The sequence below is a fragment of the Ursus maritimus genome, unplaced genomic scaffold (genome assembly GCF_017311325.1).
Source record: "Ursus maritimus isolate PB19 unplaced genomic scaffold, ASM1731132v1 scaffold_36, whole genome shotgun sequence".
NCBI lineage: Eukaryota > Metazoa > Chordata > Mammalia > Carnivora > Ursidae > Ursus > Ursus maritimus.
Window position 1 is genome coordinate 3,641,962 of NW_024426230.1, and position 72,089 is coordinate 3,714,050.

The 72,089-nt window shown below is 39.4% G+C and overlaps 1 long non-coding RNA gene across 1 annotated transcript; it reads left to right on the forward strand.

Moving 5' to 3' along the window:
- Positions 1-22,990: 22,990 nt before the first annotated feature.
- Positions 22,991-39,695, forward strand: LOC103679311. The gene is made up of 3 exons (XR_572893.1): positions 22,991-23,249; positions 38,162-38,314; positions 39,606-39,695. It is a non-coding gene; the product is annotated as an uncharacterized LOC103679311 (long non-coding RNA).
- The last annotated feature ends 32,394 nt before the right edge of the window (positions 39,696-72,089 follow it).

A 72,089-nucleotide genomic window follows, 5' to 3' on the forward strand; every position in this document is an offset into this window, starting at 1 on the left:
TGCCTTATCTTCTGTATCTTCTGGTGTCAGCTCCCTAAAATACTGAAAGCAAGACAAAAGCGTAATGCGTCGGATGAGAAAAAGGTGACGGCACAAATCCAGAATCTTTTTGCTTCTGTGGAAGGGAGGAAAACAGTGCAGGATTTTGAGCTGGGGGGACTAGAGTCGATAGCTTGGAAGGAAGTCCTACTTGCGGAGCAAGCTGGGCGGAGACGGGAAACCGGTGGTAGGGCTGCAGCGCGCCGCAGCTGGGTCACCTCCATCGGACCCGCATCTTCCGGCCGCTCTAACCCCAGATTACAGAGCGCACCTGCTTTCACTCCCTTTGCTCCAATCAGATGATATCAGGAAATCTGCTTCATCTTGACCTGTGCAGCATAGAGGTGGAAGGTAAACGGAAGCCTTCTATGGAAAAACTATTTTTAGTAACAGAAAGCAACAGTGCTGCTTCTGTGTTCAAAAATGTTGGCTCCAAATGGCAGAGGAATGATTGTTTCCACTTAAAGTGATTGATATGTCTACACACACTTGAGAGATAGAATTTCATTACCTATTCTTTCTGCGGGGACTGACTGACTACTGTTTCAAAGGAAATAGTGAACACATTTGTATAACAGAGTACCATTTTCTTCTGCGAAATGGAGGCAGGGGTAGGGGGGAGACCAATATATTCCGGGAGAAATTGTGTTAAATAAACAGAACAAAGATATGGAAAGAGCGAAGAAATCACTACCACAGAAGAACGTTCAGTATATACAGTAATTGGGTTTTTACCTTTCGGTTCAATGACAGTAAAATACTTTCTAGCGGTTCACCTGCAGCAGTATTTATTTTTAAATTACCTGTAATGATTAATCAGAGGGGGAAAAAATCAGGATTACAAAAGGCAACCTCACAAAAATCAATTTATTCCATAATAATACTTAAGAATTAATGCTTCCAATCTATGTGGCATTGGAAGACTTGGAAACTCAAGTTACCCGATATCTTACAGCTGATTTTTAGAAGTGAAAATTAAGAAACCCAATCTCTAATTTGGGGTCAAACATAAGGGAAAACAACTTAATGAGCTCTTAAAATGGTAATGTTCTTTTTTAAACTAAGAAATCCTTCTGCAACCTAAAAATCTGTTTTCTCTCAAATATTTTCCTCTAATGCTGTTTGGTTACCTCCTAAAGCCATTATTTCCAGCAGAGTCACAGAAATCCTCAGCTGTGTAGGCGGTCCCAGTAAATTTAGCAGCCAAGCCACATTTTGACATGTTAAGAATAGGCGTCCATAAATCTTCTCCAGCTTCTCCTGAGAAGATTAAATCTTTCTTTTCAAGAATTTGCTAAATTTCAGGAAATGTTGTAATGTAACAAATGACTTGTGGACAAGGCTGAAGAAAGAGTAGAAGATAATGGAATCCCTTTGTTCAAGAGCCGAAGCAGAAGCTCAGGAAAACTTCTGGAAGTTCTACTTCAGCTACTAGGAAAGAGAGAGGAGCTGGGGCAAAAGAAATCAGTGTGCTTGCAGTCGCACGTGGACACGTAAGCAGGGGCATGTTGGAAGGTTTCTGTTTCAGGACCAATCTCTTTAAGACAGAGATGCCCTATGATAAGCTTTCAATTAAAGAGACCTTTATGGAGTCCAAATTTCACTGTTCTTTCTCACACATAGTCAGGCAGGAGAATACAGGACCGTTTACTTTGTCTCCCAAGGCCACTTCAAACGTGTTTTCTGACCTTCTTCTGAACAGGAAGGGCTCCTTGTACTGGGTGATCTATGGAGAAGGCTTTGTCTACTTCAGACACGTCTCAGTCAGTTTCAGCTGCTATAACAAAGTAGGTAGATTGGGTTGCTTCAAAACAACAAAAATTTGAGCCTGAGATCAGGGTGCCAGCAGGAGTGGACTCTGGTGAGAACCCACGTGCAAGGGGCTGACTTCTCATCACGTCTTCACATGGTGGGATGAAGCTAGCGCGCTCTCTGCAGTCTCTTGTAAGTCTTTTTCATAAGGGCACTCATCCCACCCATGAGGGTTTCACCCTCGTGGCCTAATCGTCTCCCAAAGGCCCCACCTTCTAATGCCATCACTTTGGGGGTTAGGATTTCAACACATGAATTTTGAGGGGACACAAACATTTAGTCAATAACAGTATGAATGAGAGAAACTTAAACTGTCTGGCGTAAGCAGATGAGGAATTTATTGAAGGATTACTGGACAGATAAGAGAATTGATGACAGGGTTGAACGGGCCCCAGGGAAGTGAGATCTAAAATTGCTCGAAGGGAGCCACAGGGAGGGGCATTCTCACCAGGACTTCCAATGGGGGCCACTCTGCATCAACTATTTCCCACGCTTGTGTCACTTCTCTCTGATACTTCTAAACTGCCAAGGAGATACAGTCTAGTTGGCTTAATACAAGTCATGGCTTAATATAAGTCATCCTCATCTCCTGGCTGAGGATGAAGTGAGGAAGGCACAGATGATCCCAGTCAGATGATTCTGGTTTCAAAAGTTAATTTTCTTCTCTCTTATTAGCCTTTGATCCTCTCCCCTGTATCTTACTTTTCCTAAAATAAGTTGCCTTTATAACTCACAGAGACTTAACTTCTATTCTGTTTGATTAGACAGGTAGAGAAGAAGGTCTGGGAAAGAGTGGGGATGCTCCAGCAGGTACATACTGGCCTTAGCTACCATGCAAAACTGTCTCTACTATAGACAGATCCACATGCATTAGACACATATATCTAGACACAGCTCATATCCACTGGAAGACCCCAAAACCACGTGGTTATCCTTCTCTCGTACCTTTGAGTTTCTATGTTCTGACGACCTTAAAAGGTAGTCTTGCTATTTTAGGTCATTCCGTTGCCAGGATGTCTATTTAACTGCAATCTATTGGTACGACTCTTTGCTAAAAGTCCCCCAAAGTGTGGTTATGTTGTGACCCTCGGCATCTGCGGTTTCAAGATTAATTTTTCAGGATATCACTTTGGACAATAAATGCTTTTTCTCCTCTCCAGGAACCTCCAACCCCATATGCCAAGCTTGACTCATAAAAAAAGGACCTGTAACCTGAAGAATTAGTTTTTGAGAAAATATGTTTTCACCTAAGGAAAAATATATATCTCAGTTCTACTAGTCTCTGAGCTCCTTTTTTATTTGTACATCCCAGGAGCACCGAACGTGTGTTTAATATGTATCCATTGAATAAACAACTGGATAACTGAGGTGGTAAATGAATAAGCATTTACTTGTATCTGGCTATCAACTCAATCTCATCCAGAAATATTTAGAGAAAAAATATTAGGGATTATCTCATTGAACCCTGTCATTTATTATAAGCTTGGAGATAGAGGCCTGGGAAAGGAAAATGACCTATCCAAGTTCTAGAACTAATTAGTGGCAGGGCAGAATGTCAAGGTGAGATGTTCTGACTTTAAATCCAGGACTTTGGCCACTATCATATCCAGGTAATTCATGGTAAGTTCTTAAAGCATGGCATCGTCCAGGTATGTGTGTTTTTTAATAGATACACTTGTAGACTAAAAACCAGGCAGTGTTAGAACACTACCGAGGCGGTCCTTGAGGTTGAGGTTTGGGCCAGAGACTGCCTAACTACCGTCTGAGCCTTGTAAGTGGTCGGAACAAGACGATCCGTTTGCACAGAAGGGGAGAGCTCCTCGCTACCCTCCATCCTGCCCATAAGCTTCACTGTTCAGGCCTCAGACTGATACGGGGGAGTATTTCCGAGGACTGCCATGATAATGATACCCTTGTATTTATGAATGAGTTTGGCGACACCATAGAAATTTAGAGTGACTTTCGGGAGAGGAGGATGACCTTCTTCTTGCGGCTTTTGCCTCAGTGTTTTACCCCACTCAAAGATGGCCTGCTGCCCGTTTCTAAGTTGTGAGAATGAATGCATGGAGACTAGAGAACCAACCCAGCAGTGGCCTCTGCAGTGCTCTGGCTCACCCTCACGGTGGGGCAGTATCTCATGTTCTCTACCTGCCCTGTCTCCCCCCAATTAAAGTGTCTTCTCTGGGCCCATCCCATTAAGGCAGCTAAAGACTCTTCAATTTAGGTTATATGCTGATGACTCACCATGATCCATCTCAGGACTGGACCTTATTCTTGTGCTCCAGACCCATATATCATCTATCCTAGTAGACTTCTCTAACTGGGTGTCTCATAGACAACACAAGCTCAATCAGTCTAAAATGGAATTCTTTTTATATCCTGCTCCCAAGCCAGACATCTGGGCTTCACTCTAGAATCCTCCTTCGACCTCATCAACCACATCCAGTTTGGCACTAAGCCACACTGATTCCAGCTCTAAAATATTTCTCCAGTGTCGCCATCACCTCCCTACCTTGCCTTGATGGCCTGCAGTTTGTCCTGGAGCAACATCTTCCTGGCTGGCATCCCTGTGTCCCATCTTGACTCCCTCCGACCCTTCCACACTGCGGCCAAAGCTTTCTAAAGTAAGTCTGATCCAGAGACTCTCTGGCCTCCGTGGTGCCCTGCCAACGTGGTGCAAAGGGCAGCTTGGCCCTTCCATGCTTTTCCACACAGGCCGGATGGATCTTTCATCTCGCCACTCTCCTCGGGTCTTCCATAAGCAACCCTCCGGAACGATCGTGTACCATTCTGTCTGCAACAATCTACATCGTGTTCCACGGCTCAGGACTCACCTACTCCATGCTCCTGCACCTCTGTCTTTTTATATACGGACGTCCCATTGCCTGGAATGACCACCTGAACTCTGCCTGCCTTTGTCGCCATGTGGCTTAAGTATCACTCTCTGTTGTTTTTTCCGATTCCTCTAGCAGTTTTCCACCCTACTTATACCTGAGTATTTCTTAGTCACCGTGCTAATTATGCAACACTGTCAATCTTGCTACTGGTATCAATTATTTCTTTTTTCCCAATGACTAGCACAATGCCTGGCACATACTAGTATTTGAATAATCATTTATGTAATAATGGGTGGCTTAGGTTTCACTTGTTACCATCCCAAACAATATGCATTGAGCTGCAAGGAATTCCTGAAATGATGCTTGGAGTTGTCACTAGGGTAAGGCAAAGAGGAAATATTTTGAGCCTGGCAGTAGTTTGGGCATGATACAAGTTCTTATAGGCCAGAGGCTGTCAAAGAAACCCATTCCTCTTATCGCTCTTACCTAGAAATCTTACACCAGAGATCAAAATTAATGACTAACATACAAATTTTGTCAACCATAACTAAGTAGCTGCAGTGTTTCTGCTGCTTGGCTTTGAAGCTGATGATACTGGGTCCCTTCCCTGCAAGGCCATGCATCATGCTGGGGCAGCAGGCCCACTCATCAGCTGCATTCTGTGCATGATTGAACTGCAAGGTATGTTACCTGAGATTAACCAGGATCATATACAGAACAAATGGAATGCCACCTACAGGCCGGCAAACCTACCAAGGAGCCAGGTCATCAGATAAACTTGAGTTCAGAATCCTCAAAAAGTGAACAGATTTGGTCTGAGCAATGGGTTTCAATGGCAAGCCTTCTCATCTGACTATGAAGTGGCTTCCTCAGAGTTCGGGTCCTGGCATAAGACAAAATGCTCTTCTGAAAGGAGATCAGGAAAGTTTCTCTGCCCAGTGATTGACCTACTCTCCTCTTCCTTTCAAACTACCCAAAATGGGTTAGTTGAATAATCGTTTTTTGGTTTTTTTTTCACTTTGAATGAACTTGCATGAGCAGTGTGGAGAAATAATTTTTACCAATTACTTAAGGGAGGAAAAAAAAACACACAACTGTTTCTCTCCTCTGACCCTTTTTGGATTAATCATGCTGTGCTGGTCTGAGATCACCACGTCCACTAAACACCAACTGGCAACACGAGTTCAACCATCTGATCTGTGACGAGGAGGGGTTATTTTGAATCCTAAACCACACTTTTATCTTCATCAAACTCCAGGAGGTTAGAAATCATATCTGTTTAACTGTTTTATTTATAGTAACCACGATGTTCTGGGCAAATGAAACATTAAAAATTCATTTTGGAGATTTTATCTTGTTTTCATTTTAGAGTACAAGAGCAAAAAAAAAAAAAATCTTGTTTTAAAATACCTAGCTTACTACTGGCTTAATAATATCCACTATTTTTACATCAGCTCCAAATTAAGAAAAAAGGAAAGCCAAATTACAATTGCATACACTGCTCATGGAGAGTTGTGTAATGACTCTGGAAAGCACAGCCCTGTGATCTTACCTGCCAATATGGAGAAAATGAAATGCGTAGGAACCTCAAGTCTGAATAGTCTAGGAGTTGCTCGGATATTCTCTGTTCTTATATTCACCTTGGAAAACTGGAGTCTGATAAAAAAAAAAAAAGACATATTCCTCAAAGAATTTTCATCAGGCCTACAATTTAGAAAATATTTTCAAGGCAATTTTCAGTACAACCTTTTGATACAAGAAACAATTCTAAACCCATTCTCGGCCCATGCAGTGAAAGTATGTCACCACCATTTGAGCCCGAACTGGAAGGATCATTTTCAATCTAATCCATTCTTTGTCATTGAAACAGTTGTACGGAGCTCTCTTTCTTTTTCCTCATCTGCTAAATGAGATCATCTTCACCCACTTAAGACATCTTGATGAAGTGTTATGGCTTTTAAGGAAATTTAAATATAGGAAATATATTTTTAAGAACGCTCTGAGAATGATTTTATGTTTTCTACCTAAAGATGTAAAATGATATTTAATTTTAGATTTGCGTTTTCTCCAAAAAAGTATTCAGTTCCCGAAATAGTATATGCTGCTTAGAGTGGTGAGGGTATGGACGATTTAGTCCCTCTACATTCTAAACTCTGTAATATTTTGTTGTCTTTAGAATTAAAGCGGATTTTTAAAAATGAAAAGCAGCAAAGTATCTATACAACCCGTATACACTGACATCTTTTCTAAAGCAGGCTCTGAAATGAAGTCATACGGAATGATGAGTGGGAGAGAGAACAGACCAGTAAAGAGATGATGAGTATCGAAGGTGGAAAGTTCTAGAAGTATAGAGACAGAGGAATATGCTGTCGTAGAGGAAGAAAAGACTAAACAGGATTATTGCAAATTTCAAATGACAGGCAATTCTTTTGTTTAATATGTGCTGCAGTTCTACCTTCAACAGCTCTGTGGTTAAAAGAGTTAATTTTTCTCGCCAGGGGAACTCTTTTCCTCCCAGGAAGAGTTAAGCTGACCTCATGCCTAGGAATGTGAATCTCAAGAAACCGTTCTCAACAATGGACGTTTCTTCCCCCGAATAAACACAGCTGTTCAGTGTCCACAGCCTTTCGCTTCGTGCTCATCTTTGTCTAACCCCTTACACGGCAGGCACTGCAGCAGCGGAGCCAGATTATGGCTTTCGGCTCTATCTGCCTTCCATCTACCTTTCTGTTACTAAGCTTCAAAGAGAGGTCTAATTTAAGACCTACGGTGTGTTCAAACCTGTAGTTCCAGATAAGGATTCTCCCTCTTACATAATGCATTTTCAAATGAGAGCAAAAAGCCCATATCGGTGTTGGATTTCCACTGTTCAGCGTTGAGTATTCGTGAAGCCTTAAAATTGAAGAAGGAGCACGGGGTTTGTGGCGGCAGTAATTAGTGCTGGTGGCAGTAAGGCTTGTAGCAGTGTTGATGAAAAGAAACCGTAATTTCTGTTCAACTCCTGAGGGTCTCCTTTCTGAAAGGAAGACTTGGTTTCTTTTTCAAACTTGGATCAAATAACTTAGGCAGACGCCGTGACAATACCATTTGCAGGAAAGGAACCTATGGTATGACTCACTCACCCACTAAAATGACACCCTATCCACCTACTTGTTCCTTGCCTTTACATTCTGAGTCCTCTGAGTCAAAGCATTTGAAAATCAGTCTGCATGTCAAATCCCCCATGAAAACCTACTTGCAGACGTCTCTCCTGTTCATCCTTGTCCGTTTCACCGTTCTCAGCATGGGCAGAGTTTGTAACAATTCAGTGATTATTTATGAACAAGGTCTACCTGCCTACATGTAACAGAAAACTCATTTTTTCCCTCCAAGTTAATAAAGGTAATGTGACTTGCTTCACTGCTCCATCATCCCACTCCCTAAACTCTGAGAGAAGTTTCCTCTACTCTCAGAATCTTAACAAATCCTCCAGTTCATCCCAACTTTTCTCCCTGAGAGCGTCTGCCGTGGAAGAGACAAATGCGCAGACCAAGGTCAGCAAACGGTCTTTTGCAGCTTTTATTCTATCATCCACAATCACCTGATTTCATTTGCCTTTGAGAGTACTGGGAAAATTCTAGATCGGATGGAGGTAAATTACTTTGAAAGAATTAAATTGGGTGCTCATATCCTATCCGAATACTGCAAATAATAAATGGACTGCTTGCCACGTAGTAGGTTTGCCGAATGGATACTTGATCAAGTTGCAGAGCTAATGTCTGGGATTATCTGGTTGTACATTATTTTATTCCGGGAAGTTTTATTGAACGTGGTGGAAGGCATAGATGCAATGTGCTGTGCACCATGACCTTGAATCCGTCATCCTGCCTCCAGACTGAAGAGTAGTTTGGTCATTTTAGATAGATGGAAATTTATATTACAGACATACTTCATCTTGCAAAGTATGTCTGATTCTAAAAAAAAAAGTATAAAAATGTCCTTTTATTTTGTAATGCTAGACACATTTTTAAATCAGAGAGAAACCAACTCCTTAAAATTATCCTAGAAATAAGTTAACTCAACAATCCCGTTTACATGTGGAGACTGAAAGCCAAATATATATTTTATCTAAGGTAAAGAGAGTAAAGAATAACCCCCCTTTTTCTGACATGAGTTCAAAGGGTAGTTACAACATAATTACTCTTGCTTTCTCCTCTCAATACTAGACAATCTCTGTGAATCCTTTCTTCTTACTCATACTTTTCTAATTAATTGAACTCCCTTATTTATCATATATTATTTAGGAATGTTATCATAACTTCAGGTTTTCAGTGATTCCGTTGGCCCAAAACGGGAATATACTTGCCTTTCCATAAATCTCTGGGAATTCTCTCCTAGAAAAAATTCTAGATTGTAACCATTATTATTAGGAGGCTTTTCCCTCATGCATTACTTGATTCTGAACACATTTCACTGTGTCTTTCAGCAGAGGTGAAAACTAATAGGAAACCATAATTTATTGAATGAAAACAGTTCATTTATTTGAGGACAATTAACTAACCCCTTTTTAGTATTCTATTTTTCCAGTCAATTTATCTCAATTACCTTGCTTCTGTATGAGATAACTTGTTGATACATTTTTGACCCCGAGCGAATGCTTATTACACGGGATTAATATATTAGCATTATTTCTCTTTATCAAATATTTCCAAGATATTTTTTCCACGAATATTAACAAAGAACAAGAGACTAGGGCACTCACTGTCTGTTATGTGTCAGCAACGTATCAGTTACGTCGTCATATTTAACCCTCACGGTATCGCTGTGAAAATGCTTCCAGAAGCTTTAAATGTTGAAACATGAGGATAGTGGGGTCCAGGAAGGTCCAATAGCTTGTCCAATGTCACACAGTTAATGAGGGGTAGGGACAAGATACAAATCCAAGTCTGACAGTAACAAAGCCCATTATATTTCCAACACAAGGCTCTGACTCACAGGCAGATGAGCCAGAGAGAGCCTCTCAGGAGATGAGATTTGGAGTCTGGAAAGGTTAAAAGACATTTAGCAAAGGGCCACTTTCAAGCCATGGAGAGCCAGGTGCCATTCCTGTGTTCTGGACTTGAGGTCTGCCTTGAGTATATCCTAAAGCCCAACCCTCTGCAGGGAATTATGCTTTCCCACCTGTGCATGAGAGCTTAGCGCTCAGGAAAGGTTCCAGATTGACATCTGGCAATTTAAAGTTCCCCTAGAGTTATATAGGATGAGAATCTGGCTTATATTTTCTTTTCCCTACATAGCAGCTCATAATGATTCGTCTGTCACTGGCTGTTAAAGTGGTTGGCAGGCCTGGTGTGTGCAGGAAGTCAGGGTGACAGAGCCAGGATGTCTCAGTGGTTAAGGATGAGAGTAGAGGACCCGAGCGCAGGCGCTGATTCCAGCTCTTGCTCTGGGCAGTCACTTAACTTCTCCCTGCCCAGTCCTCCCATCTGTAAAATGGAAAGAGAAATACTGATGAACTGCTCAGGGAAGCTATGAGGCAGAACCCATGCACGATTAACACGTCGTATTTGGGATATAGAAAGGGTAATGGAAAAGTTGAAAAGCATTTCAGTGTGGGATCATTTGGTAAAAATGTGATTAAAATTTTTACTATTTGGCAATCCTGGTGCAGCAAACCTTTAATATAGCATTGGCTATTATATGAAGCCAGCCTTTTAGGAACTCCTGAAGCAATAACTGCCCTGTGAGCACTTTGTAGGGTAATAATGGAAATATGTCAAATGAAAAATGTCTATTAGGTGCTCCATTGCCCAGCCTTTCAGCAGGCTTCTTGAGGTCATATTCCATGTCTTCTTCATGGGTTGTATGTCCCATAGCTCCTACTTCAGGACTTTATACCGAAGAAACCATCAGTTGAGAGTCGGTAATCATGATATGGTTCAAAGCCAAGAGAAGCTATAATGAAAAGTCCCTGGGACTAAACTTTAATTTTTAGGTAGACTGGCTAAAGGCTTTGATTTTCCTTGTGTTACTTGGACATACCCCTTAAGTGCCTAATTGTTAAGAGCTTCCATATTTCTACTTTCCAATTTCTCTGGGCTCTCTAGACATGCAATTTGTTACACAGGTGTATGGCTTGGGCCTACATCTAATACAGATTTACTTTACCCTCAAACACATCAGAAAGTGACCATCCATACCCATTTAAACCTGGGTGGAGTCCTCTTTTATAGTTTTGTTTCTCCCATCCGTTTGACGAATGAGACTGGCTTTTGGTAAGATGTTGTTTTTATGCGCTTGAGACCCTCTTTTTTTTTTTTTTTTTCTTTTTTAAAAGAGAAGTCATAGTAACAAGGGGAAAACACCTAAAGGCTTTTAAAGAAACCCTGCCATGGTCCAGAAAGGTGTTATGCAGTACTTTGCTCCGGAGGGGGGTGAGGGGCAGACCACCAGCATAGGTATGACCTGGAAGCTGTAGACAGTCCTACCCAGAACTTCAGAATCAGAATCCTCATTCTAACAAGAGCTCCAGGTAATTTGTATGCATATTAAGAGAAGAGGTGGTCTAGGACCTAGGTTTTAGGATAATTAGAAAAGGTTAAGATTACAGTTAAAAGCCAAGTACACTGGCAGTTAGCAGTTGGTATTGGGTTCCACCATTTCTCATATGAAAAAAAATAAATTGTCCATTCTCACTATCCAAGAAATTGTGAGGAGTCAGAAAACTAATGAGGCATGAAGACTGAGTCTTCCCTCCTACGCAGTTATGAAGACCATCCCCCCTCCCCCATCTCCCTGTTTCTGCTCTGATACTTGAAAGCTTCTCCATCCATACCTGAGGCTATCATCCCTTCTTTTCTGGGTAAATAACAGGTCAGTGTGTCTCCCTAGCCCTCAGTACACTCTTCCGTCTCACCTGCACCAAACTGACAATTCTCTGAAGAGCTCAGACTAGTTTTCTTTATAAATAACCCTGAGTCCTTTAGACGTGTCATAAGAGGAGGGAGAAAGAAGCAATGAAAGTCCCTAACTAGCTTACTTTGGCTCCTGGTGCCAAGGCAGATGTTACAAATGACACGACATCTCTGCTCAGGGCCTCGGTGTGGAAATTACTCAGCACAGCAGACACGGGCCTTTCTGTTTTACTGCCAGTTATGAGCTTGTGAATAGCACACCACACTGCCCTGATTAGTGGATGCTTTCACTCCCTCCTCATAATCACAGGGACTGGAGCAGAATGATAAGAAGGGCTTCCATGATACAGTTGGTGGCGTAGGGCCGCCCTCTCTCTCATCTCCTCCTTTGTTGTGTTTTTCTTAATGCAGACAACCCTTTGAAGTGTGATTTTTTGGTTTTGACCGACTCACCTGAGCCATCAGAAGCTACACATTTCCCTTATCACTGTCCTGACGGAGGCTTGAGAACACCCATGGGAGAGCGTCAATGTTCGTGCACAGCTGTTGGGTTATACCGTTCCCTGCTGCCTACCAGGAAATGCTGATTCTCCTATTGTGCTGCAGTGAGTAATCTCCTGGATTTTTATGAGAGGTCGATCTTCAGACCTTGACTAACTTTTCTGAAAAGACTGAGGGAATTTGTCGGTTGATTAAGAGTCCAGTTAGTATTGCTAAAGGATTTCTTCTGGAGAGCTCATCCAAGACTTCCACTCTGTCCTTTTCTCTTTTGAGTATGCGGGCAAGGGCGGATGAGTGAGCAGGAGAGGATGTCTGGGCTGGAGCTCATAGAGCTCAGGTGTGGATGACTCATTTTCTTTGGATCCCCGTGGTATATACAGTTCTGACTTTCACCTTCCTTCCCTTACTGAAGGGCATAGAAGGAAAACAAGTGGCAAGTGGCTGCATTGAAGTTCTGATAAGAGGGCACAGATGCTGTTTGGTAATGGAACATTTACCCAGGCTGTGTATGTATTGAACGACCTCTTACACGGTGTCAGACTACTTCCTTTATGATAATGAGCATCTCCGTGACCTTAAACATACACAGATCACGAATGTGATCTTTTAATATGTAAATCTCTCTAAAAGCAGAAATAGTGCTTCAGTTGTTTACAGTGATGAAGACTTACTTTAAACCAGAGAAGAAAATTGCTTTCATCTTGAATTGTTAACAGTGATCAATTGGTAGTGGTGCTTGGAGTCCTGTGTTGAGAAGAATATTGAAGCAACCTCAGGGCTCGATGGAAAAGAACACCATGATAAATTACACAAAAGGCAATGGAAGCATTTGTACTACATGCTTTCTCTATACCATTCATACATATTTTAATGGTAATTCATTGCTGTTTGGAAGGAAAAGAAAACCTCTAATAGCTGAGAGAGGGCTAGCTCAGATCAACTCATAGGTGCTTTCTTATTTCAAGATAGGGGGTTTTGGGCGCCTGGGTAGTACAGTCGTTAAGTGTCTGCCTTCGGCTCAGGGTGTGATCCCGGCGTTCCGGGATCGAGCCCCACATCAGGCTCCTCCGCTAGGAGCCTGCTTCTTCCTTTCCCACTCCCCCTATTGTGTTCCCTCTCTCGCTGGCTGTCTCTCTGTCACATAAATAAATAAAATCTTAAAAAAAAAAAAAAAAAAAGATAGGGGGTTTAGTGGATATACCAAAGCAGCTTGACTGGATAAATGCAACCAGCCTATTCTGACTATACTATACAGTTCAAACAGATTAGGGCATACCTAGTATTTAGAATTTTATGTACTATTCTTTTTGGTTCTGTTCTCATATTTCCCTGGATTTGATGTTGCATGGCTTGGGTTAAAACTCAGGCTAAAACCACTTGACTAAGGGCCAGTCCCTCAACTTCTCTGAGCTTCAGTTTCTTCCTCTGACGGTTGATAGAAAGAACACATGAGAAAAGATTTGTCAATAAAGTCACAGTGGGAGTCACTAGACGTGAAAAATCTCAAAGGACTTGTAAAATGGGAAAGGGGGAAACCGGGATGGAATGCGCATGAGTATGTCATAGGTAACTGAATAAATGGCAATTATATCTGAATACTACTAGTCTCCTTATAAAACGGATATACTTCAATGTCAGAATATATGGGAAGGCAAACAATTTTACTTGCAGAATGGGTAGGAAGTATTTACTTATTTACTTTAAAGATTTTATTTATTTGTTTGAGAGGGAGAGAGAGAGTGAGAGAGAATGAACGAACAGGGTGAGGGGCAGAGGGAGAAGCAGACCCCTCACTGAGCAGGGAGCTGAATGTGGGGCTTGATCCCAGGACTCCAGGATTTTGACCTGAGCCAAAGGCAGATGCTTAATCAACTGAGCCACCCAGGTGCCCCGGGTATGAAATATTTAAAAAGAATATGGACATTTATGTGTTGGCTAGGTGCCTCTAATGATGGGAGCAGATTCGCATAAACATTACTCTCTAATATTTCTAAGTAAATATGTGATTCTTGGGAGTCACGCAGAGCTTGATATGGTATGTCTTTTCTTTCAATGTGTCGTGACATAGCCTCTCCTCTAGGTTATGGTGAACAGACACATAAATGTGTCTGTATTTTTTACATGACTGGATAAGTTGGCAGTGACTGGGGTAAAGTGAAAGATCATCTGCAAAGCCAGAGCAATGGATATGGTTAAGTTTATTCAAACAGACAAAGATAAAGTGAGAATGAGGAAAATTTAAAAATAGGTGTTTATAAAACAGGTATTTCCTACTTGATGATAACTAAAACCCAAGAATGGTGGGAAGAGATTGGTAGTGTCTGTCCAGCAAGCACAAGCTTGATAACTTTCCATACGCTGTTTCTGCTGGTAGATCATCTCAGATTCTGTTTTGTTTTGTTTTAAGATTTATTATTATTATTTATTTATTTGAGAAAGAGAGTGAATGAGAGGGAGAGAGAGCACAAGCCAGGGGAGAGACAGAGGGAGAGGGAAAAGCAGACTTCCTGCCGACCAGGGAGCCCCACACCCAACATGGGGCTGGATCCCAGAATCCTGGGATCATGACCAAAGCGAAAGGCAGACACCCCACCCACTGAGCCATCCAGGTGCCCTGACTGTTCTTTTTAAAAAGGCCTGCCCTTAGGGGAAACTAGTTAATGGGTCCTAATTTGCATGAGTTTTATCAGAGCCTAACTGACCTGGGGGAGGGGAAATACTCAACTCCAGGCAATTCTATTCATCCTGTCCCACCTAAGTGGGGAGGGGAAAAAACAAAACAAAACTAAGAGACCTTTGTGAAATTCACAGTCCAGAGGTATAGTCTCACCTCACCGAAAGGAATGGTGGGAAGAATTGCTGTCACCTTAATGGTAGATCAGCACTGTTGACCAAAAGTACTAGTTATTATATTCACTACCACACACTTAAGGTTAAATATATATATATATATTAGTAATTTTATTAAATCTCAACCTATGAATACACATCTGTTTAAATCCACAATTATATGGTCAACTAATCTTTGACAAAGGAGGAAAGAATATCCATGAGAAAAAGACATTCTCTTTAACAAAAGGTGTTGGGAAAACTGGACAGAAACACGGAAAAGAATAAAATTGGATCACTTTCTTTCACCATACACAAAAATAAACTCAAAATAGATTGAAGACCCAAATGTGAGACCTGAAACCATAAAAATCCTTGAAGAGAGCACAGGCAATAATCTCTCTGACATTGGCTGAAGCAACATTTTCCTAGATATGTCTCCTGAGATAAGACGAAGAAAAGCAAAAATAAACTATTGGGACTACATTAAAATAAAAAGCTTCTGCACAGTGAAGGAAACAATCAATAAAACTAAAAGGCAACCTACTGAATGGAAGAAGATATTATACAACTCAACACCCAAAAAATGGATAATCCAATCAAACAATGGACAGAAGAAATGAACAAACATTTATCCAGAGAAGACATACAGATGTCCAACAGACCCATGAAAAGATGCTCAACATCATTCATCCTTGGGGAAATGCAAATCAAAACCACAAGGAGATATCACCTCACACCTCTCAGAATGGCTAAAATAAAAAACACAAGAAACAAGTGTGGGTGAAGATGTGGAGAAAAAGGAACTCTTGTGCACTGTTGGTTGGAATGCAAATTGGTGTAGCTGCTGTGGAAAACATGGAGGTTTGGAGTATGGAATTCCTCAAAAAATTAAAAGTAGAACTACCCTATGGTCCAGGAATTATACTACTGGGTATTTACCAGAAAAATACAAAAACACTAATTGAAAGGGATATATGAACTCCTATCTTTGTTGTAGCATTATTTACAATAGACAAACTATGGAAGCAGCCCAAGTGTCCATCAACAGATGAATGGATAAAGAAAATGTAGTGTATATGTATGTATACACAGACAGACAGACAGACAGACACACACACACACACACACACACACTGGAATATTATTCAGCCAAAGAAAAGAATGAAATCTTGCCATTTACAACAACACTGATAGCAGTAGAGAGATAATGCTAAGCAAAATAAGTCAGAGAAAGACAAGTACCATATCATCTCACTCATATATGGAATTTAAGAAATGAAATAAATGAGCAAAGGAAAACGAGAGAAAGAGAGGCAAACAAAGAAACAGGCTCTTAACTCTACAGAACAAACTGATGGTTACTAGAGGGGAGGTGGGGGGGGATGGGGTTAGAGTACACTTATCATGATGAAAAAAATAAAATAAAATAGAAATAAAAGAATGCACATCTGTTGAATATTTGTGTCATGAAATGAGAAATGTGAAAAAATATCTTTATTACATACTAAAATACCATGGCTGCCTCAAGAAAAAGCATGGGTATAGTTGGTTTTGTGGGGTTTTAATTTTTTTATTTTTATTTTTTGGACCTCTACTTGTTTCTTTCACGATGCCTGAAAAGCCAGGCAAAAGAGACTGTACTGTTATTCGTACTGGCATGGGTATAGTTTTTATTTGAGTTGCAAGGTGAACTAGCCACCCTTCTCATGGAATACTTTTTTTTTTTTTTCACATTTCAAAGAATGACTGACAGACACTATGGTTGCCAGACTTATGTATTTGGCATTCATTTTCCCAAATGAACGAAGCGAGTTTGTGTCTTCAAGGAAAACAACTTATAGTATTTGTTGCAGGCTATGAAGTGCATGCTTTCATGTAATAATTACAACTGTGGAAAAATTTTATCCACCATCATGAACTTTGCAGCTTCCCAAAACACTGCGACTTTCCTGATGAGGCTAGTGGTGAAATTAGCAAGTGCAATACGATTGTTTGATGTTACGTAATAAAAATGAATCAACATTTGGAAGGCTTATATAACGAAAAAATTAGATTTTACAAATAATAAATGCTATGCATGGGTAAAAGGTCCACACAAAGTGCAAGAGAGATTAATGAAGTTTAAGGTAACAGAGTACAAAAGGTTAATTAACGTGGTTTCAGAGTCCCCATTGCAACTAACCTTTAAGAAGCAGCAACTTGTTGTGTTTCCATGTAATGTCAAAGAGCAATATCCATGAATATATGAAAAGGTTATCAAAATACTCTTCTCATGTCCGGTTACATGTTTATTTGAGGCCAAATTTTCTTCATATGTTTCAACCAAAGCAACATATTGCGTCAAATGGAATGCAGATGTGTTGTGAGAATTCAAAGGTCTTCTGCAAAGCTGGACGCTGGAATGTGCAAAAATGAGAAACAAGGTCAATCTCACTTTGTTTTGGAAAATATTGATTTTCAAATTAATTCATTAATTGAATTCATTAATTGACTATATCCTATAGTTGTATATTATTGTTATTTTATATGCATAAGTAAATAGCTTTAAAAATTTCTCGGTATTCATTGCTAATTCAGTAAATAGTGATAGATACAACTCCCACGGACAAAAGTGCTTGGTGTCCTCAATGATTTTTAAAAACAAAAAGGGCTTCTGGGAGAAGGAAATTGGAGAAGGATTAGCTATACTTTAGGTTAATACTTCTCAAAAATGTATTCTTCAGCAATCTTCTTCATTAACATCTCGATTTCTTTTTAAAAATTTCATGTCCCCAACCCAAGATCTACTGGATCAGAATTACTAGATGGGGGGGTGCCTGGGTGGCACAGCGGTTAAGCGTCTGCCTTCGGCTCAGGGCGTGATCCCAGCATTATGGGATCGAGCCCCACATCAGGCTCCTCCGCTATGAGCCTGCTTCTTCCTCTCCCACTCCCCCTGCTTGTGTTCCCTCTCTCGCTGGCTGTCTCTCTCTCTGTTGAATAAATAAATAAAATCTTTAAAAAAAAAAAAAAGAATCACTATATGGGGCCAGTAAATCTGAATATGAAATAATCTCCGCCAGATGCATTTTATGTATAACAAAGTATGCCATCATGTACTATCAAAGGGAGACTCGCCATACTTTCCAAGACATAGCAATTGATTGAACAACAGTCTCAGCTCATTGTGAGTACTCGTCTCCCAACCTCACTACTCTGTAACCTCACTTCTTTCCCATAGGTAAATGGTAGATTTTATTTTATCACAGCTGGTATGCAACAGTCTGCACTTCAAAGGTAGATTCTAATCTTTTCTCCTTCACTGAAGTACACCCTCAGTGCACCTGCATATAATGTCCCTGTGTCCATGAATACTCTCAGAAGCGACGTAGTCTAGGACAAAATAGGGGAAGACCTAGGAGGAAGTGGTCACCAGGTCTTTAGGATGATAATTTTCCTTGGAATATGTTGGCCAAATTATTGACCCTGCCATGGGGGATGAATCTGGTTACTCAGAGTGAGAATAACTGGGTTTTTCTTTTCTTTGAATTTTTTATTGTGATGAAAATATACAAAACAAAATTGACCATTTTAACCATTTTCAAGCATGCAGTGGCATCAAAGTTATAGGTACGAAGACCTCCCTCTCGTGGTAAATGTAGTTAAATCCTTTTTACAAGTGAAGAATTCAATAAAATCTCTTGTTACACATACTAAGTACTAAACTTAAAGCTCCAGACTTTCAACTGTCCAGATGCATTATGGATTATATGTTTTAATATATTAGCCCATTATATATTTTATTATTTGTGGCCAGGGAGAACCATATTGTGTGTCCCTGGGCAAGTCCTAGAATCAGAGTTATAAATCCAGATTTAGAAGGGACCTCAAAAGCAAACTCATTTAATTACCCATCTGAAAATTGGATCTAGCCAAGAGAACTCACCACCCATAGAGGCAGGACATTTCCTGTTTAGACTACCCAGATTGTTTAAAAAAAAAAAAAAAAAAAGAAGTTATATTACATGAAAATCTCGCCTCTGTAACTTCAAAACGTCAGTCCTAATTTCACCTCTGAAGAAATAATGAAGAGAACTACCATGTTTTCCCTTGGTCTTTCTCCAGGCTCAGTATCACTAGGACTGTCTGATGTTCAACCTGGGATAGAGTTTAAAGCCTTCCGCATTCTTCTCCGGAATAAACTTTAGTTTGTCTCATCTCTTCCCCAGGAGATTTTGTATCAAGAGGTGTAGGTTATTCTTAAGGTCAGAGAGGTGAGCTTGTAGGAAAATATCTGACCAGCTAGACTATAGCCAAACAGCACTCTCTTCGTTCAGAATACATAATTATATGAATGCAGCCAAAGGCCATGTGTGTTCTTTTATCAGACACAATACATGGCAAGCTCATATTAGTGTTATTGTTATAAAAATCTATAAAAATAATATTCACATCTTTCCCAAGCTGTTCTTTCACAGCTGTTACTTTTTTTTTTTTTTTAAGTCTGAGATCAGGCACTTGCATTTCTACTAAATTTTGTTGGCTTTAGCTATTGTTTCAAGATGTTAGTATCTTTTTGAAATCTGATTCTACTGTACAATATATTTTCTATTCCTTACGGCATATATCCCTTGAAAATTTGATAATTATGCATTCGATATTCTTATCCAAGTAACTGACATAATCTGTGAGCAGGACCGGGCCACTGAAATGGAATTCTTTCATACTTCATAGAAACCTTCTTCCAAATTGATGGAAATTATTATAATCTGCATACCTAAGATTCAATCAGCCAGATTTTTTTCTCCATTTAATCTGTAAAATATCATGGATATTCTTGTCGACTGCCTCGATGAGGCTAGTTGATATCTCTGGGTTTTATTTGCCCCCAGCAATTGAATAGAAATTTAAAATGCATCACCTCTCAGGAGCAGGGTAAGTATTTATGAGATAAGGTCAATTGAATGCTTTCAGTTCCTTGGAGGAAAATGGGCTATATACCTATGAGTATCAAGAATAACAAAATAATTTGCTTGGGAGAATCCTAATCCTTCTGTAACCATTCTCGACTACTGGGTAAATGACACTTAAGACAAGGAAACTAAGCTAATACAACCCTGAAACTCACATTGTGACGAGCAGATTTTGAACTTGAGGGTTTTGTGGTTTTTTTTTTTTTTTTTTTTTGAGATAAAGGACATTTCTTTTTTGTAAAAGAAGAAAAGACAAGAAGACAATGGGGAGCAACTGTTCATTATTTTCTCATTCGTCCTTCACTTATCCTTTACGCACACTTAGATCAATTGTTGCTAGTACGTCTTCATGGAAGGAAAAAAAAAAAACACAACAGAGAACACCTGATTTTCAGGCTCAAGTGACTCATCTAGTTATAAGGACTGGGAGAGCAGGCCTTACAGCTGAGAGCTTGACAGATCCTTTAGCTACTGGAGTGTGCTTTAGACATGAAGGCTGAAGTTCTTATGAATTTTTCCTGGTCCACTTAACTGCATCATCTAAACTTGATAAAAATGACCTTACAATGGCAGTCATTTTCTTGAAAATATTAGGATGTGCTGGAAAGCTACTGAGAATAGAAGGAAGCGAGCACTTAATGGGCTGGACGATTATAAAGACTATGCGTTGGTTGAGGGGGGAGTGCTCTGCTGTACAGAATCTGAATCAATTATAAACAAACTCCCTCCTTCCAGGTCTAGGAGCCCAGAAACCCCTTCACACCAGACTAAGGATGCCAGGAAAAATCAATAAGCTATTGAATTGGGTTCTCTGGGGGAGAACACAGTGTATTTTGTAATTTCAAAATAGCTCTTTTATTAGAGAGCTGAAGAGGGCATAGCAGACATTACATTTCTATGAAATATAAGCCAGGCAACATTCAGATCTGTTTTAAAATTAATAGAACTTCAATCTTTTTTATTTTGTCAATAGATTGAGTTGTGATGCCTGCTAACTCTGTCTTCATTCTGATTTAGTAAGCATTTATTAAGAACAGTTTCATATTTCTCTAACTGCGTCACCAAAGCCTCTCTCTTTCCCCTGGACATTAAATTAAGTATAAAATGAATTGCAGCAAAGCTAAATAACTAGATCCTTAGTTTTCCCAAGCAACATACATAGGTATAAAAAAATAAACGTTATGGTGTCGGGCTTTGGGACGAGAGAAAAGGTGGCTTGTGTGTAGGTTATCAAAATCCACAGCATATAGGCTGACAGCTTTTGAAATACATAAACTGTTTCTCTCTCTCCTGTTTCCATAGCAACAGAGTGCACAAAGCCTTAGTTTTTGCACATAGAGAGAAAAAAAATTGGGAATGGAGTCTGGAATTGTCTGGAACAAAAGAAAAATGTAGCAAATGGAAAATTAAGCATCTCTAGTCCTCCGGAGCTTCATACTTGCTCACGGCCCCTTGATGTTATTATTCACAATATGCACTGAAATGCAATGTTGGGGTAGCTTTGAAGAGTTTGGTCGGGACCTGAGAGCTGAGAGCACCTCCACCTCACTTCCGCTCTGCCAGCCCGGAGTCTGTTCAGATAACTCACTGCCACCTTCGTCTTGGGAAGTTTCACTATGACTCCCTCCTTCACGGCATTCTCTCGAGAGTTGTGTTCATCAGCTTTTGTCTCCTAAGCAGACTTCAGGTTGAATGTTAAGATCTCTCCATTTTCTGTTTTCTCCCTCAGTTCATTAACTTGAAAGGGCCAACAACAATGCACTAAATTCAACAGATCTTGGGAGGATGTGACATATCTTTTAAGGAAAGGTGTCACAAAGCAAGACATGGAGGACAACAAAGCAACCAGATCCTAAGGAGAACCTGGGATTCCCATTGGGCCAGGGCTGGAAGGTCCGCATCAGCCCTGAATGGGGACACGTCATTTATTGCCACAGATCTGTGTGTTTGTTCAGTGGTTGCCTTCAAAGGGGTTCATAACCATTTCTCTGAGTTTGCCTTAGATTTTATCTGCCACAGAATGATGATCTTGGCTAGATGCATATAAGGAAAATCTAGCCAATACAATAAATATTTGATCAAACCTCCTTCCTTCAGGTACAAGAAAAAAGTTCAATAAGCAGTACCAATTTTCTTTAATAAAAAACGGAGCAATTTTTTTTTTTTTACTTTATAATGAAAGAAATAAAACTTAAAGAACCTCTTATAAATGGAACTGGGCATTGCCCAATTCCTAATATTTTCTTTTGGCCTGGGACCCTGAAAGTGTGGTACCTCATTCATTAGCCTGTACTAATTAGCTGATAGTTACTTTGGTAGTGACAAATATGTATCGTAGTCTCCCTTGTTACTCCTTTAATGACCAAAAACATCTATTGGTACTTGTCCAGTGGCAGACAAGTTCTGAATGGTACAGTAAAGTCCTCAAGACGAGGTATTTGAATTGTTTTTGCTTGAATATTCCTGGAGCAAGAAGTGAATTGCTAGTCCTTGCTGGGAAAAAAAAAAAAATGCATGTAACACTGCAATCAGGAAATTTAATGGATGCTACCGTGGCTCTTGGCACTCTGTACAGGGTTCTCATAGGGATTTTTCTAAATGCAGGACATGCCCTAAATACATAATGACATGATGAACTGGATTAGCTCAGATGAAGTCATTACTGTCTATTTGTAAATAATAAACCTTTTAAAGAAGCGTATGAATGAAAACATATTTAACCAAGAGACGACAATGGCTCCTAAGGGGCTTTTTGGTTTGATTGGGAAAATAAATAGAACACGCTTTCTAAAATTGCCAAAACATATATTGCCCTGCTAGACCACAAGGCAAAATCACTAGGTTCAGAAAACTTATATTGAAAAATAAACAAAGAAAAAAAGTAAACCTAAGTACAAATCCTCTTTAAGCGGTAGGTCTTGGAAAAGGAGCTTTAGAAGTTTTCAAAATTTTATAATCCTGCAAACACGTTCTCTTTTGACTTGCTGAATGGATTTTTGCTAGAGATGGAAGTAATCTATAGCAGTCTGTCCTCAAATAGTCAATGTTCTTCTCTGGCACTCCTTGCTGTTTCTCCTGCCAGAAGTTAACATGAGCCGAGAAAGAACTCCTTTTTTTTTTTTTTTCTAACCTCTCACTTTTCAATTCTTGAAATAATGTTTTATCTCCTGTGCTGAAAGCAAGACCAAAGGACTCCTCCTTGTGAGTCGATGTTGCCGCTACACCCAGCTATACACCTAGCCCCCATTCTTTGAAGCATTTAGAAGAGGTGAGACTCAGAGTTCACAGTCCTGGTTTTGTTGGAGTCTCTCAGCCTGAACGTGGTCCTGTGGCACTATTAGCCTGACGGCAGGCTGTCGTGAGCCTACTCCTGCGAGAATGAGGTAAGTCTGAAATTCTACTGACTTTCATTTGGCCCAGACCCCACCTTGTCATGTCATGGCTGACTCTGGTTACAGCCTTCTCGTTTCCGGCTGTACAAATATCATCCGTTCAGTCATCCTGCAATGCTTAAACACCCTCTCCCTCTCTTGAGTTCTCACATCATGCCTTCTTCTTTGTATTCTTTAGTGATTTTTAAATTGCTCACCTGGATGGGCCCATATTATTCTTTTGTTGTCATGATCTGCTCCCTCCGTTCTTCTTTTCCCAGTCTCTTTAACCTCTCTCACATCCTCAGGGAAGTGGCTGGAAATTACTTGTGCTGAGAATCCAGAAGGTAATACTGCACTGTGGGCTCATTTGCATGCAAGTCAGAGGAGAAATCTAAAAACTGTGTTATATGTTTCTCTCTGATTTTCACCACTGGATATCTCATTCTCCTATAGACCCACTCAGTACGTTTTTTCTTTCTTTATTCCTATTTCAGTACCTTCTCTTAAAGCAGTCCTTGAACCTCCTGAAAAAGTTAGCTGCTCCTAAAAGTCCCTTACACTTTCTTCTTAGAAGTCGTACTAAGATTCACTAATGTGGTTCTTGTGCTTCTGTGCCTGCTTTTGGCTGAATGCTTTCATGGAGGCTAATGTTGAACATGACCCATTCGACACTTTTTTTCCTCCTCTAGAAATACTACCCGGTTTTCAAGAAAGATCTTCACGGAAACAAAATATTGTAATCAATACTATTGTTGAGGCTATGGGCCACCCACTTGGTCTCTTCAAAGCCTCACCAGCAATACTCCTTGGACATCCACACTGAGCTCTAGGTCTTCCAGAATAGTGTCTGAAAAATGCTGCTGTGAACCATAAAGTGACTATGGATTAGTCCAGTAGAGTATTAATCAAAATCTAGGATTCCATAAATAGAATTCTACTAGCAGTCACTCCCTAACCCACTCCTGCTGCCATTCTGCCCTTTGCAGCTCTGACCTTGGTACTCCCACCTTTCTGTGGGGGGTAACGTGCAAAAGCTTCTACTACTGTCCCATGTCCAGGTTACCGGTCCGTAAAGTCCCTCTCACAAGCCATTCACGGCTCACCAGCCACTGCTGCCACATATCCAGTCACTGCATTTGTAGTAATGCAAATGATATCTTAATGATTTGAAAAACTGAATATGGTTTCTGAATTGTCACAAGGAATTTATTGTTTTGGGAAGTGCTATCTTACTCAATTATAAAAATAACTGTAATTTTTCCTCCTCACTGGATATTCTCTGTGATGTCACTCTTTTGGCTGAGTTTACTCAGTGAAGGGCCAGGAAGGGAAATAGAGTAGAGAGAGGGAAACCGTACATTAAAACCAAGGCATCTATTAATACATTTACTTTCTGACTTTAGATTCTTATCTATCATTTTTTCTTTTTGTTTTTTAAGATTTTATTTATTAGAGAGAGAGAGGGAGAGAGAGAGAGAGGACAGTGAGGGAGAAGCAGGGAGGGAAAAGCAGGGCTCTGCTCAGGGGGGAACCCAATACAGGGTTCGATTCCAGGACCCCCAAGATCATGACCTGAGCCGAAGGCAGTTGCTTAACCAACTGAGCCATCCAGGTACCCTTATCATTTTTTTCAGGATTAATTTTCTTTTTAATTGTCATACACTAAAATTGACTTCTTGATTTACAGTGTTACAAATTTTTAACACATGTGTATGTTTGTGTAACTGCTACCGCAATCAGGACCTGGAACAGTTCCATCATCCCCCAAAACTCCTCCATGTTCTATCTTTATTTCTCCTTCATTCCTGATCTAGAATTCTGAGTTGCCAGTTCTTTTCTGCTAGCACTTAACAATATTTTGCCACTCTCGTCTCCATGGTTTCTGATGAGGAATCCATTGTCATTTGAACATTATTCCCCTACAAATAATCCATCATTTTTCTCTGGATTCATTCAAGATTTTTTTGTGTGTTTTTTTCAGCGGTTTTCAATGCTTTGATTACGACGTGTGTAGACATCGATTTCTTTGGATTTGTACTGATTAATGTTTATTGAGCTACCCTGAAGTTTAGATTTATATATTTAACCAAACATTTTCAGTCATTATTTATTCAAATATTTTTTTAAGCACCATACTCTTTCTCTCCTTCTAAGACTCCGATGACACAAATGTTAGGCCTTTTATATTGTCCCAGAGGTCCTAGGCTTGGCTTATATTTTCTTAAATCTCTTTGTGTTGTTCAGACTGGATAATTTCTATTAATCATTCAAGCTCACTCAAGTTGAGATGCAAATTTATATTCAATTTGCTTTTGAGCTCATCCAGTGAGATTTTTATTTATTGTATTTTCAGTTCTACAATTTCTATTTGATTTTTCTATACATCTCCTACTTCTTTGTGAAAGCTTTGTTTTCCCATTCATTTCAAGAGTGTTTGTCATTGCTTATTGAAACATTTATATAATAACTACTTCAAAGTATTTGTTAGATAATTGCAACATCTGTGTCTTCTTGGCATTGGTATTGTCTTTTCCCATTAGAATTGAGGTTTTCTTTGTTTCTTTGTATCTTGAATAATAATATGGGATAGTGTCCCGGACATTTTGAATATTATGAGCTTCTGGGCCTGTTTAAATTTTATGGAAAACACTAATATTTTTGTTTTAGTAGGTAACTGGCATGGTTAGGTTCAGTCTGAAGGTTCCAACCAGCTTTGCTTCCATGGGCCATGATTCCCATGGCAGTTCAGGGTTCAAAGCCTTTGTAGTGTTATTCAGATTTGTCCTGCCTACGCACCACTGTGGGTAGCGATCTATCTGTTGATTCAGTTTTCAAACTCTTTGGTACGCTGATTGCATCCGTACATGCACAGCTTGAGTGAACCCAGGTGTCCATAAACAACTTTATGGAGTAGCTTTCTTGAGATTCTCCCTCCCTGCCATCTCTCTGTGACTTTCCTGTTCCCTGGGGCTCTGCTTTCTGGTCCTCCAGGCACAAATCTGAGTCTATAATTCCCTCATCCTGCCATATAGTTCCATGACTGAACTAGGAGCCAACAGGCAGAAAGACAGAGAAAACAAAAAAGCAGTAAAGGTTCATCACACATTTTGGGGATCACAACTCTGTCAACTGGAGAGGGAGGGTCTCTCCCTCCTTTTGGTTTCTGTGGCCTTCCCTTACCTTGCAGACAAGGTGGAGTGTGCTTATTTCTCCATCATTTCGTAGGCATGGGAAATCCCAAACAGAGCCACCATAGAATTGTATAGAGCTCTGTATGAAGTTCTGTATAGAGTTCTGTATCGTGCCTGAAGTTCAGAGCTGTATAGAGTTACACTGTCCCCCTCCGTGCATTTGAATCTCAGATGTATTATGTCTATCTCCATCCTCACACTGAGTTCTGATCCCATATTTTCAATCACCCGAGAAATATTTCTATCTGGATACCTGTTTCCTTCCCATACGACACATGGAACACGGATCTTGCCATCTTCCCTATAACAGCTCTTCCCAGCTTCACTATTTCTGTCTGGAGCATGGTCAGTTGTCTTCTGTTCACCAAACTGAAAATCAGCTTTGACTTCTTTTCCCTCAACTTGCAAGTATAACTAGTCATCAGGTACTATGCTTTCTTTCTTTGGCCTTTTTTAAAATTCGCTTGTTTTTTTCCATCCTCTGAATATTAGTCTAAGCCCTTATTATCCCAAGTCAGGATAACAGTGGTAGATGTTACTAACAATATCAATACTGCTGCTGCTCACGGTTACCACCGCCACCACCACCAGTCACTGGATATCTATTACAAATCTCTTCAATAGACCCTCGGTATATGTCTAATCACAGTCCTAAACGATCTCGTATTCTCAAGTCACAGATAAGTGTACTGTGAGTCCATGCCAGGCTAAGTGGAGAGTGAGAGCTAAAACTCAACCCAAGTTACACTCAATATGCCTCCCCCCATATTATATTGCAAAAAGTCTACTCAGAGCCCTGAGTTTTTTCTTTGGACAAAGGTACTGTCTGCTTTGTAAACAGTGTAGTGTGCTCATGGGCTCCACCTGCCCAATGGGTTCCTCCTCTAATTCACATAAAGGTATATTTGTGCTGGTAGTAGACTAAATCTCAGAAAGGAGAAGGAACTTTTTCAGGGCAACATAAGTAGTACAGTTACTAAGATAGGTGTGGAATTGTGGTTTCTCTGTCTTGTGTGAACTCCCTAGACCTAGTTTCCCATAAAACTCATCGAGACATCAACATCAGAATAATCTTCCTAAAATATGGCTTTAATTGTGTAGTTTTGCTGCTTAAAGACCTTCAATGACTTCCCATGACCTGTAAGATGAAGGTAGGGTACTTGGCCTAAAACTTGATCTGATGCCAGCAAAGCTGTCTCACATTTTTTCCTAACCTGTCCAAGGTTGTAATCCAGAAAGAAGAATCCAATATTCCTAGATGTAGCATGATTTTGTGTTTGTTGCCTTTGCTTTTATTAGTTTCTGTATCAGAAACTCTTCTCCCTCCATTCTGGTCCACTACACCTGTCCCACTCATTCTTCGGTCTACTTTCACCACAGTCATCCCATCATTGCCTCAACAGAAGTGTGCTCTCTGGGGGCGCCTGGGTGGCACAGCGGTTGAGTGTCTGCCTTCGGCTCAGGGCGTGATCCCGGCGTTCTGGGATCGAGCCCCACATCAGGCTCCTCTGCTATGAGCCTGCTTCTTCCTCTCCCACTCCCCCTGCTTGTGTTCCCTGTCTCGCTGGCTGTTTATCTCTCTGTCAAATAAATAAATAAAATCTTTAAAAAAAAAAAAAAAAAGAAGAAGTGTGCTCTCTGGTCTTCCAGAGGAGTGTGTGTGTGTGTGTGTGTGTGTTTCTCTCTATGGTTACATCGTTGCAATCACACTGCAATATCTGTGACTATATGGTATTAGCTCACTCGTAGGAGATCTACATTAAGGTTGCATCCACATTCATCCCTGAATTCCTAACATACCCAGGAGAGTTATCAGATATTTAGAGGTGTCAATACATATCTTTTGAACAGTATACTCTATTAAAACTAAATTAGAATTTCAGAAAGTGGAGCAAAGGTAATGCAAGGGCCCTGAAAATGCCACCCTGTGAATTTTAAAGAATAGTAGTTGAACCACATTTTTTCACAAGTTGTCATAGACTTAATAGAACCCCAGAACTAGGCATAATTTTATGAAGTTGGTTACTTCAATTGTGAGAATGGGAACAGGTAGACAGTCTCCTAGAAGTGATACTACTAAGGTCAAAAATATTAATACATATTTAAAGCATTTGAGATTATACTATATACTAAAACTCTTCTATTTCACAAAATTTACTCTGAAGTATAGCTGATTTGTTTTTACCTTTGAATTAAAAATTTAAAAGTGCAAGTGTTTTGACTCCATGTTCTGTGATATTGATACGCTTTATTTATTTAGCCATACTCTTATTTTTTGCCATTTAGGATCTTGCAAAAGGTTACTATGATACTAATTCTGTAATGGAAATTTTGATATACAAACTACTTTTTAAGATTTATTTATTTATTTATTTATTTATTTGAGAGAGAGAGAGCACAAGTGGGGGGAGGGACAGAGGAAGAGGGGGAGAGAGAGAGAGAGAGAGAGAGAGAGAGAGAATCCTCAAGCAGACCTCCCACTGAGTGTGGAGCCCAAAGCTGGGCTCGACCCTAGGATCCTGAGATTATGACCTAAGCCAAAATCAAGAGTCAGACACTTGGCTGACTGAGCCACCCAGGAGCCCCTATATAAACTATTTTTTGAACCATACCTTTATTTATTTCCTAAGGTAGTTTTCTAGAACTGAAGTTACTAAGTCTAACAATAAACACTTTCTTAAGGCCCTTAACACATACTTCCAAAATACTCTATAGAAACCAAGTATCAATTTCCACTCTCCCTAGCAGGATCTCATAGTGCCCATTGCATTGCCCCTTCCCCATCACTAAGCATTGTACTGAAGCAAAAACCTTTCTAGTATAACAAGCTTATTAATCTCATTTTTCAATAACATACTTTTAGTAATTAGGGATGGAGTCTCTTTCAAACACTCATTGCCCATGTTTTTCCTGAACTTTGATGCTGTGATACTAATAAATGGTAGACACAACCCAATTTTCTTTTTCCTGCCAGTAGATTTTGGTCCTCATAGACCAGTTAGAAGAGAGCCTTGAATAATACATTAATAACTAACATTAATCATATAGTACTTTGTAATTTATGAAGCATTTCAATGCTTCATATCATTTGATTTTCCAACAATTCTAGAAGCAGCCAAAGTAAGACAATTGTCATTTACAGGCAAGGAAGCTCATGACAAGTTATTGGGGTTGTTAGTGGCAGAACCACACCAGGGCATTTGTACGTACCCTAAAAGCACATGGCTAGGACATAGACTCAAACCCAAATCTTATGACCCTCAGGCTGGCATCCTTGCTTCAGGCTATGGCAACACCTGTACTCAACCCCAGAGGAACAGCATGGGCATCACCTGGGAGCTCTTCAGGGCTGTAACCTCTCCGGCCCAGGAGCTGTCTGTGCACATCAGTATCTGCGAAGAGCTGCTTCAGACATGCTGAGAGCCCCTATGCAGTCGGTGTGGAGAAACAGACGGTATTTGCATGTAAAAGCAACAAGGAGGAAGTAATTGATGAGTCTGAACATTCTTCAAACAATTTATAAACTAGCGATGGAACATTAAAGAAATAACATTTTTTCCTTCATTGTTTTAAAGAAGAAAATGTTAGATTGAAAAGACTTCCACAGTGCCCATTAAGCAGCTTTTTTCTCCAGAAAAACCAAGAGTTATTTCTGCCTACTCTTGGAAATTTCGATGAGGCTGTATGAAATATTTTGCTTCCCACATGTAGGAATTACTGGTGGAGGTTTTCTCCAAAATGCAAAGGTAACTTTGCGAGGCTTCCACGGTAAGCTCCACCTGACCCCGCACCCATACCCAGAGCACCAGCAACCTGCTGCTGTCTCCACTTTCGCCACCAGTAATACAGACTTGGGCTTAATGATTTACCTGCTATTAATAAAAGCCATCCTAGGGGGAGGACACATTGCATCCTATCAGTCAAGAAAGGAGGAGTTCTGTTTGAGAACCTGCTATGAAGTGTTTGAGTGATGTTGAGCAATTCAGCTAACATGTCAGGTTCCCTTTCCTTATGATAAATAGTAGTGTGCAGACGAAGTTATAATAAGGGCATTTCCGAACCCAGTAGGCTGTTATTTCGCCTTCTAAGAAAAGTGAGCACCCAAGATGACTGGGTCTGGGATGAAAGGGATGAAGTAGCCAGTGGGGAAAATGCATAGAAATGCAAAGCATGGACGAAAAAGATAAATTTCGTTTGAGTTATAATTTTGCCCAGAACCAGACCTCAGTTATGGGCAAGAGGTTATAATTTGTCATCACGCCGGGCACTAAACTTTATTGTGAAGCTTGTCACTATTATATACAGTCATTTTAGGAGTTTTACTTTAATGTCCATTTGATGTTCCTCCAAATATAGAAATTAGTGAGGACTCACATTTCATACAGAAATGCTGCCTTTTTTTTCTCTCGATGGACATTATTTGCTTAGATGAGTCCTTTTTAGCACTCGGACAGAGTGCTTGATATTCTTGCATTCTGTGCCTACGAGTCTAACTAACATGTCTCAAGGGGCCCGTGCACAGGAATTTCTTGTCAGTAAAACAATGCCTCATGCGATTCTGGTAGATTTATAGCTGCACAGTCCCCTGGTCAAATTTGGCTCATTGCTCTGAATCCATTTTTGTAATAATCATGCTGCTAATGCCACCATATATTATTTTAATAGGGTACCATATTGAACTCTAATTTCCAAGGAATAAATATGCTACTTAGCCTTGGAATCAACTAGTATATTAGGCCCCAAAGAAGAGGAAACTAAAAAGATGTCTCACTAGAATTATGTGTAATTATCAATTATGGAAAAGCAGATAAGAGATGGTTGGATTATGATATATTTATAATATTTATGTTGAATAGTTGCCCCCTTTTAATTTCTGATTCCCCTAATATTATAGTCACTAGCTTCAGAATTTATGTTCAGTAAACCGTCATGGACCAGAACAGGCATGAGGATGCCTATGGGACCCAACATGCAGGAGACACCTTCTTTGTGTTTAGAAAACTTCCTTCTTAGAGGAAATCAATGCGTAATATGTGTCAAGAGCTACAGTCATGAGATGCACAAATGTTCTGACAGCTCCCCTTTACACTTCATCTAGTAAGCCTTGCCAGGCAAAATTCATCCAAACAAAAAATATTGTCAAGTACTCCGATAGGTCTTAGACTTGATCTCTTCTGTGTGATGAGTCTACAAAGCTAGAATGAATGGGGATTGTATATGTGTGAGAGAGTTGTATGTGTTATCACTTCTAATTATAATTTGAGCAAAATGCCAGCAGGCAAATGGTCCTACCTGGCTGATTATCCTATTTTGAAAGGGTATTGGCTTTGAAAAGGTATTTGAACTTACTCTGTCTTTGATATGATTAAAATGTGTAGAATAGAGCATGCTCTTTCATATGATTTTACTCCATCAAAAATTATAGTCTGTTAAAATCCATGAGTACCAACCTCTGAATTCACAGTGTTTTCAGAATTTTAGAAATCAAAGAAAAATTTAAAGAACAACAATTGCCTTATTTAATATTGCCCTCAATCTTTGTATAACTCAGACCTGATCTTATCTCCATTTGAGATGCCTTTAATAACAACAAAACAAGTTAACACAAAATGAAATCTTACACAAAGAGAAATTAGAGTAGCCTCTATTTTCATGTTTCTTCAGATGAAAAAGCTGTAAATTTGTTGATGGCTTTCTCTCTGTCTCTCTCTACATACATCTAGATAGATACTTCTCTCTCTCTCTCTCTCTCTCTCTCTCTCTATATATATATATATATAAATTTTGCCAAGAGCAAGGAAATATATTACAGAAGCTTATGACATATCCTTATCTTCCTTATAACTGTTTAGAGAAACACCATTATATTCATCCAGAAAGAAAAATTTAGGTCAACTAAATTCAGTAAAGATAAGGTTATCTCGGTAAATATAATTCAGTAAATATTAGGTTCAGTAAAAGGCTTGGGTTTCATTCCCTGTGTCCTTGGGGGTGTTTTCAGGCTCCTACTCTGGAGTAGATTTCTTCCATCTCTGCTCTGTGTCCTTCCCTCCCTGCCCAGCCATTATTCTCAATTAGCGGTAGCTATGGGCAGTCATTATCTATCGAACCCATTTAGAAACCTGGCCACAGACTTCATCAACTCCAACCTTTCAAGGAGACTGAATTGGCTGGCAAGAAGCATGGCCTTTGCATAAACAAGCCGGGTTTGCTCCTAAGTATCACATTTTCAGTTCCAACCAATATTCTTCTTTTCTTTGGGAGTGAGCACCTGATTAGAGCTGTTCTTTTTGCTAATTCAGCTCTCTGGATAATAAATATTTTATCTTATCAATAAACATGAATTTCTGTGATCCAAAGATATTTAGATCCCTAATGAGATAGTACATCTAAATTGGTTAATCAGAGTGTTTTCTGGCAGTTTCTGAGTCAAAGTTACACTTCATCTCTGGTTAGCCTTTGTAAGATTCAAGCTGAACAACTTAAAATTCTTAGTTCAAGCTACTTACAATCTGTGTTAATCAAAATGCTGTAATTAAATTGGGCATGGACTTATTCTGGAACCTTATCCACTTTGCATTTAAGTTGTCTCTACATGAATGTTTGACACTAGTACAGTCTTTAAATATTAATGCACAGGGGGAAAAAAAAGAAGATGAAAGGAAGGGTTGGAGCCAAGAGAAAGTAAAAGATAGCAAGGGGCAATTGTAATAAAAAACCGTAAGAAAGTTCGGAGAATATGCAAGGAAAAAATGAACGTGTCAGAGCAGTTAGTTACCAGCATAAAGTCGCACAATTTATACACAATCGAAATCTCTAAGGAATGAGTAGCCGTAACAAGCTTTTGTGTAATAAAGATTAGAATCTCTGTGAAGCGGTTTCCTGTGTACTTTTTTTTCCCTCTGCTTTTGAATTTCACTTTGAAATGGTTGCAAAGCTACAACAGGTTAAAAACGAAACAAAGCCAAACAAATAGAAAAAACATATTTTTTTCCCCTTTCATGCATAGGAAAACAAAACACACCTGAAATTCTGGCTTTGTACCTCGCACATCAGGCTCCCTGTGATTCTGGTATAAAACAGTGTAGGACCAAACAACGTCACAAAATAACGTGTATTTGTGCTCCACACACAATGCGAGACTTCTTCCCATAATCTGCAAAGTTTCAAGTGGGTGCACTGCCAGATACTTCGGCTTTTCCTGTGAGAGAGGAAGAAGGAGAGTGGATGAAACCCAATGTACAGCTAGTGTCTCTTCTTGCACCAGATAGAGAAATTATATTTGTTGAGACACTGCGCTGTTGAGATTCGAGGAGAGAGTATGCCCTCAATTTCACTGCACTATGCTAGTGTTCATTCAGCTGATGAAGTTCTCAACTCAAAGGGCAACATCCACTTTGTTCTAAGTTCCTGCTGGAATGGAAAAGCTGACAAGGGGAAACTTACACAAAGGATATTGTGCTGTTAAAGTTTGTTCAAAGCCACACTTGTCAGATCTCTTTGAAATGAAATTGAAAAGGAAAAACCAATTTTCTTTGAGGACAAAGTTCATCTCATTTGGTGTGCTGCACCTGTCTAATTTTCTTCTCTGAGAAAGAAATCTTGACTACGAAAATTTGAAAAAATAGTTTATACTAGGGCAGGTATGTATCATAATGTTTAATTCAGACGAGTGTTACATTCTGAGAAAATAAATATAAGTGAATTACTGCCTGTTTGAAGCTGTGATAAATACCTAGGTTGGCTGAAATTATTAGACATATTATTCTGTCTCCAAAATGTCTCTGAAGGGCAACGGTCTGAACTATCTGGAAACGAGAGCTCTCTAATGTTTTCCTTTGTTGGCGATGTGTAGACGCACGTTAAGTTATCAAATTGAAAACTGAGACAGATCCCTCAAAGGTGTTCAGGTAAATACCTCGCGTACTTCCAAATTTGGGGGGAGAAAAAAGCAACATCTCTTTTTAGGGTAGCGTGTTTATGAATATTAAAATTCACGATTGATCTTTTAAATGCCACCAAATAAGTTTGTATCAACAGCAAACAAGAAGACTTTTTGTGTTTGAAGTTACAATTTCCCATACGTAGGAGTGTTACATGATTGTAGATAACACAAAATAAAATACGGAATAAAGTGACTATGTCATTTAAACTGGAAAGAAATAGAGCTGTGACCTCAGATAAGGACTCAGGTTCAAGATAGAAAAATGTTGGGGCGCCTGGGTGGCACAGCGGTTAAGCGTCTGCCTCTGGCTCAGGGCGTGATCCCGGCGTTACGGGATCAAGCCCCACGTCAGGCTCCTCCGCTATGAGCCTGCTTCTTCCTCTCCCAGTCCCCCTGCTTGTGTTCCCTCTCTCGCTGGCTGTCTCTATCTGTGTCGAATACATAAATAAAATCTTTTAAAAAAAAAAAAGATAGAAAAATGTTATTTTAGTCAAGGGGGCGGGGGAAGCTGGGCGGAGGGAAGAAAAACACACCCATGTATAGTAATCCCTTCCTTTAATGCATCGCATCTCCTATTGGCCTGTGTCTTTGGCTCTTCTCTGCTTTTCTGCCAGCTTTCCTTGCCCAAACCTACCAATGGGATAGGCTACATGTTTAAATATAAATCCCATCTATTGAAAATAAATGTATGATTAAAAATGAGAGAGAATTTGCAAGTGGGAAGGAAAGGCAAACTATGTCTTATCCGTGAGATCATGGGAAACAGATGATCTTGGCAATTGCCAGATTCTCCTCAGAAATTTATATTCCCTCGCTTCCTTCTTTGTGAATGTTTTCCATTTGGAACTACATTGCCAATGCCTTTTTATTTGCTCTGTGTCCAAATGTGGATCCAGCTGGATTCCTGCGATTTTGTTTTTATTCTGTTTGTATCTCTCTAGAAGACTGTCACACAAATCCACACCCTTTATGTAAAATTTAATACCTTTTAAATACGGTGTTCACTCTGCCCTTGAGAAACAAAGACCCGCCAGTGAAACTTTTGGACAGAAGCTACCTTCCTTTTCTAAGCAAAACCCAAACAACCAACGTCCTGATAATCAAAGGAGAATCTTCTTAGAGTAGAAATTATTCAACTAAATGAAAAGCAAGCTCACTGATTTTAGTTCCTCTTTTGTTTAATTCTATTTCCTTTGTGCTCCGTCTGTTATAGAGTAAATGTGTTTCAATTTAGTGAAAACATCTTCAGAAATTAACCATTCCTCTTATGGCTTAAAAGTCGCATGTTATTTGTATTCCATTATTTGTCAGAAGCGTAATTTTTCATGTGCTTGTGTATAAATTAATACCGGGTGGTATTGCCTTCAAAATCCACGAGTCGCAGGGAGCGTCTTCTGGAGAATAGAATCTTTACCTCACACAAGATGCACGTCCCTCAGCACCTACTTACACCCTCAAGAAATATTTGCTGAATGAATGAAGGTGTGTGGCTTTCTCTCTTCCCCTTGCACATCACTCTGGTTTTCCCTCTCTAATGCCCGCGCACTAAAGTCATGTCACAGGAAAGAGTGTTAGTGTCTCCTTCGCAGTCCACACACGAACTGGATACTCCTCTTCTTGGCCCATCTGCCCTGGGCGATAGTGCAATGAAGCTCTTGGTCTTCCTAGATTCTAATCCTTCCCCGGTTCTGGGATACTATCAATACTCTAGGTGCTTGCCTCACAAATGAGTTTTTTCTTTGTAGCTCTTACATCTTTTTAGTGGGCATTAAAGGATTTCTAGCAGAAAGTGAACCAGGAGTAGCTGCACTGTATTTCATGTTTTCTGTGGTGGAGCTGGTCAGCACCATGTCTGCATCCTCTTCTCTTCCTCCTATGAAAGCTTATGACATGGCATACAAGCATAGGCCCACATTTATCGCATACAACGTCAACACATTGGTACAAGGGCCGTTCTCCTGCCGAAACTCCTGTATGCAACCACTCACTCAACAGATATTCCTAGCCTCTCCTGGGGGTTTAATACAGTACTATGAGAACCACAAAGAGGCATAAACAAAATAGTCCCTACCCTTAAAAGCAAAGAGGATTTTGTGTTTTCTAGAGGACTTCCACATTAATTATCTCATTTGATTTCCTACAACGGCCAGGAGACGGAAGGAGGATAATTATTACTATACACATTTTCCAAATGAGAAACCTGTAGCCTGGAAATTGAAGTCACCCTACTGGTTATGCCAGGACCTCAATAAAACACCTAGGGGTTTGATTATACCATTTAATAACTCTCCCTTTCTACATCATAGAGAACCAAGCATTTTCAGTGGTGAATTACCTCTCAGGCTGCACAAGAATATTTATTCCAAATTCTCCTGCCTTTTAGAATGTAAGGCAGGCCAATAATTAAAAGTACTTCGGACCTAAATGGAACCATTCAGTTCCCAAGGCTTGCAGCTTCTCAACTGGCCATGCTTCAAAGCACAGTGTATTGTTTGGGGGTTAGCAATAACAATTCTCAAGGCTGTGGAGTTTGGAAGACAGCTATGATACACATTCCCTCCTTTCCTTTCCCACTTCCACTGTCCCAGCCCAGGTCATTATCTGCTTACTTCAATAATCTTTTATATCTATCATGTGTCTTTCAGTCTCCCCTCCCACACACCTATCCATTTACATGCCGTTGCCAGGTAAATCTTCCTAGAGGACAATTATATTTCAGTAATGATGCTTCTCAGAAAACATAGATGGCTTCATGTAGCCTACTGAATGAAGTCCCACCTCTGAGCTGACCACAACTTCCCTTCCCATCCTTCACTTAACCTACAAGGAGAATACATTACTTACTGCTTCTATACGTGCTCAGCCCTTTCCTACTGTGGTGGGGTCTTTCTTGCCATTCCTTCTTCCTGGAATAATTATTTGCTTCCAGACCTTTCACTAACTCCTTCAACATAAAAATCACCGAAGTCTTATTATAAGCCTTCCCCTGTGGCTCTAACTGGGGACCAAGACAACTTACTTCGAACACACAAAAAATTTCTCTGGAGTCTCTTCCCGGGAACTTATGAAATAGCACAGGTGTTATGGACAGACAGGCAGATGGAATTAGGTTTAATCCTGACCTGGTCAATTTTGGGCAAATTATTTAGTTTTTCCAAGCATCCATTTCCTTATTGGGAAAATCGTTGCATGTTTTGTTTTGTTTTGTTGTAAATATTAGTGATATTCTGGTCAATTCTTAGCATATATCAAGACTCGGTAAATGGCCACATTTATGTTTAGATTCGGTTCTGTATTATAGTTCTGTCTGTACATATTATGTAAACACCCATATGTTGTCTGCTTTCTGGGAAGGCTGAGACCCTAATTTTATTTTTGTTTTTTTCATCTTTGTAACCACATAGGTCTTGACACACACACAAAATTTTCTTCATGATCGTCACCTTTGTGCATCTACTTAATCATAAAAGAATTGTGGACAACATCCACATTTGCGAATCATGAGTTCCGAGTAACCCTAGCAATGCTATGAATATACTGTGTTTTTTTTTTTTTCAGTTTCAGAATAAGAAAAACAGTTGGCTCAGTTTATGAATCTTCTAATTATAGCTTCTTAGTTAAAATTTGGTCATGTAAGAAATTTAAGAAAGCTTGAATGCAATTAATAGAGCCCAGGAAATCAACCACTTAGACAGTGTTGCAGCCTATAAAAAATGGATCAGGGCTGGGAAGTTATGTGCTGTATTTCTTCAGGGTATCACTAGGTCTGCTTTTATGTCATCCAGGCCATGCCAACCACGGAGAGCATGAAGTGGTAAACCACAAAGGTTGTAAAGTTGACTGCACCCAAAGAAAATGGGAATAAATTCCATCACAAATGTGCCCTTTGTTGGACTGGAAAGAAATGGGATGTCATGAAGACTTATGGAGGAGATTAGGTGATGTAATTGTACCCTTTCTGTGAAGGAACTAAGAGAACATCCATCATCACCATCATCATCACCATCATCATCACCACCATCATCGTCATCATCATACATGGAGTCAGAAAAGAATATTGTTATTGTTAATTTCTTCTTAGCTTTACAATTGATATCTCTAACAGAAAAAAAGTTATTGGTCTATTGGAATAAAATGTTTAAGAAGTAAGAGAGCAGTATCTGGCACTATTTTTTTTAAGAGAGGACAAGTGTTTTATTTTATAATGTGGTGGGGAAAAAAATGATCTGATATTTAACGGGCAGCCTGCATCTAGAATTTTTTTCACAAGCAAGTAAGTGAGAAGTAACTAAACTTTCCTATTTGGGGGATGAGATTTCTCAGGTAAAAACCTCCAAAATATTTACAATCATTCATTTCATGTTTTATTCTCAAACAAAACATCCTCAAGAATAGTCTCATGTTTTCCATTCTCAAATACTTATGGATCAATGTAATTACAGTGTGAGTAGACTGGAGGTATAAATTTGAGGCAGAAATACTCATTAGGAAGCTATCGTGGTGATACAGATGACAAGTACTGGTGGTCAGATTCGTGCAAGGGCCAGTGCATAGGATGTAAGTATCTTGGCCGTTTGATTTTACCTCAAGCCTCAAGGAGTCTCAAATTTAGGCTGCTATCTTATGTTGGCCTTCCAAATTTGTGCAGGGAATGAGTACCTCAAAAAACTATAACTAATCTAGAGTTATTTTGACCCCTCTTCTAATCCTAGAGAAATAGGAGAGTGACAGAGTATATCAAAGAGCCAGGGGCCTCAAGTTTTCCACATTTCCTGGGCCATACTAACACTTACATAGGCCTACAATTAAAGCTAGAGAGTTGAAGAGAGACTAAAGACTTATTCAGGTAGAAAAAACAAAGGGAGTTGATACCTGGTTCGACATGGGGCAGGGAGGGAAAAAGCAGAGTCTAAAAATTCACCAGGTTGCTGGCTTGGGCAACCAGGTGGATGATGGCACCATTTATTGAGATGAAGAACAGAAGAAGAAGAATAGATTTTGGAGTTGATAAAGATTTTAAATTCACTTTTGGACACATTAAGTTTGAAGTAGGGCAGGAAAATACACATGTCCTGAAGGCAGTTATGGTTTTTAGTCTGAAATTCAGGAAGGAGTTTTTGCTGGATTAGGAGTCATCAGCATATAACGTTAAATGGGATTTCCCAGTGGGACATTATATAACTCAAGAAGAGGACAGAACCCTCAGTAAAATAAACATTTGATCTTCAGGTAGAGGAATGGATGTCTATAAAAGGAACAACCAGGGATGTGGGGAATACCGTGTCACTAAAGTGAAAAGAAGAAAGTCTTTCAAAAAGGAGGCCAGCAACAGTGTTAAATGCTGAGATTTCAAGTAAGTTAAGTTTTATGAAGGTTCCATTTGTTTTGCTTAAGGAAAAAAAAAGCATGGATGTCTTTAGCTTAAAAAGTCTTCGTGGTGTGATGGGTCTGAAGGCCAGCTTTCTGTATAATGCAAAGCATCTCATTAAATGTAATCTTCCATAATTAAGAAGTTTGACTTTGCAGGGGAGGATAAAGGACCTGAAGGAGAAGAGAGTTTTACAATGTCCTCTGTTTCCAATATATTTTATGTTCTTTTATTTGTTGTTTCACTGATATAGGACTGGTTGGTTTGCACTGGCAAATAATAACTTTTCTTTTTCTATACAAATGGTTGACACATTAACTTGGCATGGTTATGGTTCTGGGATTTTATATGAGGTCCCTGGTGACTGAGAACAAAAAAGTTTTTACATTAACTCCTGTTTTTACTTCTTAGGATTAAGAAAATCAAAACCCCTGTATTTCCCTTCCTTTTGCTATACTATACTCAGCAAATCTAGTCATTGGAATTTGCCTTCACACACCAATGGGCAATGAAGAGATTCTTTAAGAGATTTCTATTTTAAGGGTCATAGATATTTTACTACCTTCAGAAAATAAAAATAAAAAAAAACCCAGAAAACACAAATGTTAGCAAAGAAAATTATAAGGGTTTTAATTACAATTTTTCAGTTTTTCAAAATATGTGTTGGAAGAGATTTTGGAAAATACTAGTGTACCATCTCTCACCTTTATAGAAACTTTTATGAGTCTGGATATTGAACTATAAGAACTATGCTGCTTGAAGGAAAGAAATGTTTTCTTCCTCAGAGGATAAAATGGGTTCTTTCTCATCAATATGAAACACTATATAAAATTAAATTTTCAATTCTCAGAGTCTATGAGCGACAATTAGAATTACATGAAGTACTTTAGAAACTGCTTACTTTTTTACATCATGAATAAAATATTACTTCAGAGGACCAAATGTTTGGCCATCGACCTCATTTTATTAATACCATATTGGATGTCAGCTATCACAATAATAATATTTAATTTCTGTATAGGACTTTACAATGTATGAGGAACTTAGAGGTTTGTTAACTTGCGTAAGCCTCAGAATGATCCTATGAATTAGTCAAGGCAAATAAAGTTATTGTCAATTAATAGAAAAGGAGGCTGAAGTTCCATGTCATTGTGCAGCTTGTCCAATTGCACTGGGTTTAGTAAGTGATGAAGTTGGACTGGGATTCAGGTCAAATTCCTAAACCAATGTTTTCCACTAGACATCAAGAGTGAACATTAAACACTACTTGGGAACAGAGAAAGAGATAAACTTTTCTCTTGAGGTGTTTATGACTGGGTTGGAAAGATCAGACATGTATACCAAATGCTAAATATGCTTCATTCTACAAACATCTGACTTAACTGGTGTCATAATTTGTAGTGTCTCTTCCTTAGAGGTGCCGTAAGTAATGGCTCCCGTGATGGTTCATTTTATGTTTCAACTTGAGTTATGGGGTACCCAGATAGCTAGTAAACCATGATTCTGGGATATGTCTGTGAGAACGTCTCTGGAAGAGGTTAGCATTTAGATTGGGTGGTGAAGGCTGAAGAAAGCAGATGGCTTTCACCAGTGTGGGTGGGCATCACCCAATCCACTAAGAGCTTGATTAGAACAAAAGGATGGAGAAGGGTGAATTTGCTTTTTCTGCTTAAGATCTCCAACTTCTCACCCTTAGATATCAATTTCCCTGGTTCTCAGGCCTTCAGACTCAGGGTGAATTCTACTCCAAACTTTCCTGCGTCTCTAGCTTGCAGACAGCAGATCCTGGGATATCTCAGCATCCATGATCACATGAACCAATTCCTATAAAAGGTCTCCTCTTACAGCTATCTATCTGTCTACCTATTGTCATAATCTATCCTTTTATTGGTTCTGTTTCTCTAGAGAGCTCTAATATAGCTCCCAATGGCTTCCACTTCCAAACATTTCTTCAAAACAAAACAAAACAAAACAAAAGGAGAGGTTCAGGCATCATGAATCAGATTATCTGAATCTCACTGTATCTGAAAACATATATCCTCTGCAAGCAGAAATCAAAATATGGATCTATGTGGTCAAATGGGGAACTGAATCAGGGCGGGTGGGTGAGTGAGTGAGTGAGTGAGTGTGTGTGTGTGTGTGTATGTGTGTGTGTTCCCCAAACCAGAGTATTTGAAAAGTCTTGGAAATGTGAAAAATGAACCTCATTCAGTTGTCTGTTATTGTTGTTGTTTATCTACTAATCTATGATGTGCACGGTGCTTCTTTATCCAATCTAGAAACATCTTATCATATTACAAAAGCTTATATTTATTGATGGTTTAATCCAAATAGTATTCAGAATGACATGACCATAGGATCATGTCTTAAGCTTATTCATGCTAACCATGTTTTAATAAGGCTTATCTCGTAATTAAACAGGAGATTATAGACTGTGGTAACACACTAGATATTTTAGGGGGTTGTGAGGAAGGTGAGATGTGAGGAAAGTACAAGTCATTGCTCTCAAGGGGGAAATAAAACATGACTCAGCTAGAGATGCAGAGAAGGTGACTGTAACAGAGTGCAGAGAACAAACAGAAAGTACAGAGGTTGACCGCTCAGTGAGAGAATGCCTCATGGAGGAAGTAAGATATAATTTGTGTCAACAAATGAATAGGGTTTAAACCTAGGTGAGGAGAGAAAGCATTCCAGTTATATAGAAATGGATGGATAAATTTTGACATGTGGAATACATGTCCTATGCAGGAGGTCAGCTAGAACTCTCTGAGTAGAGAAAAATCCAAAATAATAGACATTTTGATAATAATTATTTGAGCACCTATAGCATGACACATCATTATAAACCCTCACAAAACCATGCAAATAGGGTTGCTATCCCTTTTTCTATAGGTATGTGGTTTTCCTTGGAAGTACGCATGACCCAGAGAGGTTTGATAAACTAATCAACACGCTGCTGTAAGTTGGGACAAGGATTTGCATACAAGTCCAGGTGATGTCGCAGTCTAGTTCAGGTCCTCCTGGTCTATAATGCTGCCTCCCCTGTGACACAAAAAGAGTGCCCTAAGCTACTACAGAATTTCAGCTACTCTAGCCCCACAATTCAGAATCACCAATATATTAACACAAAAGCAGAATAAAGCTCAAGACAAATTCCCTTTTCGCTTGTGTTAAATAGGGCTTCAGTGGAAAGAGAAAGGCTAGGAATGCCTTATAGTTATACACTGGGCCAACGTAAGCATAATTCCAAGCGTACGTAGGCCATCAGAAAACAAATTTGGAACAGAGCTAAGAATACTCTAATTTTATCAAGGTGCAAACCCTTTTTGTTTACCCGGAATCACCTCACTCACACACTGCAGAGGACCCTTGATAGGGTCACCCAATTAAATGTCAAGAGACCAGTCGCCCCGAACCTCATTAACCTTCACCATTCCCAATCTTCTACACTCAGTAGATGTCTACATTAGTCGTTTTTCAGATTTTTCTGTTTCCAGACTTCATAAAAGAAGAATTTGCAAATAAGTTTTTATCATCATTAACAATACTATCGCTAAAGGGCATATGTGAAGTTTTATGATGGTTTAGCACATTAATATTTTACAATCGGGCTTTAACATGCTTTTATCTTTTTTACACAAGATTAATATCCTGCCTGAATTAGTTTTATTACATGCATTTTCAATTTTCACTAAGCTGATTTTCCTGCACTAGAATTTAAGATTTTTTTCTTACAACTTTTTTCTTTCTCATTTGTAGGATTTAATATGTTTTATCCATCTTAATTTTTTTTTCCCACAGCATTGCAAGGATTTTCTTGTTATGCTGCCATTTGCAATGCAGTTCCATTAGCTAATCACACCGTTTGGTGTTAAATCTTTCATTCTATACAACATTTATAGTTTTGTTCTCTCTGAAGTCTGTACAATTACTGTCATGTCTACAAGTCTAGGCAAGAATGTGGATTTAGTAAATAGCTGACTAATTTGATAAATACAGATGATCTAATCAGGTAATTCAGTATCATGTTTTTACTTTAGGGCAGATTAGACCTTCTGTTAGAAGAGTACCAAAATTGACATACTGTATCATAGTTCGAACTACCTTAAAATACTAAGAATTATTTTTTAAAGATTTATTTTATTTTATTTGTTTATTTGAGGGGGGAGAGAGAGAGAGAGAGCACAAGTAGTGGGAGGGGCAGAACGAGAGGGAGAAGCCAGCTCCTTGCAGAGCAGGACCCTGGGATCATGACCTGAGCTGAAGGCAGATGCTTAACAGACAGAGCCCCCCAGGTGCCCCACTAAGAAACATTTTTAAAATTAAAAAAAAATAATTAAAATTCGAAATTAGTGTTTCTTATTCTAAAGTCCTGTTTGGGCAACTGGACATCTCCCCATTATCCATTTTGTTGGATAACAGAATGTAGACATAGCCTTTCAGTCTCTTCTACATTCTGCACATCAGAATGTGGGAGTCAATGTCTAGGGGTCCTACATGGGACTGAAAATCTACTCTTGGTTGAATCCTCGCTTAGTCCGGACAGAAACTAAGGATAATAGACAAGACAGGAAGATGTAGCAAGAGTCAAATAACAGGGGCAGGAAAGACACCTATAGTAATGCAGTGATAGCAGTATGGATACAAAGTTGTTCTTGAAAAACATCAACCAGTAAGTTAATGCCTATCTTCTCCTCAGTAGTTGCTATGATCTTCCCTCATACTGACCTCTGAAGCAATGCCTCACAAAGTATACCCTTCCCCCAAAGCCTTCCACCTCCTGTCCTAGTATTACTGGGTCACCTGCTGGACGGCTGGAGAGACAATATAATTAATATTCATGGCTAAGGTTTTTTTTTTTAAGATTTTATTTATGTGACAGAGAGAGACAGCCAGCGAGAGAGAGAACACAAGCAGGGGGAGTGGGAGAGGAAGAAGCAGGCTCATAGCAGAGGAGCCCGATGTGGGACTCGATCCCGGAACCCCGGGATCACGCCCTGAGCCGAAGGCAGACGCTTAATGACTGAGCCACCCAGGCGCCCTTCATGGCTAAGGTTTTAATGCTTGATCATTACATCACACCCCCTACCCTCAAAGGGAAATTACTGCCTAAATGGAATTCTCAGTACCTTGATTCAAAGAATTAAGTCTTCATCATTTTTTGCCGGCCAATAAAGTAACTCTGACAAGGAACAAGAGTCATTTCAGATGACAAATTATGCACACGTAGACGAAGGGGTGAGTGAGGCTATAGGTCAGTTCCATACACAGTGTTTCCTATTATCATCTCTTTTTGTTCTCCCCCCCCAGCAATTAATTTACTAATTGGCCTTAGGTGAAACTTAGTTAAACCCCCCCTTTTTTTTTTCTGGAGCTGTGCAAGCAGAACAACGAGAGAAATAGAATTCCAGCCATCAAAATCCTCACTCCTCAAATCCACTCTTCCCACTGGCTGATCCTAAAACCAAACAGGAAACTGGTCCATACAGTCTAGGTTGGGAAGAATTTGTATACTGTAGGAATCATCTCTCATTATATTCCCCCATTCCAGAAGAAAGGATGATAATCAGAGGCAGAATAATTGGATTGGCTGGAAAACTCGGGTTAATGATGTTCTCTTCTCTACGAAATGAAGCAAAGAAGTGTATTTAAACAATACCGTAGTTAGAATCATTGTAGTTAAAAAAACCTGCTCTCAGATAGGATATCCAAGTACACTGCATGAACAACATACGATAGGTGGGATCCGTGAAGATGCGCTTAAAAGAAAAAACTTATTTGTGGAAAGCCAAATACTTCTGGAAATGGAGTTGACAAGAATCAAGCCCCAAGATTTTCTCTCAGATAGAGGAGGCAGAATCATCCATCTGAGTTGTACAAAACAGAAACCTTTGTTCTTTTCCTGAGCAGGAAAGGGAAGTCCCCTATGGCCGTTGGTACGTGTGTTAGCTGTTTTGCTAGAGAAATGAATGTCATTTTCATGAGGGATGGAATAACTACTTTCTGAACCCCATTAGGATAGCTGGATGCTTCTCGATGCATACTAACTAACTGCTCACAAACAAGATGGTGGATGAGAGGCATAATTAATATGATGTGGACCAAGTGGAAACACTGTGGGGAGTTTTGAATTGTGGCAATGCAGATAAGGTAATTCCTAAGTGCCAATTCAATTACTATTAGAATTCATCTGCCACTCTCCACTCCACTTCATATTTAATTATTTCAATAAAGAAGTGTGAGTGATTTTTATCATTTCCATCCAGTTCCCCAATGCACTTATTTCTTCCCTGGACACATTTATTCTACCGTATTCTCGGCTGTCTTAGTGTATAGATTTGGAAAATGAACTCAAAAGACCAGAAAGCTGAGGATGGGTGGTATCAGATGTCTTTTCCCTATAGATTAAAAAAAAATGTTTTACCAATTGTGGTTGCTTCTTTCAAAATGTAACTATTTAACTGGGCAAAGCAGCCTGGGCTTTTGTTTCTCAGTTTTGTCTGGGGCCCTGTGTATTTGCATTTTAGACAGTCAGCCCCTGCTTAGCAAGGCTTTCTCCAAGCTTCTGTTTTGAACACGGTACATTAATTTTAGGCACCTCCATTTATTATTTTTTGTGAAAAAGAAAAATAAGCAATTGAACATTCAGCGACATCTTACCTCTTAAAGTCTGTGCAGATTATCTGCTCATTCTCAGAGTCCCCATGATACGAGCAGGTGCAGATGTGCTTCAGCTCACGTTGATAAACTCATCCTCAACAAACAAGGAATGAGTCCCCGGTGCTGAAGAGCTCCCCATCTGAACGCACTGGCACCTGGAGAGCAAGGTGAAGGTACATATGGTCCTATTCCATATTTGTTAACTACCCTGTAATCCTCATGGAGTTTTTAGTTTTCAAAATGGCCTCCTCTCTGAATTCTTGGTCTATGAAATCAGCAACTCAACAGTTTTCACTTTGCAACCTGTTCCACAGAGCATTAAGGAAATAGAGCCTCTTCTGTCTCCTAGACTCTGGAGCAGTAACGCAACCAGTTTTCATGAGCACTGACTCCCTGTTAAATATCAAATAAGGAATCAAGTTCAAAGTCTTGAGAGAAAGGATCCAAAAGTGCCTCTTCATCTAAAGCTGAAACTGCCACTGACATTTTACAAACCAGGGTGCGTATTCTGGGCACTCTGAGTTGCTAGTAGTTGGTGTGATGATAATGAACTTGCTTTCCAGGTATGGCTCCAGGGTTAGACTACCTAGGCCCAAATCTTGGTTCCTCCACTTACTGAGGGTGCAAATGTGTGTTAAATGAGCTAAGGGTTAATGCTCTAAAATGCACCGAAGCATATGGAACAGTAACTGCATCGAGCAAATGCTAAATAGACGTTGACTACTGTTATTGTTCACAAGATTCGCCTTTTGGTGACTTGTTTTTCCTTCATGAGCAGCTCCCTGTGCTCATTTCATTCTATGAAATCCATTGAGGTAGGGTAGGGGGGCACAGAGTGGACATACATTGCATATAACTTTCCACCTGCCATGGTTTATCCTACAAAGTCCTCATTCACCATTTGGAAACAAAACCATGTAAGAAACAGCAATGTCTGTTTCCCTAAATCCAGTTGGAGGAGAGGAGATAGAGGAATCATATTAACACTTTATATACAAATATGTTTTTACTTAGTGTTTTAATTTGGGGTCACTGAGGGGACACGGATGGGAGCTCCAGGGAGCTGAAAATTCCTCCAACTCAATCCTCCTGTGGTGTTGCCAAGAGTAGGAATGAAGATGAATACAAAGAGATGTGGAAAGAAACATACAACAGTTCTTTGGTGAATTAGTACTGTTACTTCTGTTGAGAAATAATAAAATATGACAAACTGTCCTAAAAGCCCAGAAATGTTTGAATCCTCTTCTATTTTTTCTTGGACTCCTACAGATCCTTTCACTTCTCCTCTCCCTAAAGAGGCCTTGTAGGGAAAGAAAAGCTACAGCGGTTCTAGCCCTATCTTGGCCATACTTAACTTTCCCAGGTGAGGTGGGATTCTGCAAAAGGTGCTTCTGGCAACCAGAATTTCTATCTTACTACTTAGGGCTGTTCACCTGGTCCTAGTATGTACATGCAACAGCTAAAAGCTTCCTTGACTCGGCACCCTATAAAGACGACAAAAATAGGGGTGCCTGAGTGGCTCAGTCGGTTAAGCCTCTGACTCTTGATCTCAGCTCAGGTCTTAATCTCAAGGTTGCGAGTTTAAGCTCTGCGTTGGGCTCCACAAAAAGAGATGACAAAAATAATCTCCCCCAAATCACTTAATGATCAACCTTAAAAAAAGTGTAGAGACGCCAACAGGTGCACCTAGAGAAACCCAAATTTGAAAGGTAAGTAGTGTATTCTTAACTGAAACTCCAAATTCTTCAGAGGAAGGAAATGATAACTTTTAAACCATGTGACTAAGAAAATAATGGTCCAAACTGAATCTTCTTTTCCACAATATGCACACTTCCGTCTTTCTACATAATGAGCGGGTCTGGTCTACATTTCCAGCTTTGCGGCTTAGGGTCATCAATACGGAGTCATGATCTTTGTTAAGGCATTTACTAAAGGCAGAGTTTTAAGGTCTGAATGATTATCAGTTGATTTCTATGAACACCTTTCTTCCATCCCTTAAACGCAGAAACATCATGTTTAATGTGATGCTCTAAGACTGAATGCACAGTCAATTATCCGTACATTCATCCTACCTTTCTCCACCACTAAACTATGAATATCTTAAGGACAGGGACTCTGTTGACTTTGTACCATCATTTCTTCCATAGTCCCTGACGTAGAGGGCTCACTAAGAATGCGTTCAATGAACGAATGAATAAAAGCAATTGCAGATTTCCAACTCTCAATATGTTTTCCCTCCTAGCTTGCGGCAGGCATGTAGAGAAGAGCCTTCTCCAATTTTTATCCCAGACTTCTTTCTCGAGACCTTTTGAACTAATTTGGCCTAAGATTCCCCAACCACTATTGGTTTCTCTCAATCAAAAAGCCCCTGACAATATTCCAAAGAAGAAAACACTACATTCTCATTCTGGAAGGAAGAAACTTGTCCAAAATCAAAAGATCCGTTTCTTCCCAGAGAGGCTATACAATACTGGCACAGTGATCAAACAGGGAAATTTTCCTAAAATATTTTCCGGTAACGAGCCACTAAAACTGTCTCAAATGACTGATAAAGGAATGAAAGTTTTAAAATCCTTACCCATGCATCAATCCTGCATTTTAGAGTGTCCCGTTTTATTGTACTGATTAATCATACGCTCAGAGGAAGTTGGCAAAAGCTATCAAAAGCCAACCAGTATAACTTGAATGCCAACTTCACAAAATAATCAGGGTCTGGTGGGATGTGTCATAAAATACGCCAAGATGGGTCATTCGAATGCACTCTTGAAAGAATTATACATATTCATCCTCCTCGTTTAGCACCTGAATGACAACAAGCAGGTGAAAACATCAGAACCAATGTATCAAGCCAGACAGTTGCCATTATGAACAAAACATAGAGAGTGACGGTGCTGAAAAATGGTAAGAGTCTTCTACTCAGACCTTGCAGGCACTGCTCCCTTTTGATAGGGAAATGAAGTCTGCTGGGAGAGACAGCACTATCTCTTATTGTCATTGCTGCTTACCGTTTATGGGAAATTTACATGAAATATACATTTCTGAATAGAATTCACCATAACTTTTTAGATTGTTTGTTTTACCGACATTGTGAGGGTAGAAAAACCGTCAGTATGAACTAAATGCTTTCCTTAAATATCTAAGATCAGCTCTGGGCAATGGAGGGCTCTATTAATCACTAATGAACTCCTAAATGCCACCTTCAGTTGAAATAATGATAGGTAAAATTATACCATGACACACTGACTGATGAAAAACAACCCCCTTACCAAGTTTCCTAGTGTGTTACTGGATTGCAAGGCGCTGTTTTAAAGGCATAAAATAAATAGCGTAAAGGCCCTAGTGGAATCACTTGTATTTCACTGTGCATCTCGATGTATCGGTTGTGTTGTATGTGTGTGTTTTAGCACAATTTTAACAAAGAATTATCTATAATCCTTCAAACCACTGTCACTAACTTCTACCTCCTCTCTTGCCATGTCTCAGTGAAGAGAGCCCTCTTTTCTGTAATTAAAACACCACCACTTATAACTAGAACTATGTAAAATCACAGATAAGCTAAGCAAAAAATAATTACTCAAACTCTGGAAAGCATAGCATTTTCACAGGCCTCCAAGTGTTCTTTTAATTGCTCTACATAGCTTTTGGGAATTGGACTGATTGAGAGAGAATCTAACTCCCCATTTTGACTTTTGTATTATGAAACGTACAGTGAAAAGAGTGGGTTGCCCCTTTGAGCTGAGTTTGAAAATGTCACTCCAACCCCTTAACAGAGTTCTAGTGTCTATACGTTAGGGAGAATGCTCTAGACTGGCTATGCATGACCTGACCTCCTGCCCCTGGCCAGGTTTTGATCTAAGAAGCCTTCACTCAGACTGCCGAAGGTAATGTTCCTCATGTATTTGACTTCTAGGATTCTGGTATCTCTTCTTGGCTCTTCTAGGAATGGCTTCCTGGCCTTGGACCCCAACATCTCTCCACTTAAGAGCTGGACTTGGAATTCAGCTATGCCCTTTTAGACTCTTCTGTTTTGACCTAGCTAAGGTCCAGCATGGATGTCTGACACTGGCCTCAAGGAGACAACCCTAACTGGTAATCAAAGCAAAGAAACCAAGCAGCAGGCTCATTTGGAAAGGCCATTTGACATGATCACTGCACTTCAATGGAGGAAGTTCTCAAAGAAAGAAATCTGTGTGTTACAGAGAGTAGGAAAAGCTATTTGGAGATATTTAACTTCAGTCATTTATTTATTTACTAATTATCTATTGATTTATTTATCTTTTGCTTTCAGCGTTTATTGTCTAACTACTTTGTAACTAAAGCTAATCTATTTCTTTCCCTCTTACGATTAATTTGAAGGTATTTAGAGAAGCTTCAGTTGAAGACTCTGAAGTTAGAACCATTGCCTATAAACCATCTGGCCTACTTGGTTCCTCCCTGTGTTTCTCAGCCCCCCCCCCTTTTTCTGCCTGCTTATCCAGTTATTATGGCTCCTTTTAAATAACATCTAATTTTGAAAACACAGGTATGGTAACACTGCACTGCCTACTGCCTAAGTTGAGACATCTTACCTCCTTGGGAAGGAAAGTGGATCATGAAAAACTCCTTCCCTTGGTCCACTGCAAAGCTGTAGAGGATTATAAGACAGGATCTTCCTCTAACCCCTCCACAAGAGGTTCAGAGATGAGCGCTGTCTGAATGAGGAAAGCTTTATCACGGCACTTACTGGTCCTATCAGTCTCCTATTGAGGTTCAAACCAACTTAGCAACTCATTCTTTCTTCTGGGCAGCCCATAATTGTGTAGCAGCTGCATAACCACAGGTGGCCTTCAACCATTTCTTCCTGTACTCAACTAGAAGTCTCATTATTGCGGGGGCAGCTGAGAGCAGTAGAGGGCAGCAAATAAGAGAACAAATCAAGTGAAGTCTTGGTCTATGAATCTGCAGCTCGTTCCTACCTTCATCTTTTGCTGCCCTACTGCCAACAAATATTTCCCCCATGTCTTTTCTTTTTCATCTCTTTGTTTACAACTCTGGCCTTAAAAGGCTATGCCACTGTACTTGCCTCTTGACAAGCTATCATTCATTCATTCATTCATTCATTCATTCATTTTATACCTATTTGTTGAGTATCTACTATTTACCAGGTATTATTAAATATTGCAGAGGAACAATAAACAAAGTCCCTGTCCTTACAAAACACATGCTAGTGGTAGGAGATAGAAAAATAAACAAAGAGAGATTCTTGGCCCTTCTATTACATTACATCTGTATATTGCGTTCTTCATTATGGTTATTGCAATTTTCAATTCTATAACTTTCATTTGATGTCTTTTCATAGGTTTCCCATCTTGTTATCTGTATTCTTGAACTTACTTGTCATGGTTATTTAAAAGTCTGTGTTTAGTAACTGCAAAATCTGTATCTCCTGTGGGTCTCTTCCCATTGCCACTTAGATTCTTACAATTTTGTCATTTGGCAATGTCTCTTGGTATGTATGGTAACTTTTCACCAAATGATAATAAGTGTGTGAGGAAAACTGTAGAAGTATTTTGAGAACCTGAAGGATTTTGTTCTCTTCTATCAAGGATTTTTTGTTGCCCCTTTGTTTTTGTTTTTGACATGATTTTAGGCCAGGAATAAAATAGATTAACCCAATCTGTGATTGAGCTAATTCAAGCTAGGTTTCAGTTTTATGAAGACTGATACATTTTCTGATTTTCCCTTTTCTCATGAGATGTTCTGTGGCTCCCTCACTCTTGCTCTCAGAAGAGGTACCTTTAGAAATCCCAATGACAGGCCCAGGGCATCCCATTTTGACAGCCCCTAACTCTCATTTTTGTCTCCCGTGCTTCAAGAGACTGAATAAAGGTCTGCTTAGCTTTTCGTGACTCAGCCAACATTTATGAATAAGTAAACAGGTGGAAGAAAAAAGCAGAACTGAATATTAGGATCACTTTTCTGTTATTCCCTTCTTTCCAGTATTTCTCCAAGATGTTGGCTTCTCTAGTCCTTGCTGACTCCATACTTTTTCCAACGCATTCGAATGGATTTGCATTTTTCACTTTGTTTTATCCAGGCTTTCTAATTCTTATAGGAGGAAAAGCTAGTCTTTACAAATTTATCTACCAGAGCTAGAAATATGTCTCCTACAATAAGAAGTTTTAATATAGTCAATGTTCATTTTATCATCAGAAGAGACTGGTAGCTTTATCTTATTCTCTGGCTGAAGACTATAACATTTCCACAATCATTCATCTTGCAAATAAAGGCCATTATACTAAGGGACAACTAGTGAGATGATGCGGATGGATCCTCTGTCTTCACTACTGAAATAAAAATGGAGAATACCTGCACTATTGAATAGGCATTGATAACAACTTTATATAAAGTCAACGGTTTATTTTAGCTTTTGGGTTCCTGTAAGTATTTCCAGACTACCAAAATGAAGCTTTTTGTTTTTAAGACATCAAGTGATTTTATGGCTTTTGAAAAATGACTATAGATAAGCAATTTAGTCACTAGAGGGATTTCAAATGCTGAGATATGCTCTGCTTTGCTTTACCTGAAAATAATGTACAAATAAGACTCGGGACAGCTGAGGAGACCTTTCATAGTGTTCTAGTATCTACGTAGCTTAGCTGGGTTCATCTTGAGATTGAAGTTCACTCATCTTCTCTGGCATATATGTGATTTTTTCATTTTAAATCACATGCACACACGCACACACGTTCTTCCTTGTTTGTTTCTGTTTCTAAATTTCAAATGGCCATTATATTCAGTGATCTTTTTTAATTTGTTGAAGCTGCAGGAGATCCTAGTTGAACTATCAGCTAGGACTATATTTCTAGTACAATCCATTAAAGTACAAAATTACTATTTCAATATTTCGATACTCTCTTTTGGGTCATGCACGTTTCAGGGATGAGTAATAATGATCAGAACTCTTTTCAGCAGCAGGACCCAGGAATTCTACTTGCCCGACTACAATAGATGCTGTTGAGAGTTCTCATAGGCCTGCAACTAACCACTCCCCACCCTCCCCAACAAAAGAACTAGGTAAGGGGCAAGTGGTGCAGGGTACCGTGACATTACATAATTTCTCTGTCTAAAATAAAATACAGTATGGAAAGGAAATCTTACAGGATTACTCTGTGTTTATTTTTCACAGCACTTAGAGTATGGAATTAAACTACACCCTGTACTCAAGAATAGATCCAACAGAAGTGTGGATATAGTAAAGAGTGATGGATCAAGCCATATCTCCTTCCAGCCTCTGTAAGTATTAACATACTACAGTGGTCAGTAAGGCACAGTGCTAAGTGCTGAGGTCGCAGCAGGGGGGAAATGAGAACCTCACAGTCTACTGGTAAGACTAGACCAAATGAATTGAAAAGTAATTAAAAATTCAAGAAGTCACTATAATCATAGGTGATCTTTCAAAATGCAGGGCATGGAAGAGTTCAAAAAAAAAAGTACTTCGGAAACTAGGAGAGGCGGTTAGAAGAAATAGAATGGAAAAGGTCAGGAAATGCTTCACTAACAAAGAAAGTCTTTAAACAGTGCAAAAGGCAGAAAGCTAGATAGTATTTTTAAAAGTAGTTTTCAAATACTGCTTTCCATTATTGATTCCTTCAAAAAAAAAATTTCTATGGCTATTCCTTAATAGCCATAGAAAAGTTGGATGGACTGGAGGATGGGCACCTAGACTTCTCATCCTCCACTTCAATCATTGGATTTTTTTCTGTTTGTATTTTGTATTTTAAATTTCATAAGATTGTGAGGTGATGGGGAAAGGGCTTCCATGGCTTTTTTGCTCTTCCTTGCATTGTCTCACTTTTCCTCTCTATGCATATATTTATACATAAAATCAGAATCTGCACTTTAGAACCCTAAAGCTCTGCCTTTCCTGCCAGTTCTCTTCCCACCACTTCCTTTAGTCACTTATACGCTCACTGCTAATCACTCTTTCTCAGAACCACTATCTATCATCTGTCTACCCATCTATCATCTGTCTAGAAGAGTGAGCATGCCTTGAAATACACATATCTGTAATTTATATTAGATTTACTATATATGAGAAACCACCAGCCTGTTCTTTCTTCTCTATGGTTGAAGAAACCAAAGCTCAGAGAGAGGAATCTAAATAGCTTTCCAAGGTTAGTTAGTTAACTAAAAGCCAAACCTGAACTTCCACTTTTTCCCTATGGTCATTACAAATAATACCCACTATGGTGAGTGATTCTCATATCCAACTCTCACAAGGGAAGACAGTGATGACTCTACTCTGGTTTCGGTCCCCAGATTTCAGGACCTCTTCATGCATTCAGTGCCCACTGCTTTTATTTACTAATCATTTCTAGAAGCTTCCTGAAGGATGTGTGGATATTCACCAGAAACTCATTGTATGAATAGATAGGTGATTTCAAAGTAACTGGATTAATACCTCTTTTAATTTTAATTCAAACATCCATCTCAGTGGAATAGTGGATTTTCTAGTGATTAAAATACTGAAGTTTAATGAGAATAATAGATATTCTGACTAGAATTTATAAATATTTTACTGAACCAGATATCTAATACAATTTAAATACAAAATGAATAAATACACTGCAAATTTTAAAATGAAAACACAAATGTATATGTTAAAGTATGTTATCTTTCTGATATAATTTTTTAGCAGATAAAATAATTACCGTATTCCCAAAATAACAAGATAAGTGCTATCTAAAATGAAGGGAATTTAATTAGTCATTAAAATGAAAAATAAAGTAATATTCTTTGATCTTTTTCTAAAGTGTGATGTTAAAAATGAAGTGAGTCAAACAAGTCATCATTCAATTAAGAGAGTATTTTTGTGCAAATTTTTCTAGATGCTGATAAGCCTCTTCCTTTATATTACTTGGGTAGAATGGTGAGGCGAGTTATTCCTGTAGTACAGAGGTAAGCACAATTTTTCTGCTAAGGGCCAGATAGTATATATTTTTGGCTTCACAGGGCATACTACTTAATTCTGTTATTATGCTTAAAAGGTGATATGTAAAGGTAGTCATAAGCAGCATGTAAGTGAATAGGTGTTGTTACGTTCCAATAAAACTTTATTTGCAACATAGCCTATTGGCAAGATTTGTTGTGTTGGCCATAGTTTCCCAACCAGTGCTCTAGTTACAGATACTTCCTTTTGACTCCATCTTTACATAATCCCCTCTCTTGCTTTATAACTTGAATGAGATATTTATTGAAAAGAAACATTTTAAATTTCATAACGGGCTATACATTTTATTTTAAAAATCCAAATTTCTTCATTTTCTATAGTTTTCTCTTATGTAGATGGAAATTATAGTGCAGAATTACCTGTATCCATTTGAATACCAGTATTGGAAGCTTCCACATTCAAGAAAGAATCATTCTTCCAACATAAGCTTTTAGTAATGAAACTACACAGTGATGCGTCTATCTAAACTTGTGCAAATGTGCGTTCTTTTGCATATTTGAATGAGCCATGGATCTTTATTTTAAGATGTAAATAACTAAGTTGTCAGATTTTTGCTTAAATACCTAAATACAGGGATTTGTGGCAGGACTAGCTAGCTCAATACAGAAGACCTATGATCCTGTTTCAAGCTGTAGAATTGCTGGTGCCTGGACAGGGAGCACATTCCCTAGGTCCCTGTAGCCTACCGGGGCTGTGTAACCAGTTCTCACTGCTTGTGTCAATTCCAGGTAAGAGCGTTTATGAAGAAGGTGTGCTTTCTCCACAGTCTATCTTTTAATCCGTGGGCTTGATATCAAAGCCTAGCCTGACCTTAGAAGGCAGTTTTACTGTCAAATGGGTTTTATCTAAGAAATAAACTTCTCTTAGATTCAGTCAAGACTCAGTCTCTATTTGTTAGCATTACCTAAACTAATAAAATATTAAACAACTACAAAAAGAGTCTGATATATTTGGTGATATATTCCTAGTATTTTATAATTGAAAAATAGCACATTATACTTGAAATACTAAAATTCTGAAAATGAATGTTACAATCACTACACCTTTCAATTAACATTATTCTATAATAAAATATAATGAAATGTGTCAATGATTAATGAATGCAAAATGGTTTAGATATTATAGTTAACTACATATATAGAATAACTTCAGAAAAAATCAGTACTTCAGAATAGATAATTCCTCTGTATTGACAGAATTAAGAGTGTTTTCAACTCTAGTAGGCTTCTCATCCTTAAATGGAGCTAGGCACTTACACACTGACCAGTTTAGTTTCTGTAACTGCCTTTCCTAAGGCTTAGTTTGAATCTTTAACCCATATACATAAACACAAATAGAGAAACTTGGCATCTGTATTCTGAGCGCCTAGAATGCCATGTGCATCCTGATTTTCACCATGAAAGTCAGTATTTTAACAAAGAAAATGTCCTAGTTACAAAACAGAAATGTCTGAAGAGATAGGTCAGCAAAAGAACAGAAGTACGTATTTCTCTGAATTACATGTTTTCTCCCATGTCTATCTGTGATGCCAATTGGTGCTGTGAGGCACATTAGTAATCCTAGAATTTTCTCTTGACTAAGCATAATAAGTAGCTGATTTTACCACCCTCTCCTTACTTGTAAGCAAGTTTACGAGTAATTGCATCTCATAGTCATATGATTGGGCTGACCAGTGAATAAATTTCTAGGAGTCATTTTGCAAGATAAGGTATATGGATACTACATATCTATATATCTATATCTGAAACAAAGGAACAGGTAGAAGTTGCTTTTGATTTAGGTAGTAGGAAGCATTAGAAGTTAAGTAAGCCCAGATGGACTGGGAACAACAGAAAGATTAAATACTAATGTCTGACCTAGCGGAGACTTTTTAAAGACCATGAATGGAAATACTCCCTTCTCTTAAACACTTTGTTTTTGTTAATATCACTTATGCCATTGTAAAGTCACCATTCCAATACATAGGGCCGCATTCTTCTCCTGTTAGTATTTTTCTTACTTGATTATTACTACTTCAAGAATTCTGCAAACACCCTAAGTGGTTAAAACCACTAGGGTCTTTTATATAATTATGAAGTCATGCTATCCTGAACATTAAGGAATATTTTTAGCTTTAGAATGAATACTATTATGACCATGCATACAATGAACAGTCATTGAAGATTTTGTAGAACAGGGTTGTGCTTAAAGAGTATTTTAGGAAAATTACCAGAGGACCAATTTGAGTAGGAAAGAATGGAGCTAGGGAAAGTGGTTAATATGGCGTTCAGTTAATAAAAGTTGTGCCAATAAAAATGTAAAGAAAATAATGAATATAGGAATCATTTCAAAAGAAAAGACGGGAATTTGCAAATCAAAACCACAATGAGATACCGCCTTACAACCTGTTAGAATGTCTATTATCAGGAAGACAAAAAATAATAAGTGTTGGTGACCATGTAGAAAAAAGAGAACTCTTGTGTGCCATTGGTAGAAGTGTAAGTTGATAACAGCCACTACGGAAAACAGTATGGAGCTTCCTCAAAAAATTAAAAATAGAAATATCATATGATCCAGCAATTCCACTTCTGGGTATTTACCTAAAGAAAATGAAATTATTATCTTGAAAAGATGGTTGTACCCTTGGGTTCACTGCAACATTGTTTACAATACAAGACATGGAAACAACCAATTGCCCATCTTGGAAGAATAGGTAAAGAGATGTGGTGTGTGTGTGTGTGTGTGTGTGTGTGTGTGTAAATATCATGCAGCCATTAAAAAAGGAAATCCACCCATCTGGGACAACATAGATGGACCTTGAGGGCATTATGCTAAGTGAAATAAGTCAGGCAGAGAAAGACAAATACGGTTGATCTCACTGATATGGAAAATCTTCAACAAACAAACAAAAACCCCAGACTCATAAACACAAAGAGCAGATCAGCGATGGCTAGAAGGGGAGGGTGGGGAATGAGCAAAATGGGTAAGGGTGGACCAAAGGTAAAAACTTCCAGGTATAGATACATAAGTCCTGGAGATATCATGTATAGCATGGTGACTATACTGTAGTCAATACTGTACTAACAATACCATGCTGTATTTTTGAAAATTGCTGAGAGAATAAATAAAAAATTCTCATCACAAGAGAAAAAATGTGTAACTGTGTGGCAATGGATGTTCACTAAACTTTCAGTGATCATTTCACAGTATGTACATATCAAATCATTATGTTGCACACCTAAACGAGTAGTGTTTTACATCAATTACATCTTAATTAAAAAAAAAAAAAGAATAGGATTTGGTTTTAAACATGAAGAGTTGGTAGTGAACATGGGGTACCTGCACGGAGGTGTTCAGTAGGCAACTGAGAAAGCAGGATCAGAGCTTAAGGACATCAGACCCGAACATCCAAATGCAGAAGGTGACCTGATAAGTGCATCTGACCAAAACACCCTTGATGTTCTCTTCTGTTAGACTAAACATTAGACGATTTCTTGAACTGTAAAGATCCTGACCTCTCTTTTCTTAGGGCATTTACTTAAGAAACTTGCAATTGTAAATTCTTTCTCTGCCCCTTTGAGATGTAAATCTTCTCCCAGCCTCTTGCCAGTTTTATAACCCAGGAATGTCTTTCTCAAGGACCTGGGAGCCATCCCTTTGAAATGTAATCATCAAGAAAGAGTGCTTTTATCACTCACTCTCTATGGGAGGGTATGAGCCTAACTTCAATAAGCACCAATTAGCAAACTCAGATGGGCTAATCACATTGATCAACCTCCCCACTAATACTCTCTTTCTCAAGTACTTTCCCACTAGCTCACCCCCGTGCTTAAAATGCTCTTGACTTTTGTTTCTGCGGAGTTGAGTTCAATATTTCTCCTCTATCGCAATGGTTTTGAATAGTCTTTCTTATATGTTTAACTTATCTAGTGCCATTTTCCTTTGATATATCCATTGGATTCATGGAGGTATTTGAAATACCCGAGAAAGGCAGGAGAAAGAGATAAAGGACAATTATGTAGATTGGGAGAACTCAACTTTTTAATTAGAGGACTGGAGAAAGAATTGTACAAGTTGAAAGAAAACTAGAATATATAATATGGAATTTAAAGGCCAAGAGAATTTCAAGAAGGGAGATGTCAATAGCATCAGTTCTGCATTAAGATATGGAAAAGTGATTCCCGAATAAAATAAATAAAAAAGTAATTGGCCAAAACAAGTGGGAGATAAGTGCTGATATTTATCCTAACATCGCTGCATGCTTACAGTGCCATGCAATTTTCAAAGCTTGGGTTTCAAAGGTGAGTGAGACAAACAAGGTGGATGATCTCATGCAACTTACACTGAGCTGGGGAAGACAAAAAAATAAAATAAAATAAAAAATACAAATAAACAAAAGCAGTACCAGAAATTATAGATGCTATCAAGAAATTTGAAGAGAATGTTCCAGTAGAAAGTGATCGGATAGATATTTTTGATCAGATTGGCCTCTCTGAGGAAGGGATAATTCGGCTGCAAACTGACTGGCTGGAAGGAGCCAGCCATACAAAGCAGATAAACTGTGGCAAAGACCCTATTGCAGGAACATGCTGGTTGAGTTCAAAGAGGCAGAGCCTGGCTATAGCACGGTGAACGAGAATTGTATGAGATGAGATCGGCAGAGACCATAAAACTGTAGGCCAGTATAAGGTGTCTGCATTTTATTTTCAGCGTGACGTGGAGCCATTGGAGAGGTTTAAGCACAAGAGTGACATCGTCAGGTTTATGTTTTAAAAGGATAACTCTGACAGCTTTATGGAGAATGAATTCTAGAGGTGCATGACGGGAAGCAGAGAGACCCTTTGGGACCCTGCAGGGCTAGAGACTGTCGTGGCTTGGACTCGGGTTCACAAAGAAAACCGTTTTAATAAAAAAGAGAGGCTGGGAGTCCGATCTGCGTGGGGAGGAAGAAGATGGGTGATGTGGGAGCAGGGGCAGCAGACATCATCTTTGCTTACATGCTTTGAAGGTGAGATTTGGAGGCCAGAAATGAGAAGCATTACAAAATCTTCATGTAGCGCAAGACGGAGATTTTCAGAGGAGAGGATTGGATATAAAGGAGAAAGTGAGTGCATTGCAGAAGGAAAGGATTTAATGTTTGAAACAGAAAAGAGCAAGAATAAAGAAAGCTGTTCCATGAATACAGATGGTGCTTGGAATATCATGAACGTTTACGCAGTTTCATCAATGAACAAGGGATTTCTTCCTTTCTTTCCTTTCTCCTTTGGAAGAGCATACACGATTGTTAAATAACAATGGAACATAAAGCCTAGCAAATGTTAATTTGTACCACTAGAGTCTCATTCATTCTGGAACTTGCAGAGCAACGTCAATGGCTACTTATTGCATCAGCTGCCACTGGACTTTGTCTGGCTCTCAGGAGAACTGAACAGGGAAGTCACAATGTAAGAAGTTTCAAGCAAGAACAAAGTAAAACAAAGCCACTTACTACTATTACTACCAAATATTTCTTCTAAGAAGGACCCTTCTGAATAGGGATGGTTAAGAAAAAAGGCCTAAGAAGACTGAACACACAAGGGAAGGAGCCCAGTGAACCTCTGAAGGCACTTTTTTTTTTTTTATCTGCTCTCATCTTTATTTATTTATTTTTTTTAATGATTTTTTATTATATTATGTTAGTCACCATACAGTACATCCCCGGTTTCCGATGTAAGGCTCGATGATTCATTAGTTGTGTATAACACCCAGTGCTCCATGCAATATGTGCCCTCCTTACTACCCATCACCGGTCTATCCCATTCCCCCACCCCCCTCCCCTCTGAAGTCCTCAGTTTGTTTCTCATAGTCCATAGTCTCTCATGTCTCTGAAGGCACTTCTGTGAAATTCTCGCTGGAGAGTCATCTGGAGCACATGACCGAGCTGCTAAAGTATCCTTCTAGTTCCTCAACAACTGTGCTTATGAGTAAAGATCATGAAAATCATGCTCGGAGGGGAATTCTTTTATTATAAAAAAAAACAAAAAACAAAAAATAAAACCACTTCCAAAAGTGCTTTGCAGCTACCGAAGCAACGATTATAGCCCACCGAGCGGAAACATTTTTTTTTTGCCTTGGCACCCCAAAAAGACAAGGCAAGTGGAGGCTGGGTGGTATATGTTTTTCCCTAGAGGATGTTCCCTCAAGCAGAAATTGATCTCTCCTCAGGGCTCTTTCTTGCTGCTGTAGTGGATACTTTCTGGGAAGCCAGATTCACACGTAAAATATTTCGGTGGCATACTATGAATATATTGTCACCCACTGCTTAACTTTGTCATCATGATGGTTTTTATTTGTTTCAGGATCACTAAGTTCTGCCAAATTTCCAGTGGTAAAAATTATCATCATGTGACTGACAAGAAATGAGATGTTCATAGGAGCTTGGAGGTTGGACTGGAATACCACCAGTAGCTCTTACAGTTCTGAGATTATATGAAGGCCATACGTCCTGTGGGAAGCATGGGGCTGTGGGTCTGTCATCCGGGCTCCTGAGCTAAACCCACAAAGCCAAACCCTCAGAAGACAGTGTAAGTGGGGGATAAATGTTTACAAATATTCCAAGCACAGTCTGCTGCGTGTTTCTTGAAGCTCCCAAGACTTCTAGCTGATTATTTTTTTTTTCCATCCTACGCATATGAAGGTGAATTTTTATGGTCTGGGGATTGGTGTGAGTTTCATTCATGGTCTGTTCCGCCGTACTCTCTTAAAGAGTTGAAAGTGTATATGTCATCTCTAATTGGAACTCCCAGGCAGAAATGATGCCATCAGGGAACTTAAAATATGTGGCTGTATGAATCACCCTGCAGACCAGCCATATTGCTATAAAGCAAATAATTTACATTTAAATAACTTATCTGCATTCACCTAATTTAAAAGTAATCTTTATTCTTTCTCAACTAATCCCCAAACTTATGGACTAGTTTGATCATATTTGTGCAATAAAATTGAAATTTTCAGATATGGTAGGTAATCAATTTTAGTCACCTCATCTGCGTTTCCAATCTCATTACAGATTGCAATTTTCAGTGCAGATTACATGATGACCCATCAGTGGCTTTGTTGTTTCTGAATTACCGATTCCTTGCCTACTGCCAGATAAGAACAAAGCCTATGCATCAGCCTGACAGCTTGCAAACAGAAAATGGGCTTGTAGGATTGGATTTAAATCCCAGGTGTAGGGGATAATTACCACATCACTCATGCAGTAACTGAAAAATGGTATTTCAACAAGAAAAATTACATTCCTTTTATAGTGCCAACAGAAATCATTATTTGAGGCTTCACACTGATTCACTGTATCATTACATGTGCACTGTACTCATTAAATGTAATGTTTGTTGCAACATAAAAAAGTTATTGTTTTAGGTACTTTGGTAGAGCAGGTAGCTTAAATTTAAGGTTTGTGGAACCTTGATGGTATAGAGGTCGTTTGGACTCTAATATATACTGTGCAAGAGAAATGACAACCCAGACGCAGAGCTTTCCAACCGGCTCCGATTACAGAAGGCGTGGATGGATAGCACAAAGAAAATGGAGTATAAATCTTTTGTTTCAAAACCTCGGCCATTTAACCCTCCAGTCTGTCCAGAGGAAGAGGACAAATAATGATTCAGATCTCCTCGGCAGAGCCGTGTCGCATAGTGCATATTTTACCATTAGCTTTGAAATCATTGAAGCCCAACATACACAGTCTAAAGGACGGAAGGACGGAGACCATATTCATTTGAAAAATCATTAAAGAAAACAGCGGCAGACACGCTGGAAATGCACTCCTCACCCCTGGCGTCTGGTCCATCACCCACAAGCTTGCGGTTGTTTCCCAGTGACCGTGCGAGCAGCACCACGGCGAAAGCAAGAGGGCAGAGTCTCCGTAGGTGCAGAAGGCAACGTGCCGACTGCTGGGAGGAACAACCCACGCTGTAAGAATCGGAGCCCTGGTTCTGTTTATGGCCAACTGGCTTTCTCATTAGAAGGATCAGGACAGTGCAAAAGAGGATGGTGCCCTCAGCTCTGCTGTACACTTGCAGGGACTCCAAGGGGAGGCACTGACTACTGGTAGATAGATGATGACAGATAGATAGATAGATAGATAGATAGATAGATAGATAGATAGATGATAGGTAATAGAATTTTACATGTCAGCTCACAGCTTCTTTGCCTTGAATTCCAAGTTTCATATAATGAACCTCGCTCTCTTTCCATGTGTGGAGAATGAGATCTTTTGTGGAGAGGCTTAAAGCACAAGTGTGAAGAGCCGAAATATGTCCTTCTAATCATCTCCTCCTGTCACTTCTGTAGTCTTTCCATCTTGACAATCTCTCCGGGATGGCTGAGACCTTGCCAGTGCCGAAGCAGGCTGAGTGTGGAAGGTATACGAAGTTCTCTGATTTCTCTCTAAGCTTAGGAAGGGACTTGCAGCACCAGCCCTATTTTGCTAAGAGCTACTTCCTATCCTCTTGTAACTTCAGAGAAAATTCACCCAACACACTTCAAAGTGGCATACACAGATATGCTGCCTGTGCTCAAAGAGCTTATACTCTAGTTGGAAAGGACAGACACGAGGGGCGCCTGGGTGGCTCAGTCGGTAAAGCGTCTGACTCTTGATTTCTGCTCAGGTAGTGATCTCAGGGTTGTGAGATGGAGCCCCACCACAGGCTTCACGCTCAGCGGGGAGTCTGCTTGAGATTCTCGCCCTCTGCCCCTCCCCCCACTCGCATGCTCTAAATAAAAAAATCTTAAAAAAGAGACATGGAAGTAAAAAAAAAAATGTATGTATATACACACACACACACACACACACACACACACACACACACACACACATACACAGTAACAAAATGTCCTGGGTATTAGGATCTGAATGAGTGAGGGGGCACACATCTACAGAGGCGGCAGCAACCCCTGGTTGAAGGAGGCTGCATGCAGAAGGATGGGAAACGAGGGAAGGAAGCCCTTAAGTAAACTAGCGAACAGGCTGAGGGAGCTTCAGGAGTAAACTTTTTAGTGGTAAGACCACAAGAGAATATGCCGCCCTCTTAGATGTAAGGTTTTCAAAGACAGAGACTGGCAATGTTGCTGGTACTTACCAGGCACTCAATCATATTAATCTGAACTTGATCGTAATAGAAATAAACATTTATGTGCACTTTTTATGGAAGGCGCAGTGCTTAGCACTTAAGATGACTTATCTCGTTTAATTCTCACACCAGTCCGATGAGGTTCTTACCACCCCATTTCAAAGAGGTGGAAACCGAGACAGAGAGAGGATAAGTAATCAAAGCAATGGAACCAGGATTTAACCCAGTCTGTTGTTCTACAGAGCCTATTGTCTTAATCACGACACCAGCTATAATGGCTTCACAGCAGCTAAGAAACCTAAAACTAAAAAAAAAAATTTTTTTTGTTCTCTTACACAAAGCTAACACTTCCTAACCCCAGTCATTTACCAACTAAAATCCATCATGGTTACTAAGCAAACATGAGTTTGCTTTTAGAACAATGACTGGGGATCCGATTCACAGTCACAACAGCACACCTCTCAGGTGTGGGTCAAATCTCACATTGTCTTTGAAGAGCATACTCCGAGCTCCAGCTATGCCAGTATTTAAATTCTGTGCTGCTGGTGGCATCCCGTGCTATTTCTTGAAATGCAAAGCATAACCTATTCCACCCACTCAGAAACTAAGCAAACCTAAAGAGATAAGTCCCTTTGAAAGATGCCTTAGAGGAAATTTTCCCCCCAGGCTTATCAGGGAGAACAATGTGGGTTTGGTTCTGGATCAGGTGGTCATATTACAAAATGCATTAAAATGCAGGCTGACAAGACCAAATGCAAAATTACCATCCTGCTCTGCTCCTGACAGCACTGTGGAGAATGGGATTTCTCTGTATTCGTGCCGTTGGGGCCTTCTGTGGCATGGTTTAATTGGGAGTCACATGGGGTTGAACTAGACATTGTAAGCTGGGTTCAGAAATTAAAACTGACCAGACATGAACGTTGTTTCCCACCTGCATGGTCCTTGTAGTTCACAGGCCAGATTTTCCACCTGAAAATCCCTACCCCTTCCCAGCACCCAGCCTCTGGTCACACTTGCTCTGCAACTCGTAACGTAGTCAGAACAGGAGCAACCACAACCATCTGAGAATCCCTGTGCAGGGAGACTGAGCAAAAGCCTCCCCTATGTGAATAAATTGGCTGCGCCCAGAGTAAGAAAATCTGCTGTGCATTCGTAAAAGGAATGTGATCAGAGCGTGTATGATTTACAAACTAGCCAGTATTTTCACTGCAACATGAAAATAAATGGATTTGGTCCCCATCGCAGCTCAGCTCTTTCTCTTGGGGCTGGAAGGGCTGCCTGTTTGGCCCCGTGGCATGCCCTTGTGAGGGCAGTGAGAAAGCAGCTGCTTACGTTACCTGGGAGAACTCTCTTTAAAAGCCTCTCTTACTCTAAAGAGCTTTGCTGCTTAATTTTGTTTTTTTCTGAACATGTTAGATGTCGCCCGTTGGTGCTGCTGCCTCCTGCTGCCTCATTGTTCAGTGCTGGGTTGTGCAACATTGCCATGCTTGGGAAAGGTGCTGTACAAATTGCACAGAGGATGTCTCATTGTGTGGGAGTCTGAGCCAGGCCAGGAAGATCTCACGGCATTAGCGACTGGCGTGCCTCCAGCCTGGGAGGTAGGAGTGGGAGGTGGGGAGGTGGTACACTCATGCCGTGTGCAAATCACTGAAATGACTCGTCTGCAAATACACAGGAGGAAAAGGCATGCACAGAGCGAAAGGAAAGGCATGCACGGAGTTAAGGGGTATTCAGAAATCATTTGTGTGCCTTCCACATCGCACCGCTGTCTCTCCTCTTTCTTTGTGAAAGTGGCAAAATAAAATGCCTTTGTGTTGCTGGTGATGGGCAGGATGTTTTCCTTCCTAGTTTGTGATCCTGTGGTAAATACATGCTTCCGTGACGTATTTTAACTTCTCCTCATGAAACACTGTTGCGGGGGGTGGGGGGGGGACAATGAAGTCTGTCCCCTCTGGGCAAGACCGAATGTAGCAATGGCGACAGAGAAGTTAACTGCCCGTTCCATGTTTGTATGTGGCAAATGCTGTCATGTACCTTCTAAGAATTTGTTCAGCTTTGAATCGCTCAACAGTGTAAATGTGAGGAAGTTGCTAGATCTTTGAAAGTCAAACACAAATCCATTGCAGTTTTCAGAATTCTGGGGCAGACCATCCAGCCATATCAGACATATTCGTTGCTTAATCCAAGACCTGAAATTTAAATTTTTGTAGTTCTTTAAGCCAGATACTTCATAGGACTGACTCTGGAGATGATCTGTGACTAGTGACCTTATTTCCGAACTTTTCCTAACTGTTCTTAAACCCAAAGGCCCAGTAGAATGGCTCTGGGGCTGTTCTTTCGCTCAATTAATGTTTATTCATCAGCTACCAGCAATAAAACTTTATGCTGGGTGCTTAGGGGGAAGATGAACAGGACATGATTCTGCTTTCAATCGTTTTATAATCTTGTAGAGGTTAGCAGCCTTCCGAACTGGCTATAGTGTCGAAAAGATCTGAATAACACACCCCGGAAGACTGAAGTCATTTTAGCGGAAGTGACTACAGAAAGATTCCTATAGAACGTGCCTTTGAGTCAAGTCTTACCGAAAGGGTAGAATTTTGAAGAGCAGAGATAAGGAAAAGAATTATAGGTGGGTGGAAAAGAAAAGAAAACTGAAACTGGCTGGAATATAGGCTCTATGTTCAGAGGGAGTGGAAGAGGGACACCCAATGCCAGCTTATATTCCATTTGATAGAGGAGAGGCATAGAGGATACTGGCTGTTGCTGAGGAGGGGACTATCAGCAAGTAATATTTCAGGAAGATACATCTGGAACTACAGGCAGGGGGAGAGGCATAGAGGATACTGGCTGTTGCTGAGGAGGGGACTATCAGCAAGTAATATTTCAGGAAGATACATCTGGAACTACAGGCAGGGGGAGAGGCATAGAGGATACTGGCTGTTGCTGAGGAGGGGACTATCAGCAAGTAATATTTCAGGAAGATACATCTGGAACTACAGGCAGGGGGACTGACTCAGGGGCACTGGATATTCCAGGTAAAAATAATAAGAGCTCACATGAAAGTGGGAGCATTGCAGAAGGAAGACACACAAATAGGAGAAGCACGGGAGGTTTGCTGGACCCTGTGCCAGATGTACAAACAGCCAACAGAACTCCAAGCCATACCCCATAGAAAGCAGGAGGAGGACGGAAAAAAAAAAAAAAAAAGACAAAGCACAGAAAGAGGATTCAAATCAACGTTGAGTTTATCAAAGGACCAAAAACAAGGATTTTTTTTTTTTCAAATAGGAGCTCAAAGTCAATAATATCACACGCTATAAGGTCAATGATAAGAGTGATACCCAGACACTGGGATTCAAAATGAGGAAGCAGTTGTTCACTGCCAAAGAAGAATTTCAGATTACAAACATGAAGGGGTGAGAGATGGCAGGGAAGTAGACTCATAGTCCTGTCTTTACCATATTTTGTAAAGTAGCTTGGTGGGGATGTTGGAAAAACAGCGACTAATGTATGGATGATGGCGATGTAAATAGGCAAAACCTTCCTGGAGAGCATTTGGGTCATAAGAACTTGAAGTGGGACTCCCCTTCGATCCTGTAATTACGTTTTCTTTGGTTTTGTTTTAATGAAATACAAATTGTCGATCATTTAAAAATTACCTACAAGATGTTTATTATTAGCCTTTATATAATGGTGAAAAATCGAAGTAAACTAAATGAATTCTGATAAATCCACTATAGGACATAGAGCTATATAACCCTATGGAAAGGTGTCATATTAAAAAAGAAAAAAAAAGCTTGTGCTATAGAAAAGAGTTTACAATTTTTTATCTGGTATTAAGTGAATTAAACAGGTAATAAACAGTAAGCAAGGGGTGATTTCATTTTTAAGTGTGATTATATATACCCCATATTTTATTTGTAAATGAGTGTACAATACACACGCATATACACGTGTGCACATATATGTGTATATATAGATATACATGTAGATATGTATTTTTACAATGATAGGTAAGGCCAGATATTTTTGTTTATCTGTTCAAACCCATTTTATACACTTGGTCCACTTCCCTTTCTGTCTCCTGCTCCCTGATATATTTGGGTCACCTCCATAGGCTCCCCGGTGCTATAGTAGGGTTAGGACAGTGGGGCAATAAAGAAGGAAAGTGGAGGAAGCAAAGGGAGTGAGCTTCTGCATATGTGTGTCCCCAACTCCATCCCAGTTTGGTTATCTTGGTCTCTTTGGATTCCCCAGACAAAGTACTCTACTCCTAGCAACACTGGGTTCTTCCTTACAAGGTTCTCTCCTTCTGAGTTCCAGTACTGTTGCTTTGCCTCACTTCTTTGGGCCCTGAACTGATCACAGATAGATAGCAGCTATGATGCCTTATCCCTTATGATTCCCCTATGTCTTGTTCACACTTAAAAAATGTCCCTTTATTGAATTTGCTTATTCCAATTCTGCTCCTACTTTGAGTGGGACAACTGTCAGGCTTGACAGTTGTGCTGCTACAATTTTAGGAGCCTTCTTTAAGAAAAATAATACAAAGTTATAAATATAAATTTAGGTATGAGAAATAATATGTATTTAGAATGAGAAAATCAATTACAACACCATATAAATTTTTAAAATTATTTCTATTAATTACAAAGTTTCCTGAATCAAAAAAATAATGTTTCTATGAATTAACCTTATGACAGAGCTCAATAATACGTTTTTTCAATAATAGTTTCACATATATTCTGTTTCTTTATATGAAAACAATGTAGTAATCTTTTTTTTTTTTTTAAAGATTTTACTTATTTATTTGACAGAGAGAGAGACAGCTAGCGAGAGAGGGAACACAAGCAGGGGGAGTGGGAAAGGAAGAAGCAGGCTCATAGCGGAGGAGCCTGATGTGGGGCTCAATCCCATAACGCCGGGATCACGCCCTGAGCCGAAGGCAGACGCATAATCGCTGTGCCACCCAGGCGCCCCAACAATGTAGTAATCTTGTCATCAGCAGAGAGAATACAAAAATTATTTCTAGTATCATTCAGATAAGTTCTAAAAGGCATTATTGAGTATATTCTTGGCAGAAGAGGACTTTCATTTTGACCACTCATAAATGAGATCAAATCCTCATCAAATTCCTGGAAGAACATTCTACAAATTGACTTCCCGGTTCTACACATATTAAATCTTGCTTCTCCTCCTCTATCTACATTGTTGTAGTATCAGGCATCTAGAAAATATTCATACAGAGATATGACCTCTGGCCCTGTACCTTTGTCTCCCAACCCTGGCTGAGTTGGCAGAGTTGGGAGGAATATCCTGGAACTGAAGCCTACCCTGGGATGGCTGGAAGTAGCTCCATATATATGTAACAGCAGACCACAGAAGTGTATCTTACTAACCCTAACTCTTTCCAGGTCAACTTTCTCCTAATTACATCCTTAAAACGCCTGTGTCTACTCCAAGGCCACCTGAGGCAAGGAGAAGGGAAGTATGTTGGGGGGAATATTGGAGTTAAAAGAGAAAATGGTCTTAAATAATAGGGGTTAAAATATATTATACAAAAGCACGTGACCATAAGCTTACATTGGAAGAGACCCATGCAGGTGCAGGGTCATGAAAGATAAGTTTCATCAGTAAATCTACTTCTGGATGTAGTCAAGCTGCCTCATCTTACATGCTCTCCTTCCTTCTCTTATCCCCCAGATCTAGCTCCTTACATTCCACGCACTACAGGCAGAATTAATCCCCCATCTCTCCTTCTGTAATTCTTATTGTTCCTCGAAGAATCTTCTCTAAGTACTTTCTCATTATAGTACTGTTAATGGTTTAAAAGTCATTTGCCTACAGATCTTCATTCTGATTTAGTTATAAAGATATAGAACCAGGCAATTGATGGGAAAAAAACCTACAAATCGGAGTTCTATAAATGTTTTCTTTTAAATTATTGACTAAATAATTAATAAGAGGTGATAAGATAAATACTAGTAAAAAAGAAAACAAAGCTGATAAACGACTTCTAAGGATGGCCATAGAATGGAAGGAAATTAGAAGAAGATAAAACAAATCCTCAAAAAAACAGAGAAAAGATGCAGTGGAGAAGAGGGAAGTTAAATCAGCTCCCAAAGATGACTTCAATCTTTTCAGTAAAGTAAGGAGGTAAGTCGTCGGCTGAACTGAGGAGATATAACTGAGCTTTGATGTGCAGGAGGCCAATCAGTTGGAATAAACACTAATAGAAAGATATTATGAAATCAACAAGGTATAAACCATAGCATAAACAAAGAATAAACAATAGATAAAACATCTATTGTTGAAACTCACAACCTGAGTTACAGTTTATGTTGAAACTCACTCAAAATCTGTAATTTTTTTTTTTTACATAATTCTGTCCCTTGTACAAATCTAGTTTGCCAATCCAGGCACTACTGCTAGGGATTATCAGAATGTTTCAGTGGAGAGTTCAATCTCCTGAGCCATTACCAATAGAACCAGAGCTCTCCATCAAATTTCTTGACAGCATTACGTGGGCCAAACAAAATGTATGTACAGACTCAATCCTGCCCGCAGGCAACCAGCATGTAACCTTTACTTCAGATCCATTCAACAGCTATAAAAGCTATGAAGAAGGATGCTGTTTCCTCCCCATTACCTCTAATGAACTTCACTGCAAATCCGCAGGTGAAGCCAGGGGAAGCTGGGGAATTGCACTACTGTGAGTTTATTAAATATGTTAATTTGTTTATGTCAGAGTGATATATTTATTATTCTAAAACTAACGTGATTAGCCCTCAATAAGGGTGACATGTGTCAATAGAGGGAATGCCAAATTAAGAATTGATGAGTTAAAAGAAAAACAATTAAGAATGCAGTCAATTGATCTGATTTGCACAGGAACTCTGACCAATGAAGATGGAAAGCAAGGGGCATTAATGGTAAGGCAAGCTCCCATACCAGCACTTCTTACCTGTCTGATTGCAGATCTGATTACAAATCCCCTGACTGATAGACACCACCATTCTGTTAGAGGATGCATCATGCCTTAGCCTGTGGGGAAGAGAGATTTGATTTCATTGTTACACTTATTAGAGAACTAACTTCATTTAACAGCATTATCAACAGAAACTAAGTGCTAAGTGTGTATAGACAACTCCATCAGGCCTTGTAAAACAGTCATAGACTAATAGCTTCGAACAAATCCTTCAAAGCAAATGTGTAACCCAGGAGTCAAAGCAGATACGGAGTTTCATCTTAGTAATAAATCCGGTGCTTCCAGCTTGTTCTGTTCACAAGTAGATGCGTAAGAAGAAGAGAAGGGGAGATTTTACACGGGAGGGGCCATGAAATGCTTCCTTTCCATATGTCACTAAATCTCACACCCAAGTATTATGGACTCCTCTCGTCTCTTCATTAAAGAGGGAAAACAACAGAACTGCCCACTGTGAGATGGGGGCTCTTGAGCATCAGACTAACTATGCTAAAACACTCAAGGGAAACTGGGCCTCTAAGTGACCTTTTCTCAACATGTTTCTCCTAGTGTTTAACCTGAACCTCCTATTGTTTCAGTTTAATCCCATTTATCCTGGTTCACTCCCCAGTGGCCA